This window comes from Acipenser ruthenus, chromosome 25, assembly GCF_902713425.1.
Source record: "Acipenser ruthenus chromosome 25, fAciRut3.2 maternal haplotype, whole genome shotgun sequence".
In the NCBI taxonomy this organism is placed as follows: Eukaryota; Metazoa; Chordata; class Actinopteri; order Acipenseriformes; family Acipenseridae; genus Acipenser; species Acipenser ruthenus.
The window spans coordinates 3123105-3195193 of record NC_081213.1 but is presented as its reverse complement, the minus strand read 5'-3'; the positions used below and the strand labels follow the sequence as shown (position 1 = coordinate 3195193).

Genomic DNA, 72089 nt, shown 5'->3' with positions numbered 1-72089 from the left:
GTCACCATCTCTAAATCATAGGTGTCTAAGACAACGTTGTGACAGGGAAAAAATAATAATATGGGATTGTTTTGGATCACTGACTTAGATTCTTTTTTTTTTCTGGAATCGTTTTATTTGTTTTGAGGTTTTAGCTCACTGGGATAAATCCTGTTGATGGATTGGCACCTGTTACAAAAAATATAACAAACAGACTGGATGTAGTATCGTATAAGAGGCAACAGGACATTTTTGATTTTTTTGTTGTCAGTTATCTTTAGGAAGTATGACAGCTGATGTTAAGGATGATAAAAAAAAAAGGTTTGGTGGCTTCAAATTCTATACAATAAATCAATTCAATTCATTATGTTTCCCCATATTTAAATTCCTTAACACATTACTAAAGATGTTGCACCTGCTGTTTGATGCAACACTTATATTCTGCTTTCTAAACCCATTAGCAAGTAGGCAGACATGTGAATGTGTGTATATTTGAGATCGTTATTTAATGCTCAATTGATAAACCATTACTACGGTCATTAAATAAGCTTAAGAAACTCTCTTTTGATTCTGGATTTAAGTCACATTTCATTTTGAAACAGATAGCAGAAGTCTGATGATGTTACTGCTAAGATGTTGGTGATGTAGGAGTCTGTATTTTACTAAGACTTATACTAAGAAGTTCTGGCATGAACTTGTATAAATTACATTCAAAAAGTATATATAAAATTTGAAAAATACTGCACTACTATTATGACTTCCGGTAGACTTATAGTTTCTTTGATTACCTGATGTTCAATAAAAGATCTAAATTATGTTCATATTATTATTATTATTATTATTTTTTAATTATGTCTCAATCCTAAAATTCTATACCTAGACCATACCTGTATATACACTTATTACAGAACATATACATGACATAACATCTAGGATATTAGGAATTTAAAAACATAAAACAGAAATATAAAACAGGAAATAACTGTAAATATCTAGGAAACACGTTAAACAAACAAACATAAAAAACACAACCATAACAAAAATTTAACTTATTCAGATAAATGTCACACAATAAATATAAATATATATATATATATTGTTCTTAGTAAATACAGAAATTGCTTTGTTACTTACTCCAATTCCTTGGTCATGATTCTCCTGAGTGGCTAGATCCCTTTAAATAATCACTTTGCCTTGCTGCAGAGTGTGTGCGTGTGTGCTTTCAGGAGCGTGAGCAAGACATGTGCTGTGGAGTGTTTGATTTATGCTCAGCTAGGTGTTCAGGTATTTCTGCTGACAGGTAGATTCCCTGCTGCTGTCTCCTGATTGGTTCAGAGTCCTGGACAGGTGCCTGCAGAGAGGTCCATGACCAGACAGGTGCAGCACACCTAATTCCTTCACAGCAGGACTGCCCATCCACAGGGAACAATTGTGGGCTGTGGCCACGAGAATCTGATGATATGATCAGCAAGGAAGATACATTTGAAAGAGTTACATGGAATCAGAAAAGAAAAAAAAAGGTACTGTTACCTTAAGATGCTATCTAGATTTTAGAGTGTATGAGTTTAGGTTAGGGTTAGATCAGAGGGCAAGGTAAGGGTTTAGAGTTATTCAAGATTATGCTTTAGGTCATGGTTTAGAGAAAGGGACTGGTTTCACAATCAGAGCAGCAGCCCCCTTCTAAAAGTTTACCCTGGTATTTTTGCACTTTTCCATGGTTCTACTATGTATAATTTCCCATAGTTTACCATGGTTTGCCATTTTTTAATATACTTTACCATACCTATACTTTGCTATGCTTTTACTATGGGAAACTTTTATAAGGGTGTCCACTGCAGAGAAATGTATTTTAGTGTTAAACCAATAGGAATTCAAGCAGAGAAACATTTCAGCTTGGTGCCTTTATCCGATCTTTGGGGGTCCTAGATTATAAATACACTGTTCCATTAACAGAGTGTATCCTCTTTATCTTCACCATCAGTTTTTTTTTTTAAACACCTCCAGTATGGAGCAATGCTACAAGACTGAAGGAATGGGCTCCAGGGTTCGTGACATATCAGGTTTCTCCTGGAAGCTGTGCTGGAATTACCCTGCCCCCTCTTCCCACACCTGGTTTAGCTGGATTCCCAGAGAACCATGAAAAGTGAAGTGCAGCTTCCAAACAAGGGGGGGCTCCTCCTTCATATTCTTGACTGAGTAAAACTTGCTGGGAGGCAGGAGCTGTCACCCACCACTTAGTTCCCAGACCAGTCCAACGAGGGGGCTTTGGAATAACTGAAGAGTTCCTGAGATTCCCTGAGATGGATCACATAGCACCAGGATCCGGATTTTATCAGAAAAGCAAAGGAGAATTATTTTTTAGATGAGATTTAGTTTCGGCCAGTCAAATGCAAATACGCAGTTACGAAATTGAAACAGAATCTTTACGCACATTTTTAAAAATATATATTGCAGATAAACAGCTTGACAAAACTATGCAAATACATGGTTACAAAACTGAAACAATCACTGTTTGCACTTCAGATTGTAATATTATGTTACAGATCATAAAACATCCCATGCAGAGAATATAGGTGATGAATAAGTGGCTAAAAATATCGGAACTATTGCAATAATTTAACTTGAGAGCTAGTTTAATTAACCTATGTCAGAACTGTATTTATCTGTTTCAAAAATAAAATCTATACAGTATACCGGTATTATAAGAATGATTAGAATAATAGAAAAACTAAACTATTCAACTAGAACTGAGGAAGGAAACCTTTGCCCTTCCATTCCAGGTGTTTGTTCCAACCATGTCCCTAAGTCATTTGAATCAATTAAACCTCTGATCAGGTCCCAAAGCACTTAATCATTTAGTCATACCTATTAAACCCAGAATGGAACAGCAATACGAACCAGAGATGTCTCCCACTGTTTAAGCATGTTATATAATTTATTTAGGAAAAACGATTACAAAATGACTGCAGATGCACTGTGCACAACTTTGCACCATGGAACACTCAAAGTCTTCAAGCAATGCAGAACTTGGCACCCCAGCATTCTACAGAACCAAACATGCCAATTATCAGAGAGAGAATAGCTGCACCTTTAACCACTTCACTTCCAATTATTTTTAACATAGTTGTTGGTCTAGAACCCAGCTGCATAAGCAATACTATTAAAAAATGGTTCATATTAACATTTATAAGAATTGTGCATGGCTCCCAAATAGGATTGCTAACCATTGTGCTAAAATGATGCTGTGCAGTAGTTTACAATGATGCTGTGCAGTAGATACAATAGTTTTAAAAGGAACAGCTGATTAGTGACAGTGGACTTTTTGGAAATAAATGATTTAAAGGAGATGCTTTTAAAAAGAATGTACTGTAACTCTAAACCTGTTTTATTCAGTTCTCAGAATTACATTCCATATTTTTTTTGTGCTTTATGCATTTAGAAAACATGTATGGAAAACTTGCAGGTAAATCCAATAAATCACTATACTCTTTTAATTTCAACCATTTGCTTTCCAGACAGAATTGTATGTTGCATTAAAACGTTTTGAGAAAAAAAAAAACAGCGAAACAAACAAACAAAAAAAACCCTCAGTGTTCAATAAAATGTTTTGAGAATTAGAATTGTAGGTAATCCAATGATAAGTCTTCATAAAAAATTAACTCATTCCAGGGGAAACGTTTAAGTGAGGTTGTGAAATTCACTCTGAATGTTTGAGAAAAAAACAAACAAAAAAACAATTGCAGTATTCACCTAAATGTTTGAAATTGTGAGTAGTCCTGTGATACAAACTTGCTAATGCCATGCATACAATTTTAATGTTTGCATAGCAACCTGGTAAAAACACAGGGAGATGTGTGCATGTTTTCAACCAGTAATGGGAGTTGCCATCGGAAACGACCCACAGGAGCAAGGGCTAAAAGTTCAGCACTGCCACTATTTCACAACACATAATTTGTCACCCTTATATGACTTGAACTGCGAGCCAACTTCATTTCAATAAAAACAGTGCACAACCCATCTAACACTCGTGAGTTATGCCATTCGAAACCCTCTGTCGAATACAGTACATGACATGACAGCTATTATAGTGCATTAATTATTAACTTGAGCAACCACAGGGGAGTGGTCTGAGGCTAGAATCAACACATGACAAAGGACCCATAGACAATTCAACAAGTTGCCTCTGGGTTAATCTGGCTCGGAATCAAGGAATGCTAAAAAAAATCAAGAAATGCAAAAAAAAATCAAGAAATGCTAAAAAAAAAAAAACAGTCTTTGTCTGTGGGACTTTATTTAACTGTTTGTGTTCGCCGCTGTAATAAGACGAGGGAAATGTAATATCACCTGGACCCCAATCCCATGACCAAGCCAGCTTCCTCTTCTACACCCAGGAACTCGAAAGCTGATGTCAGCCAGCTACCGACCTCTAGAGGACAAAGGCCAGCCCTGAAGATGTCCGTCCAAGCTCATTGGCCGCCTGGCCGGCAGGGTCTTCTGTAGAGCAATGAGGAGAAACATTCCCTTCCAGTTTTGCCTCCCTAACCCGCAAGAGCGCCAAGGCCAATGCAACACTCCCTTTAGAATACCCAGCGAAGACAAAGCCAGGACGTGAACCTGCACTCCCCTGGCTGTATGATCCACCCCATAAAATCTAAGGGTCACATTTATATAATTCGTAACCTTGGTTTAAGACATTTCACACCTGAAATGACTTGAAAAACAACCAATATTAACAGTTATGCCGATGATGCATGATTTATGGAACACCCCGTTTACTGGGTTCAGTTCCCTGGTTTCTGTTAACTTCCTGACCTGTGGAGTAGTAGGGCAGCAGTGTGGAGTAGTGGTTAGGGCTCTGGACTCTTGACCGGAGGGTCGTGGGTTCAATCCCTGGTGGGGACACTGCTGTTGTATCCTTGAGCAAGGTACTTTACCTAGATTGCTCCAGTAAAAATCCAACTGTATAAATGGGTAATTGTATGTACAAATAATGTGGTATCTTGTAACAATTGTAAGTCGCCCTGGATAAGGGCGTCAGCTAAGAAATAAATATTAATAATAATAATAATAACATGGTCTGTTCACAGCTCAAGTACTGCGTCGCAATTAAATAAAAAAAAAAACATGTTATATTTTCATGACATCACCCAGTCCTTTCTGAGACTGTTTTAACACGCTAATCCTCTTGATGGCACGATAGCACTTTCTGTGTACTGCCCTAAAGATCTAGCTTTTGTGCTGTTACTCATTTATTAAACTATGGGCCATGAACACCCACTGATTCCTTATACAGAATGAAACAATAACTATACTGACTCAGTATTTTCATCACTTTCTCAAACCTTTGCGATTATTGTGGTGCAAACCTTTCTACTCATTAAGGTGTGTCAGCTTCCACAAAGACAACTGCAAGAAGTCTTCATAACCCCCTCACTGTTATTTTTAACCCATTTACTGTAACTTAACCCCCTAATCTCCAACTATTCTGTTCACATCTAACTAATACATTGTTCAAGTTGATTTCCTGAACTTCTTACCATAGCAAGTGATGAAGGTACTTCTGCAATGTATAATATATCTGTGTTATACACATTACCTGTATTAAAGCTTCTGTCAGATATTGTGTGTCCCTGTAACAATGGTGCTTCCTTATATTTTTAATAATATGTCTTAATTGTGGATGTAACCTTTTAAGGTTATCCATAACTTCAAAATGCTCAACCAGAATTCTAAAGTATGATTGTAAGAAACCAAAGGAAGCTACGGTCTGACTCCTATCTTCATCACCTTACTTTTAAAAGTACTACGATTTCAATGGTCCATCGCTTGATGTCTCATCTTGCCTAGTGTCAATGTTCAGCAGTGAATGTTTACCAGGGGGTCCCAGGCAGCCCAGGAAGGGAGTGTCTGCAAATTTCAAACAGGAAGAAACTAGCACGAGTAAGGGATTATCGAAAAATGACCAATAATTGAAGTTTTGCAATGTTATTATTACTATTAAAATCTTTTTTTTTCATTGCAAAACAAATCCAGGCCTCCGTTTGAGTGTGAAATGGAGTGAAAATGCTTTTCAGTCACCAGACTTGCCTTTATGATTCAGTGCCATTGAAAGAGTTATGAGGGTCATGAGGAAAATGACCCCACTTTCTAAAAGTCTGTCTAACTACTTTTTGTGTTCCATGTTTTCTTTCTGCTCCATCTGCTATTCCGTCACCAAATCCAGTTGAACCCTTTAAGCCCCTAACCATGTTTGACTCATGATCAACCAAGCTATTGCATGATAACAACATTATATTATTATTAGTAGTAGTAGTAGTAGCAGTAGTAGTAGTAGTAGTAGTAGTAGTAGTTGTAGTAGTAGTGGTAGTAGTAGTAGTATTCAATCAATCAATCAAAACCTTTATTTATCCAGATGAGCCAATTGAGAACAAATTCTAATTTACAATGATGACCTAGCAACAGGCCACAGCAAACAACATAAAACACAAGAAATAAGAAGTAAAAAAAAAAAACACAACATAAATCATAAAACACAGACCATAAAACATTAAACTCAGGTATTGAATGTTTCTTGAGCAGGTGCTCCCTTCAGATTGCTTCAGCTTAATGGAAAGTGGAGCCCACAATTACATCTACTGACGAGCTGACGGTTATTTTGAGTGAATACAAAAAATAATACCGCCTGCTTTTCTTTCTAGCAGAGCCACACCATAAATAAATATCAAAAGCATTAGAAAGCAAAACAAACCAAAACAAAAAAAAAGAAGTGATGACAAATGTCAAAGACTGCTTTGCGAGAGAAAATATGCAGGGCTGTGGTCTGACAGAGGAATACAAAAGTCATTGGGGAGGGATGTTAAAAAGTGATACCAGTATCTGTCCTCTACAGTGATTTTCACATTCCATTCAAAACATTTTTTTTTTACTTTAAGTGGTGCTTTGTGTGTGTTTATTTTGGGACTAAGCATTCAAAAGAGAAATTCCAAGTAATAAAAACTAAAGAACACAGAAATGCGGGATGGCTAGCTATCAAACTATATATATATCCTTAGCTCATATGTATGCATCTATATTTCTACTATACAGTAGCAATAACAGCTACTCACATACATTAAAATATGTGTCTTCACTCGTTATCTAATTAACCAGTAACACAGTTGCACTGCCAAATCACTGATTAACCACAAGCTTATTTTGCTACATAAGAGTGTTCTGTTTGTGGGTTTCACTTTGTCTGTGTGTCTGTATATGTCTGTGTGTCTGTATGCATTTAATTATATATGGCAAAATACACCTTTGGGGGTTACTGTGAAACATACCTCAGACAGGGTTTTTTTTTTTCTTTGCAGTTAATTGTCTCCAGGACCCCCAAGGCTATTGGGCTTGTTTAGTAAGCTAAATAATTCCTGAGAGCAGGTAAGACCCCCCTGCCCCACCCATACTTCCACAGGAGCAGTTGAACTGAGTAGGTGTGCTCAGATTTTACATCAAACGAGGTCATTGCTGGCAAAGGCCCCTTTTCCTTTACAGAGACAGTAGATATGAATCTAGCATCTCCAATAGCTTTCTTTAGCTTTAAACAGCCTCAAATCCCGGGCATTGAAAACAATGCTAGTTTAGTGTTTAGGGCCAAGACCAAGAGGTGTGGTGTGTCATTGGGGCCTTTTCTAGGCTTTGACTGTAATTTACAAATGTAGTTCAAATTGTCTTTAACAGTCTGGACACTTTGTTTCTTTCTCATTGTGTAACATGCATTGATTCTTTCTTTTCTGAAAAAAGTTGACCGTTTTGTTTTTTGTGATATTGGAGGCCGTTTAAACCAATAATTGATCTGGCATGTTTACAGTATATCTGCTTAAAGGTTACAACATTCACCTGCATCCTCTTTACATGAACCCTTATCTAAGCACACCCACACTGTTGTTGTTTTCCCGCAGTTTATTAGCATTATTAACATAACTTAATAGCAATGATAGAATAATTGAAAGAGATGTGAGAACTGATTAACAAGGTCAAAGCCGGCGGAATTAAGATCTCTAAAATAGCCCAAATAGTCACTAGAAAAGAGCTAACAAAACAATCCCAGTAAAGCTTTCCTAATTGGTCCCACCATCACTTCATAGAACCTGCATTGTAATTATGAAAGAGGCACACATGCATTTGATTTTTCAATAGTATTTATAGAGTCCTTAAAAATACAAATAAAAGCATTCAGGCTTCTATCTGATTCCCGGTCATTTTTTATTTATTAAGGCCAAGGGGCTGTGAAAATCTGACTTCTAACACTGAGTCTCTTTAGAGCACTTGTTTGTAAACATATGTAAAGCACTTCTGTTTTAATGATTCAAGTCATTTAGATCAATTGAATAGACCGATCAGCCTGCAATGATACTTAGAAACAAAGCTTAAGTAAACAAGCCATTCATAGTCCAGACAGTATTGTTTAAAACCACTGTTTGCAATTGCTGTGTTTTTTTTTTTAATTCACCCATTACTTAAGGGTGTAAACATTTTAAAACAACATCGTTACATACATTCTCACTGCTAATTGCTCTCAGTCTCTTAAAGAATTGACCAATGCTATTTTCTCATGGTATCCCTGTGCCAGTTGTTCATACCATTTATGCAATGTTTAACGCACAAACATCACAATAATCGGAAAAGTATAAAATATTATGAACAAAAAAAGCATGCATTAATGAATACATTCCAGAATGTTCATCAAATATATTATTACTTCTTTATCATATATTGACATTTAATTATCAGTTTAATTGTTTCTTTATTAAAATATTTACTCCCCCTAAATAGTCTTTAGTGGCATTACATTACAGTTTGCAATGAAGTCCTAAGGGCGAAAAGATAAGAGACACATATCAAATGTCACTTCATGTCACTTCATAGCCTGGCTTTACAAAATATTTTCTAACAAAAACTAATAAAAAAAACAACTCAGGGGCATGCTATTTTTTAACATTTGTATACAAATGAATAATTGGAAAGCAGTCAAACAAAAATAAAAATGAGCTTTTTTAGGGTTTTTTTTTTAATAAGCAAGTCTAACCTAAAGATTGCACTCCAGGTAGCAAACTCTCACAAGGATGCACATTTTGATTTCACAGCAGATCTGAGAAAGAAATGCTTGAAACCTTGAGCATAGTGGTACATTAAAACAAGCAGATCGGTATTATGAATTGCTTCAGTGACAACCAATGCATTACACATGGTCTCCATTGCACTGGAGCAGCTGAGGTAACTGAAGACACTACATACTGTTGATCGCCTTCATACTCTTGCTGCAATGTTTTCAGAACAAGAAACAACAGACTCCCCTTGATTCTTGTGTAATCATCAGCCACTATTCTATAAGCGTTTCTCTCTTCAGACAATGAAGCTGCACATCACCTGTAAAGCTGAGAGAACAACAAAGCCACTTTTTTGGGAACAGTGGCTTGAAACCTGGTTCCAGGAGACCGGGAGACCTAGTTTGAGGCAAGTTTGCCATATCAAACCCCAAGTCTCCCTGGTGTGCCAGGCAGTGGCCTGAAACCTAGTCTCCTGGAACCAAGTTCCAAGCCACAAAGTGGCTTTGTATTCCCTGAGCTTAAGATTTAATTCCATGACCTCAGGTCTCAAAATCAGGACACTCATTGACATTGTATAATACTTCCTATAGTATGGTGTTGTTTAATCAATCATACAGATAAAAGAAGACATTGTACAATGAGAACAAACATGCAGAACACTTCCATGAACATTTAATGAGCCTGTTTCCAGAATGTTTTTTATGGGAAACTTTTTTATTATACCTGAAGACAGCTTTTAAAATGATGGTTGATTGTAAAGTAACATATTTCAGTAAATATGAATGCAGATAATGTGCATGTAGTTGTTATTTACAGTACCATAATGTATAATACCACACTGATTATTATTATTGAGAAAGACTTCTGTTTGAAATGTGTATCAATCAATACAAGTTTCTCGTAGTATTACAACATTACTATAATAACCTGCAGTGATCCCTCATTTTGTAAAATTATATAAAATTAACTGTTAATATTCTTTGGAATAAACAACCAATAGTATAAAGATTTGTTTAACACTAACCAATTATCAGCTGAACTGTAATTAAATCAAATCATTATCAGCTTTTGGGACTGAAACAATATCATTAACTTTGAACAGCACTGTTGGAGATAGGCTGTGTGGTCCAGTGGTTAAAGAAACGGGCTTGTAAGCATGAGGTCCCCGGTTCAAAACCCACCTCAGCCACTGACTCATTGTGTGACCCTGAGCAAGTCACTCAACCTCCTTGTGCTCCGTCTTTCGGGTGAGATGTAATTGTAAGTGACTCTGCAGCTGATGCGTAGTTCCCACACCCTAGTCTCTGTAAGTCACCTTGGATAAAGGTGTCTGCTAAATAAACAAATAATAATAGTACTGACAGTAACTGGTTAATGGGACTGTGCTGATGATATTTTCAGTGTAATTACCTTCAAGGAGTGCGTGCCGGCAGGTATTAAATAGATAAAAACACACCTATTTATTCAAATTTTGATTTCAAAACAAGAAAAGCTGCCCTTCCTTCACTTTTACAATGGCATGACAATCAATGGCAATTCAGTTCTATGTGTTTTAAAAGCTGGCTTGAAGCCCTGGCATTCTTACTGCCATACTGCCATAATGAGGCTGTAAACTGACAATGAAAATATTTTGCAAAACAAGTAAATGCAGCTGATTCGTCTGTAAGCATGACCTTTCATTAAATCCAACTCGAACTACCACTGTGGAAAACTGGGGTTATGTATTTATTTGTCGAGTTTAATCAGAAATAAGACCTTGCCCAGGGCTAGAATCTCACAATTCCACTGCAGCGATGACGCATTTCTCAGGAAACAACTAAGTGGGGAAAAAAAAGATTTCCTATCAAAAGGATAAAAGAAAGGTAAGACAAATAATCACTTATAACATATAAACAAGCATTAGGTAGTTTGATCACGACAGGTTCTGTATTAAATAACACTGACTGATTGGTATTTGATTGCTACTCAGTAATTACGTGAGCCACATTATGCTGTGTTGAGTGATTCACAACAACTTCAAACTTCTTAATGAGTTTCGGCACACACCCCTATCAGTGGTTAGTGTTGACAATGAAGTGCTATATGATAAATAGCTGGAACTGTTTCATAAATATTGCACAGCCACCCTGATAATACAGGGGGGGCTCACTGGATTGCCAGTGTGTATTGGTTCATCCACTGTAATTCCATTGGTAACTGGTGCCATTCAACCAATGGCTTATACCCCTGTGCAGACCCAATGAATTATCTTTGTAATGTGCCACCATTGCCACTGAAGATTGTTTGCACCCAAAAAGATTTGTCATGCTAATCCTCAGTATCAGTTTCAGTATCAGGGCTCCACTCCAGTGAATAGTAAAATCCCATCACACTAATCCAGTATTATTAGAATAATCCAGACAACATCCACAGATTTCTATATTTCTAGTGATTTTGCTTTACCATGCTTTCAGTATGCTTTCACCAATGATTGCTTTTCCTATTAGCAATGATCCCCTGTATTAGGTTCTTTTAGACATTCAGGACAATAAACTTCAAAACTGAAGTTAGGAAACTATGTTTTACTTACAGAATCGTAAATGCGTGAAATAATAATTAAACTCTTGCCTGGGGCTAAAGGTGTGCTGGTAAGGGACCCTCAATTAATGCAAACCTGTTTTATTTCCCCTCATGTCTTTCCTTGTACTATTTTCTGATGCCAGTGGTTCAGCAGTCTGTAACAACAATTTGACAAGTCACATAAATTGTGCAACTCTCAAATACTGTCCAGCAAGGTACCTTAAACCCCTTCAGGTACACAAGGAATTCAACGGTTGCTCAAACGGTTTCTTCTTAAAATACATTTGAGATTGACTCAAGTATCGTGAGGAGGAAACTGACAATTTGTGTTTTTTAGAGCTTTTAACCTCATCTCATCTCACCGACAGGGAACAGGACAGAGCCTGTAACGCCCGTGTTTTAACACAACACTGCCCCTTACATATGCCACAGTAAAAGTTAGTAAATTAAACTTTTGAAAAGACCCCAGGTGAGAGTGTTTGTTTTTGCAACAGAACGTATCACAAGCTGTAACCCTAATCCTCCATAGGAGGCAGGCCACACTCAGCATTGTTACAGGTAGATAGTTGCACATAGACGTTTTGTCCAAGTCGAGGGAGGCTGTGATGCATGGCTTTGCAGATGATGCCGACCGTTCCCTAACAATGCCATAATTACTGTTATTATCTTGCCTTTACCCCCAGCAGTGTGCCTCTAATTTCACAGACAGGTGCACAATGCACTGACAAAGAGTCCCTGGTCAAAATGTTAAGGTTTAAGGATTTCTATAGAGAAAAATGTTTTCGAATGGCACGGTTTCCTGTCCAGTTTTGGTGGAATTACAAATACACATTTTACCTCTTCAAAACAGCATGCCTATCCCAAAGCAGGAGTAGAATTATAGGTTTATCACCTGTGCACTATTTCGATGTTGCAGGTCACCCTAGGTATATGTTGAATTAATGATAATTATTGAATATGACTAGAAGGTTGCTTCACATGAATCCAATATGATGTGCTAGTTCATACAAACAGTAAAATATCGAGGAGTCAAATATCCTTCCGAATGTTTATAACACTGGACCCAATTCATCAAACTTTAAGTACTCTTTTAAGGAATGTTTTTATAAGGACTGTTTTAAGAGAGTATTTTCTCTACGGTTAAACAAGCTTTGAAAAATGAACTTCTAATCCTCCTAAAGCAGTTGGAAAGGATTTCAAACTGCAAAACTGATTCACTGTCATTCATCACAATGTTTATGTTAACAAAGGATGATTTTAATATCCAAAATGTAAAAGATGTACTGATTTTACATGGCAGTGCTCAGCTAGTTGAATGGCCATAGTTCCTAGCTAATGGCTAAGGTTGGGTTCATTATTTTAGCCTCTAAGACCCTCAAATAGAAACGACTGTATTATCTCTGTAACGCACGTTGAAACTCCAGATACAGGAATGTGTAATGTGTTAACATATTTCCATCATGTGTTTTTCAAAATGATCGGGAACATTTGTAAAGAAAGACCAATGTTTTAAAAAAGCTGGTTTTTACTAGAAAACGTGGTTATTGTCCAGAAAAGGCCGTCTGTGAGATTGTAATTTGGTGGTGCTAACCTGCATAATACTGGTACAATCCTCCCCATTCAAACCAAACTTTCAGAGATTTTCGAAAATATATATTTTTTCTGCTGCAAAGAAAGCCTAGTTTTAATGTTTTTATCTACCATGAATACATAATGCACAGACAATCAATCAGGAGGAAGATGGCCCCTAAATGTTTTTACAAATACAACTATGCTGACACACAGAATGAGTTTACAATTTTAATTAAAGAGATATTTTACATTGCCTATAGATCCATTATACTGTACTGTATCTCAAATAAGGCCACTTTAATATATTTTACATTAATCATTCTAAACATAAAGTAAGATCTATAATGTCAATTCTTCAATGGGATACTTCACCTCTGATTTTTAAATCTCCACCACTCACCATCATACCCTGGCTATAAGATATAAATTATTGATATGATACTTTCCGTGGGTTCATGTTTCACCACATTTTCTGTGTAACTGTGGTGTGTTGGAAACCCACAACCTCACTTGTACTCAGGTTATTTATTTTATTTTTTTAAGCCAGTTGATTTCCGTTCCCCCAGGATGGCACCTGTTCACCTGATGTATTCCAAGGAGCATCCGCCCCTGTGCGTGAGTGACTAAGAAAGAAACTTGCAGGTCGAAACACCTCGGGGGCCCCAGGATTGTGTTCAGTTGAGTCACACTGATTGCAGCCTTGCCCTGTTATGTGCTTTAAAGGCAGGTTATAATAGAATGTAATGGATACCTACAGTACTCCCCCTAGTGCCTGCTGCCACAAACTTCACTGAACTGTGAGAAAACTCCTTCAGCAGCCACAAAGGCCCAAATGTTACTTTCTAAATTGTGTACACACAATGTTCACTCAGCTCCACACATATTAAAACAGTAATACAAAGACTTTTAAAAAAGAATTGTATTTATTATTATATACTTATTAGTATATCATTAGCAAATTATCACTAGAGATTAATGGGGATATCAGTGAACTCCTGTAATGTAGGTCTGACTGGTCAATAATAGTATTGTTCAGTACATTTGTTGTGTGCCACTATTTTCTTATTACACCTGTATACTTTTGTAAACCAGGTTCTGGCCTTAGGTGACAGGCACTCAATGCCATTTAGATTTCATTGTATCCAATTTGATTTCATTTTTATTTTCAGCTACCTGTTTCAGGGAAAATAATAATAATAATAACCAAAGCTTAAACAAACATACCAGGCCTCTAAAATTTCTTTATCGTTTTGCTGTTCACTTTTCTATGTTTCTAGTTCCCCTTGGACTCCAGTGAAGTCCACTGCCACCACACTATACAGCAGGTAGTAGGACCCCCCCACTCACATTGGACTGTTCCCCCAGTGATAAAACCACGCCTTATTTAGTGACTCTCCCAGTTAGAACTCCACTTGAAATTGCCAGCTTGCTTATCTGTAAAAGGGGAGAGTTAATTACATCAGTGTAATGGGTTTAATCAATTTTTAAAAACGACGCTACTTTTTAATAGTTTATAAATAGGTTACTATACATGAACTATCCATTTACAAAAGAGCGCCCTTTAAAATAATACGTGACTTAGAAGGCTTAATGGAATAAGTAATGTTTTTAATTGAATGACCTTGTATTTTCTGAGCTTTGTTTTAAAGGAGTATATAAAAAAGAAAGAAATCTAGAACATTTGGCAAATGTCTTTATCTGTGAATTCAACTTGGTGGTGTGATTCTCTGTTTAATGAAAGATATACTGTTGAAAATACAGTACAGTACTTTTGAGGCTAGTATTATTATGTATGTACCTGCTGACAATATTCACCGTTCATCAAATGTTGCTGTCTATGACATGCAGGGATATTCATTGTCACAGGTGCATTTTAAAATGACAGCACATTAAAGCAATCTCTGACTTTTAGCACCACCTGTTGAATTGTCGCAGCATTACAGGTAATCCAACTGGATTTCTTTTGGCAAAAATAAGAACAATATTTTGGTATGCTTAATGCCAATTTAATGAACATACATCATATACATAACATGAATTAGAGGACAAACTCATTTTAACTACTTTTTATTCATTTAAAACTATTTTCTTATTTAATCACTGCACCCCATTGATAGGGCCTAAGTTAGACAGAATAGACATTTTAATGCTCCATAAAAGGCGATCATGAAATCAATATTATTATTATTATTATTATTATTATTTATTTCTTAGCTGACGCCCTTATCCAGGGCGACTTACAATTGTTACAAGATATCACATTATTTTTACATACAATTACCCATTTATACAGTTGGGTTTTTTATTTTTACTGGAGCAATCTAGGTAAAGTACCTTGCTCAAGGGTACAGCAGCAGTGTCCCCACCGGGATTTGAACCCACGACCCTCCGGTCAAGAGTCCAGAGCCCTAACCACTACTCCACACTGCTAATATGTTTTTAACAACTGCCCAAGCCATCTCTGTTTGGCATCAAATGTCTGTTTTATTGTTGTAAAAGGATATAAAGTATCAAATATCCAATCGCAAAACTAGCTTATTCTAAATATACCATAGGGGTTAAGAGGCTCTGTGCTAATGCATAATTGATTTTTGGTGGGAATGAAAGACAATGCTTTTATCATTTCTTTTTGTAACTTGCATGTACAATTCTCATTACTTAATTTGTTCATTCAAACATACAGGACAATGCAGTCAAAAAGAACCAATGGAGTTTGTAGAATGAAATGGTAGTACAGTCTATCTGTGCCCACTGAACAAAAAATTACTGTAAAAAGTAATGCAGTACTGTAACCAAGTACACAGGTCTCAAGACGGTATGGCAAATAATTGGTGGGAGTCCAATAGGAAAAATGACTAAATAAAATGTATATTCTACATTACACCTGCTGCATATTTGGAATTAGGTACGCTATTAAGATCATCATTGCATCTTATAATGCAGGAGGCTTTTGTAGTCACATTCGCTGCAGAGCACCTTTTGGTACGTTATGCAATACACAGTACTACAGTATGCTGACACTAGGTACCCTTAAAACTGCCCGGAGTGGAGGACCTGAGTGGATACATTCAGGTCTATGCCTGCCATTTAAGCTGCTAACATGCAACACTAGACATACTTGCACATATATCTTCGTCATTATCGAAGATAATGATCGTTCATAATAGATCCCACACTTACAACATGAACAGCCTTATTCCACCTTAGTTATTTGGACTGCTAGTTTCTTTTAATGCAGAAGCTTTGATCCTCATAAAAGAATGCAGTCTCTTCGCGTACACATCTCTAATGTTCACAGTAGATGTTTTCTTCAGTTCCTGGCTGCACAGAGTAGCGTCAATAGCCTGTTCCCTGCGATAACATTTGGAGAAGCGGTTGAATATTATTGTGACGGGCAAGGTGACCATCAGAAGCCCGAAGATAATGCAAAGTCCACCGACCAGCTTGCCGACAATGGTCACTGGGTAGGTGTCTCCAAAGCCGACGGTTGTCATACTGATAGTGGCCCACCACCAGCCCATTGGAATGCTTGACAGACCAGCCTCCTGCTCTTCCTTTTCAGTTGAGTAGATCAGAGCTCCGAAGATGGCGATTCCGACGGCCATGAAGACCACCAGGTCCCCGATTTCCTGATAACTATGCCTGAAGGTAGTGCCCAAGGCTTTCAGGCCATGAGAATGGCGGGCCAGTTTGAGAATTCTGAAAATGCGCAGCAGCCTGAGAACCTGGACCACCTTTCCTATGTTCTTCAAGCTTGTGTTGTTCTCCTCAATGCTTTCCACCACCAGGGTCATGTAGAAGGGAGTGAACGAAATCAGGTCGATGATGTTGAGCGGGTTCAGAAAGAATCTCTTCTGACTCGGGGTCACCATCATTCTGGCCAAGAATTCCAAAGTAAAAAAGATAATGCAGGTGGTCTCAACGCTTCTGAGACCTGCGTCTTCCTCGTTGCGGAACTCGGGCAAGCTGTTGACCCCCATGATGATGATGGAGACCAGAATGGCTGTCAAAGAGAAGGCTGTAATCACTTTGGAAGCCAAGGAGTAGGCTGGGTTCTCCAGTAGCAGCCAGAGTTGTCTCCGATAACTCCCATACAGTAGGTTGGTAAACTCCTCTTGGTTGTGTATGGGGGATACTTCCTCTTGTCCCACCATGCTGAGATCGTCACTATCTCCATCTCTGTCTTCAGCGTTGTGGAAGTTGTAGCTGCAGCAGCTGTGGATAGCAGCGTCGCTGATGCCCCAGTATTCTGTCTCCAAGGCAAAGCTCCTGGCACAAACATCATCTATTGCATGCAGCTTGCCGGTGGAGTAGAAATTCAGAATGTATCTGAACATAACTGGGCTTCTGTCAAAATAAAATTCATCGTTTTCAAAGTCGTAATCGTCACACAGCTCTATCCTGGCTTCCAGGGTCTTACAGCAGAGGAGCTTTCCAAGTCTGCTGTGAGGGTACTCCAGGAGGATGCTCTGAGACACTTTTTTCTTAAGACCCCCAATATTGACCCTGAGAAAGGCATTATCTTGCTCAAATGCCTGGTAAAACTGTCCATGCACCATCACTGCAACTGCTTGCCTTTTATTGTAACTTCATTTGGGTTCCCTTAGACAGCAGGACCTGGTTTATTCTGCATAAGAAATATCAGTGAATATAAATGTACTGTAGCGCAAGAGAACTGAAATATTATACAGCTTTCAATACACAGTTCTCTGTTTGTTTTGCAGTTCTACTACTGCCATTCCTTTACACTTCATTTAAATAAATGTATTAAAAAAATTCCAATTAAACTATATTCCAAACTGTTTAAAATTCCTGTACGTTTAATTGTAAAATATCACTAGCCAGTGAATGTAAAATAGAGTAAATCGAATGGAATGTTGTAGCACATATCGACAAATATATTCTATTCAACAACATATGTTAACATAGTTTAAAACTGACACACTAGAATGAAAACTACTGTTACTGTTATTGTCTGTAATTAAAAAATTAAGATTAAGCAAGCAATATTTTAAAGAAAAGCGGACCATTTCTATAAAATGTGTGACCAAGGAGAATCCATGTAGTATTAAACACTTGGAAGCCTGTAGTTTAACTAATGGACTATTTTTACACATTAACTATTTATAATATCATTTTAAACATGATCACAGTTGACTTGCCTTTCTTGTGTGACTCTTGAATCTTGGTTATTGATCCATGTCTGTCTTTCTTGCTCTCCGAACAGAATGCAGCACATCATATTCCTGAATGAGCTTTTAAATACTGATGTTCTCCTTGGAGACTTTCTTTTCCATGATGTCAGACCACAGTGCTGTGATTGGCTAGTTTCTTGATTATTAAGATGAGTGCAAGGTCACTTTTCAAAGATCTACAGGGGTAGGGCTGCCACTTCGGTGTATAGCGCCACCATGGGGCCACCATGAAGGTACTGCTTCAACAAGTCTGCAAGGTCTTTACATTGTTCTTGAGAGACACTTCACCATAACTTGAGTACTAAAGGATTGTAACTAACTTGCAACAGGGAGCAAGTTCTTTATCAGGGATGTCATTTGCATTACAAATCATGTGAGGGATTGTGAGCCCTCTGCAATGCAAATAGGGGGTTGATTTGATCAGACTATATCCTGCTATGATAAGCTGCTGCTGGTGTTTTTATAGAGCCTTTTACAGCACTGGGGGATCACCCTGGGATTCATAAGCCACCTACCCAGGGTTAGACAGGCTAAGAGTCTAGACTACAGTAAATGCTTGATGCAATCTAATGATGCTCTGGTACAATAAAATGCTCTAAAACAATCTATCTCAGCAGGTTATATTATTATTATTATTATTTATTTCTTAGCAGACGCCCTTATCCAGGGCGACTTACAATCGTAGGTTATAGGTTGATCAATTAAACCTGTAGGGTTAAAAAGGGGCTTTCTTTTAATTGCGACTTTTCATTTAAATACTCAAGGACATCCATTTTCAGAAAGAAAAAAAAAAGATATATTTTACTTCTTCCAAAATTTTACAACAATAATTGAACAGAGCCTCATCTCTACTAAGTCGTTTCTTGCTAATTCATATTTGCGTTTGAACAAGCTTCCAAATATATGTCCTATCAAGACAAATATATATAATTGGTACATTTGTATAATTGAAAGTTTTGCAGCACGGCCATATTAATAAACATAACACATAACGAAATTTGAATATACAGCCATCTTCTCTAGCCACATACGCCGCGGCTGCGTTTCTTCTGCCGTTGGTTGAGTATTGCTCGCTTCTGATTGGTTTCTGGAAAGAATAGCTGCCTTCCTTCCTGGTTGACGTCAGTATTATGGGTTTTTTTTCAGTGCGTTTGGTTGGCTGAAGGGACTATTTTTCCTAAATGCTGAAGCGCGCCTACTTTTCTTGACCTCAACGACAGTCGAGTTTTGCTTATTATAGTTTCTTTCGGTTCATTCTTTGTTTACCTGTGATAAATACATTTAAAAAACAATCAATGATGATGTGGGTATTGCGGCACAGTATTGCGGTACCATAGGACATCTTCTTTGAACCATTTCCTGGTCCGAAGGGACCAGAGCACTGTTTACCTTGACGCACTGGTTTGTCTAACACAAGCATTTTTAGTTAAAAATGGAAACACAATTCGCAACAACAGTCGCTGCGCTGGACGACAAGTCAAATTCTTACAAGGTGAGTGACGTCTGTTTAAAACAAATAAACAAAGCTATACCACAGCATTATTTCACGAAAATGAGTTTTTAACTTACACTACCAAGACCATTTTTTTAAGGGACTGGTGGTATAAATTAAATTTAGACGTCATGTTGGGAATAAAAAAGGTTAGTATGTGGGTTGCTGTCAGTGTCATTTTGAAACCGACAATAGTGTAAAGTTTTGTTTAATGTATGTTTTTGTTGTGTATAAACTTTGCTGACTGTACAGAAAAAGACGCATTCACCATCATACACAATGAGACACAAATACCGGTATGTGACTGACGTGTGTTTTAAAGTCAGCGTTCTGCTTAACCATCCCATTTGTCGGTGTAAAGCAATTTAAAGGTACAGTACAGTTTTAAGACAAGTCCATACAGCACGATTTAATTTACATGTGATATCTAGTCCTACTGTAGTCGTTTACAGTAGGCAATATATCACAAATAAACCACTCTACAGGTTTCCCAAAAGTAAACTCGGTGGTGTAATGCAAACATACATTCATTGTGTTTTTATGTAAACAACTATGAGGACACCAATACAAACCCCTACACTGCAACTGCAACTGCAACACAGTCGGAACGTAAAACTGATGTAAAAGACTACTGCTCTGTGTATCAGTTTTATAACTGGTGTGTCTTCCATTCTCAAACAATTGCAAAGCACTCAGATAACTTAAAAAATGATTAAAGCCTGATTGCCTTTCATTTGTTCTGTTGCATTTTTAGATCTGAATACCGCAGCATTCAGATCATGCTGTAGTCCACATTTTAACTGTGCTGACATTCTGTACACGTTTTTCTTCTGACAATGTTTTTTTTCTTCCCTGTACTGTTTGGGTTTGGAAGTCAGCTTGTGGTGTTTTGTGTAAAACAATTAACAGCGTATTTAATGTTGTATGCATTTCAGGAAAACCTTATTGGGACGTTGCTGGCTATATTTGGGAATCTTTTCATCAGCATTTCACTCAGTGTGCAGGTAAGAGAACGCCTGCATATCCATACCCATGCATATGACGTTTACTTGAAAAGTGCCCCTTCCTACATGCCGCACACCCGACACTTGCAATGTGTTTCTTCCCTCCCCAGAAATACAGCCACGTGCGTCTGGCTGGCTTGAAGGACACACGGACCTATTACTGGACGAAAACCTGGTGGTTCGGGCTGCTGCTGACGATAGTGGGGGAGCTGGGAGTCTTCACCTCGTACGCCTTTGCTCCCCTCTCACTGGTAACACCCCTGAGTGCAGTCTCTGTGATAGGTATTGTGTGCTCAAGGTCTTTCTCTTTCTAAATCTGCATGTGTTACCATTTTTCCCCTGTGCTTCTTGCATTCAACACATGTATGCTAAGATGTACTTTTTTTTTTTTTTCCTTCCTAGCAAGTTCAATATTAGGATTCATCTTTCTAAGGGATAAATGGAAACCAAAAGATTTTTTAAGTAAGTGTTTTGCAACGAATTTGAAATACCAGTGCATGGATTCACGTCCCCCATCTGTTACATAGCATATTGAGAATGATGGTGTGTCGAAGGCATTTCTGCCTCATATTGTAACGTTCCCTGAGATGAGGTGAAAGAGGGTTATGGTTGCCTTTGCCACTTTTACATCCATACACACACAATAAACACACCCCCAGGCACACAATCTGTGTAAGACAATGCTGTCATACACACGTTTTTACTTGGCTATGAAATGCTGTAGCTTTAGCAGAACAAGTGTGTCTTAAACAATAGAGAGTTTTCAGTTGTTCTGCTTTTTAAGTCATCATGAGAATGTATCACAAGTTAGCATGCTTTAATGAACCCCTACCTGCTCATATTAAATCATTACCCATTAATGTAGTATTCATCTGATTTATGACTGACCACACTTTCTTTTATCCTGTGTGTCTCTGTTTTCCTGTGCTGTCCCACAGGGCGATATGTTTTATCCTTTATAGGCTGTGCCTTGACCGTTGTTGGGACCTACATGTTTGTTACTTTTGGGCCCAATACTCACGAACGACTGACTGCAGACAATATAGTTAAACATCTCATAGGTTGGCCTTTCCTCTTGTATTTGGTAAGAAGCTTGAAAATCATTGTAAAATTATATATATATATAACACATTGTGGGATGTTGATGATAGTTGTATTATCTAATTAAACTTGAATACCTTTTGATAACCAACAAACTACTAACTACAAGAATTGTTACGTTGTAAAGTGAATTATGCATAACTAAAGATTACAATTTTTTATTTTATTTATGTCTTTATTATTAGCTCCTGGAGATCATTGCTTTCTGTTTGCTGCTGTATTTTTACAAGAAAAAGAATGCAAAGTACCTTGTAGTTATCCTCATTTTGGTAGCACTGTTGGGTAAGTTTATAACAGTACTGTATATATTTACTGTATGCATTTTTGTTATTACTGCTGTTTTTTGTCTATGCTGATCAAACAAAAAGACTAAACATTAAAAGGATCTTCTTTTATAGCAGTGCTGTAAACCGGTAGCTAACCAACATCACAAGCCCATCGTATCGTTCAAAAAATTGGCACAGTCTTTTGTTTTTGGTGGATGTGGCTATTTTTATGATCGAATAGTAGAGGATCTAATTACTTCTGCATTTTAACTCTTTATAAATCCAGCTAGTGTATTAACATCACTACTGTACATAAAATAAAATGACATGAGGTTTTGTAATTACTATCCTTTTGGTAATGCGTCCTTGCCGTGTGTCCTCCAGGTTCTATGACTGTTATTACAGTGAAAGCTGTATCTGGTATGCTGGTCCTCTCCATAACAGGAAGCCTGCAGCTTAACTACCCCATCTTCTACATCATGTTTGTGTGCATGGTATCAACTGCTGTCTTCCAGGCATCGTAAGTTGATGTACAGAAATTGTCGTTTACACTTCCGGAGACCATACGGCATGTCGCATGCATTCCTAGGAGAGAGGCAAGCCCTGCGCAAAATTAAAAGGGACTCATCCCCTGCAGATTTAGCGTTTCACGTTTCTTTTTAAGCGAAATATGAATTCTATAGCACAGAGCAGTGCAGTTGTTTGCGAAGTGGCTTTTAATATCTCCTCTTTATTTGTACATCTTTTTTCTCAAAATAATATTTAGGTTTTGTCAGCTCACATTGGCATCTGGGAGTATCCAGTTCATTTAAGATGTTTAAGTAAATATAAAAAAGTAACAGAATTATGACAGGAGGGTTGGTTCATGGCAGTGGTTTCCAGTCCAGAACCCTCAGTCAGTTCAGTTAACTAATTAAGTACCTGGTTGGAATAAAGATGTGGCCTGGAGTGGTCTTGAGGGTTGGAGTTTGGAACCACTGGTTCAGGGTACAGTATATACACGCACACCTTCCCCTTCTACATCTGAACCGTCTCTTTCAGATTGTTGACTGATGCCTCGCAACTCTATGATTCTTCCCAGATTGCCAGCATTAATTATATTATTTCTACGTTGTTTGCTATCACAGCAGGTAGGTGCTATTCAAATCTATTCTATTTATTAATTCAATAAAATATGGCACCGCTTTTTGATTAGGATGTATTCACAATTTTTCCCCATTGAGTCACCAAAAAAAAAAAGTCTGTTTGTTACAGTATTTTATGTGATATTTGTAACCATATTTTAAATAATAATAAAGATTGTTGGACTGTATCCTTATATCGCACCCAGTGGGTGAAGCATATCCCTGACAGCAAGAATACTTTTGTCACACATATATTTGAGCTATATCTTGAGAGTTTGAGATGTGTAAGCTTTGGAATCTGACTGGCTTGTCAAATAAATGTCTTCAGTACTGTAAAAATAATTTTCATGATAACCTAAGTCTATAGTGTGCAGTTATTTATATCTTTGACCGGGTATATATGTTGTTTCAATACATTGGTTACCATATGTCTCACTGTAAAGAAAAGAACAAGCATCATTTTTGTCTTGGGTGTGTTTTGAATAACTGCGTGGCCCATTTTTTTTCTCAGCAACTTGTTCTAAAAATAGACCGTGAATTATGCAAGATGGATACTGTATAGAAGTTATACTTTGTTCTGTTAATACTTTCTCTCTTTGGTAATGGGGGAAACAATTTACTTAAAATATGTATTTATTTATTTGTGTCCATTTTAGGAGCAGTATTTTATTTGGAATTTAACCATGCTGATGTTCTACACCTATGCATGTTTTTTTTGGGGTGAGTTAAATTGTTCATTTATTATTATTATTATTATTATTATTATTATTATTATTATTATTATTATTATTAATTAGGCATTTAGCAGACGCTTTTATCCAAAGCAACTTACAGAGACTAGGGGGTGAACTATGCATCACAACTGGACTTCGGTTTTACGTCTCATCTGTGATATCCTTTTGATTGCATAATATTTTATCTACATATCTGTGTATATATATATATATATATATATATATATATATATATATCTCCTAAAGTGATATTAAAACCCTTTTAAACCCTTGATTCTTAATTAGAAAGCTACTGTTTTTTAAAAGTTGTGATTTTAGAGATAAGTGTTCCAAATGTAAAAAGTCTTGGAAAGCCTAGTCAAATTATTGTTTGAAAATAAAAATAACAAATGAGTATTATTCCTGATTTTACAGTGAGTTATTTGTATTTATTTTTCAGATGCTTGATTGCCTTTTTAGGAGTCTTCTTGATTACCAGAAATCGTAAAAAATCGAAAGCTTTTGAACCGTATGTAACGATGGATGCTGTGGCAGGTAAATGCAGAAAAGATGTGTGATTTTGGGTGAACCTACTTATTGCACATTGAAAATGACAAATGAAATCTGCAATGAGTTGGTCAAAGGTTAATGCACTAGCCTTTCTTCTGCAGATGCTTGGGTTCGAATGAGTGGTGGTCTTGTTTAAAAACCACAGTGAAACTTTGCACAGTGCAGGAAAGACTTGGCACTGAATAGTGGAAGTTTTATGGAGACTCTCATCTGTCATGAACTCTACATTCCCTAATATTAAACACGTTTGTAATACCAAAAGTCAAACCAAGGGCTGCAAAAGCACTGTGAATGATTTTGCTGTAGATTGCATGAACTGATTATAGTAACACAAGTCCTAATACAGAGTGTGATCCAATTAGAGGATGATCTTCATAATTGAAATGGATTGACAAGATATTGCCTTGATGGTAAGTCTTTTAAACAAAGCTGGTCAAGGTATGAATTTATTCAACATTGTTTTTTTTTTGTTTTTTTTTTTAAAAGGTGCGTTGCACCCATAGCAAATCAATTATAACGGCATGCATGTTTTACCTGAATATATGCAAACTGTAGTTCTGCGTGTGATTTTAATGTTGATAAATTACTTATTTTTTTCCCCAGAGACTGCCACAATCTCTGTCAGGTATGCCTGTTGATTACTGGAACTACCGTAGTTTGGGTAACACTGTATTTCTCAATCCTGTTCTCCCTGGTAGAAATAAGTAACTTTGTATACACTTAACAATAATTGGCTGTTCTCATTGAAATGGGTTGGTACAGGGCAGTTGATTGAAGGTTGTTTCAATTGAATTTAGGATATATTCTTGTATATCACATTCTCGAGCCAGACTGGAACAGAACTTATATCCCCTCCATACCTTTCTGGATCTGGTTTTAGAGTCCTATAAATTGAAACAGCCTGACTATTGTGGTGTGATGTAAATGCATCTTTCTGACTGCGGGGTTTATTCAATTTGAAACACCTGCCAACTGTGACGAGCACAAACATTTATGTAAATGGTCTGTCCCTGAGAGGACTGCTTCATTTGATATTCAAATAGCAGAACCGATAGATAGGCCCCCGAGCTGACAAGTTCTTCCGTATCCAGCGCTAAACAAACTACGGATGTGATGTAATGACTCCATGGGCCATTTCACTGTGCTGTGTGCTTCCACACCATCTTCCCTGAAGGAACTGGAGGCGGTAATCTTTACAGAACGGTTGCATGTCCCGTCAGAACAATTGGACACTTGTCCTCCCCTACACCATATTGAGAGTGTTGTGGCCGGTGTTTCCAATTCTTCTTCTTTATTTGTCCTATCCCTGTAAATATTGTTGCCTTGTTCAAGGGTTGGGAAATGTACTAACCCAGTTATTGGAAAGTGATTTTTACTGCAAACCATTAATTCAATTCCGGTTTGTTTTTGTAGCTCTTCCAAACATGCATGACAAAGGAAGGGCGATTCAGCCGGATTACAATGGGTCTTTTTCTTATGGGGCACTGGTTAGCAGCGATTCCACGCCAGAGAATTATACTCCTGCCACGCTGGCTATAGTACAGGAGCAACACAACTCCAAAGCTGCATCTACAATGCCTTACTGGGCATCCGATCTTAAAAAGGACTAGAGATCCGAGGAGAAGAGCATTCATCCCCTCTTTGTCTTTCGACGACAAGGAAGCGTGTTCTATTACCGAATGGTTTTATTTGAATGACGTTGTTGTTTAAATTATTTATTTGTACATTTAAGCTTTGGTGTACTAAAGACTGAAGTACCTTTTTAAAAGCAGACCAGGACAATTTGCCTTACCGAAAGAATTTGTCAACTCCAGTTTTTGGCCAACCATTTGCCTGTAGCTGTGTTACAATGCCAATACTACAGATTTTTCATCCTCGGCTCACCTCGATAGTCACTGATATGTTCATACCCCCGATGGTGTTGATAGTACTTGCCAGTTTTAATTGTCAAATTACTGACTGCAACTAAATGAAGTTTACAGTACAAGGAAAATGCCTTCTACTCATTGCTGTAGCCCATGTGTGAAAAGCAGAAATACCTCCGCCCTGCTTCAAAAAGAAACAACAGGAAGTTTCGTTCAGTATTTTGTATAGTGAGCCTCACTACTATACTGCATCTGGAGATCTTAACCGTGATGGAGAACATTTGGGGTTAGGGCCTGAAGGCAAAGGATCTTGGTCAGAAATGCGGTTTGAGAAGGCATTCTACTGTAAATGCAAGGGAATTCTATGTTTTAAAGTCATTTTATTTAAAATTTTTAAATGTACTCGAGGTAATTTATTTAAGGTGTTGTTATCATACTATCTTCTGCTTTCCTGTTGATGGAATGCACCTTATAAAACAAGGTGTCTGGTGAGGTGGGGTGCGTTCTCCTGCGTTAATATTTTCATTCTATTAAATTACAAATTCAATCTATTCTACTATCTGGTGTACTGGCAAACCCTAGCATTGTGGGCAGGGTATTAATGTGTGTGCTACTTATTTTAAAATGCCTTCAAATCGATAGTTCTTTTAAGCCAGCACAAAATGTTTAAATATTTACTCTTATTTAACCTTGTTATAGAGCCTTATTGGAAATGTAATTTTGTACCAGGAGTTTTATTGATCGGACTTTTGCTTTCCTTGGCTAAAGCTTTGAGTCTCTCTTCCTTTGGTACAAATCCGGGCTGAACAGCACAGTAGTTTGATTTCAGTATTATGTGTGGATTCATTGGCTGGAGTTCAGTTCACTGATTTATTTATTAACAACACTTTAGAAAGCATTACCTGTTATGTTTGTCTACATACGTCATTGTTACTCCTGCTGGGCAATAAAAAGAAAAAAGCTGTATTTGTCTTCCAAACACTGTCTCCTTTTAGAGTAAATATATCCGACAGTTGTTGATGAGGAATTGAGATCACAAAAACCTGATAGTCTGGGCAAACCAACCTCGGACACTTAACCTGTAATTATTATCCATTCAAATTCAGTCAGAACTAGCAAAATCTGCACCTGTGGCACAATAATGATCGTCAGCTCAGGTATTAATTATAATGCATTGGACTTAATACCCATTTTAATAAGTGTGTACATTTAGAACAGTGTTAGAAGCATATTTCCATTATTGTACTGTGAAGCAGCCATGACATTTTCCAGTCAGTATAGCAATTGACAGGTAACTAAGCTCCATTGATTCAAATAATGTTAACTGTCACATTTTGTTCATTGTACTCTTTGGTGTTCATGTTAACCATTCTACCAATGATCTGAACCGAAATCAAAGTGATAGCACTGTTATTGTGGTTGGAATGTAGTTTTTTAAATGATTACTTTGTGTGCTGGAATAATTGCGGACTTCTGCTGCAATAAGCAGTTTCTATTACCACTCAGATGAAAAGTTATTTATTGCTGGTTTCTGTATATAAAGGAATGTGATACAAACTGCTTTAATGTGTGTGCCAGCACTTGCTATTATGCTGAGATTTAAATACACATGTATAGAGCGCAAATTCCTCATTAACCTTTCTTTCACTTTCATTAAAATAAGTTTGTATGGTTGTCTCCATACTGTCAATTGTACAGTATGTGGCTGAGTGCAATGGAAGGGAATACAGCAATAGATCTGGGTAAATAAAAAAACAAGACAGGTACGCAGCTTAGAACAAAGCTAAAGTAAGGGTGGCCATGTATCTCAATATGGACTGTGAATATATTGTATTATATGGCTGTAAGCAAAAGTCTGCCATGCAGCTAACACTTTAGACTAGGATCTGATATTTGTGCTACTGCTCACTACTGTAATGAATGACTAATGAACTGCTAACTGCCTTATCGAAACTCGTCTGTGTGTTTTGTCTGAACAATCTCTCATGTTTTAACGTTGTTTTTTGTGCAAATGTGCATTTTTAACTTTTTTTTTTAAATAAATATGGAAGCAGGCAAATAAAATTAGCATTTTGTTATCTGATTCTTTTATCTTTATCCGAGTTGACTTTCTGTTTCGTTCTTTTAATCCGCGGTTGTGTGTTTGTCTTGCTTCGCTGGAGTTGTTCCTCCCATATCATGCTTTGGTCGAATTGCAGTTAGGCAGTTCAAAGGCGGCAAGCCAGTCTGAGACCATTCTAAGGATAGATGTGGCCATTGTCACCATGGTTGGACCCAGTCATCTTGTTTACTGTACATGCCCAGGCATGAATAAGCTGTAAAAGCTGCAAGGGTTAGCTCAACTTAGTACTGATGTTTTTGACAACGCTGTGTAACACTGTACCTACAAATACCACAATGGTTCTATGTGGTATTTCTTACTGTTGTCTTACTTATCCACATGGGGCAGTGTTGCAGGGGGGACAGGTTAATGGTTACACTCTGGTGTACCAGCAGTACTTCAAGAGAATGTATGTGGCGAGCCTGTTTGAGGTCACACTGGTGCTTTTCATTTATTTTTAAGTTTTAAAAAATCACCAGGATGTGATAACATAAACATGCTATACAGAAAATGTATGACTTGATTCTTAACATGAAGAATACATTCTGATATTTCAAACCCATAGCTCTTTAATTATTCTCAGAAAGGAAAAAAAAAGTGTTATTTTATTGTTTTGTTTGGATTTTGTCGGTTTGTCTTTGAAAAGCAGGTTAACAGCATATTTTAAATATATTTTCTATTTTGATTTAATGTGTTCTTGTATTTCAAAGGGTATATTAAATATAAATAGACATTTTATAACAGTTATTCTGCTATGTTTGCATTTCATATTTTATTAACGCTTTATTCCCAAGGGAGCTTTGCAGTCCATTTGTTCAGGAAGTACTCTGGGAATCATCTTTGAGTTCTGTATGATGGGATGGAAACAGCCTATCAATCACAATAGGTTTAAAAGCAGGCACAGCAGAGGTATCCAGTTGCATCTTGCACATAAACTGAAGTCATCTTTACATTCTTATTCTGCTACTCTTCCTTTGTTTCTAAAAAAAAAAAAAAAATTGAACAAAAACATCTTCAGGCATATACAGTGTTAACATATTGAATTACATACCACTTTGTAGTGTCATGGCTTCCGGGAGACTTTTGTGATAGCATTTTGTAGTATTTTTTGATTACATGATGTTAAATAAAAGATCTAAATTATTTTCGTGTATTTATTTTTTAATTTTTTTAATTCTGTCTCATTGCTAAAATTCTAGGTGATGCAAAACGTTTGGCCATAGCTGTTCATCATTATATTATGATTGACAAAAAAATCCTTGCAACCATCGCCATCACAAAACAAGACGGACTAAGGAGGCTAATCCCTCCATCAGCCTTCAATCAATAGCAGCCAGCAAGAGTATTCAAGCCAGATACATTCTAACCTGCCTCTCTTTACAGTGCCATGTTTTCAGTTTACCTCCTCCTCCCCAAAGCGCTGGCTGAGAGATGTCAATCACATTTTTAAGACAGCTCCAAGGTCCCGCCATGGCTGAGTGGCAAAGCCCAGCAAGTCAAAATGCTGTAATGCATGCTTATGTCAACTACTTTTATTCTCTTGAGCTTGCTCGACCATGCTGCATTTTAATGTTTGTTTTATCTGGGTAAACTAGTACATTTAAAATACAATCCATTGAAATGGAGCATATCAAATAAAGCTAATGTCTCTTACCTGCTGCATTCTCTATGTTCTCTGCTTGCAAGTCAGGTTGTGGTTTGTTTGATTTAGTGTCAAGCTGTTCCAAATCTACAATAAAAAGCATATACAAAAGGTGATAAAATAACAATGCATTTTTAAACTGTCGGAGCCCAATATTTAAGTAAGTGCAAAGACAAAAGACAATTGTCCTGTGAGTGTAGTTCATTCATATAGATGAGAAACGGTGAATGGCAGAAGGGTGCTGTTAATTCTGAGCAGGTTTGTGATCTTTTTTAAACTGTTAAAATTATTTAACGGTTGTACATGGCAGAGGAAATACATCCGCACAAAAAAAAACGTTTCTCCCACATAAATTTGATTATCGCTCAATGAGTTTTTTCATTGAATTTGAATACATGTTTCTTCTTCCTCGTAAATCTAAATATTTTGAAATAATTTTTCTGATTGGCTTCAGCTGTTTCAGAGATAAAGAGATCAGAAATTGTTTAAACACCATACTGTGTATATCATAATCCCAGATCAATAAGCACCATTGTGTACGGAAAAGCACTCTGCATGTAACTAAAGGTTCATTTGATTAGGTTTTTTTTTTGTTTTTGTTTTGATTACAGAATCCATTTCAGTGATACAATAGCTTTTTATAGAGGAGGTTACATTCTGTGTGGACAAGCATGCAAGCCCAAATGTGTGGTCTGTATTGTTAGCAGGCTTTATAGAACCGCAAGACTTTCATTGTTAAGAATTGTATGTAATACTGCCCTTTTAAATTAAAGTGAATCGTTTTCAAACCTGTTGTGGTAATGCACTGTAAAGCCAAGGCAATAATTTCCTAATGCAAGGTCAAACTTCCAATTGGCATATGAGTGCCACCTGGCCTTTCTCGAAATAATTGCCAGGGATAAGTAGTACAGGGCTCTAATATTAAATCAAACCCATGCACTCTCAGTACAGTCTGACACTGAAAAGGTCATTGCAACGGGACTGTACAATATTGCGATCTCAACGTGTTCTGTGTGTCACAGTGATTGCCTGTAATAAGGATAAATGGGTACTTCAGAAAACTGGTTTGTGAAGCAATGTGATTTCATCTGGGTTTGCTGCCAGCTATAAAAGGATTAGGCTGTATTTCTGCCCTGGCTGTGCAGACCTTGCAGTCCCTCTGCATCCAGCGTCTGCTACTGGATTTGAGTTTTTCATCAGACTGCTCTTTTTTTGTTTTGTTTTAGAAAATGATCTATGTTGGGCTGTAAAACATGACCATTCTGTTTTTTGTACGTGACCAATCTAGCCTCCCCAAGGACAGTAATCTGGGAGCTAAAGGGTTAACAATGACACTCCTACCATTACGCTTTGCGCATATAATTTGGATAAGACTTCATATATATTTTTTGTATCTATTTAAAACATCTCTATGGGTATACTGTGGGTTTTTTTTCTGTTAACATAATTTAAATAGACATGAGACTGCTGAATGGCTTCTTCAAGCAAAAATTCATAGGCAATTTCCAATTCGGACAGAACAAATCTAAAAAACAGTGCAGTAATGTATATTAGGTTGTGGTTTTCGTCATTTGTTTTGGGAGAGGTGGGGAACCCTGGCGATAAAGCTTCATGCTAGCTTTTTCTCACAGCTCTGCAACCAGAACACCCCCTGACTGGGGCCTTTCCCAAACAGACTGCACATTCACTTGGACCGTGGAATAAAAGGCATGCATCATTTTTATTAAGCAGTCCTACCGTCCACAACGGTTTGCTCCTGCCCCTCATCAGCAGAAGCTGCAAATAAAAGAACAAACACGTCTATTAATCATTCTAGTCAATTCATTCCTGCTTGTGAATTACAGTTGCTCCATTAGTCAGCTAGCCTATACATCCACCAGATTCAGCTGAGCTTTTATTATTGAAATGTTACTTGCTCCCCAGTCTATGCATATGCTGTACACGTGGCATGCTTTTTATTATTATCTAGACCTTTAGCAGATGCTTTTATCCAAAGCGACTTACAGAGACTAGGGGGTGAACTATGCATCAACAACTGCTGCTGCAGACACCACTTACAATAGGACCTTTGGTTTTATGTCTCATCCGAAGGATGGAGCACAAGGAGGTTAAGTGTCTTGCTCAGGGTCACACACAGTGAGTCAGTGGCTAAGCTGGGATTTAACCTTGAACCTCCTGGTAACAAGACCTGTTCTATAACCACAGGACCACCAAGCCTTCTTTTATGTTATCGGAAATGTCATCTTACAAAAACAAGGGAAAATAATCAGATTCTATGTGATAAACTGCTACCATCAATATTCCCACGCATCTGTTACAGGCATAGCTTTATCTATGGGTTAATTATTTGAAAGACTGCAAATGGTAATAGTGTTGACTCTTGTGTCTGCATATTTTTTTTTTACTGAATACCGGTACCAGTCCTGTATAGGTTTACTTTTCCTGTATCTGTACGGTGGGCTCTGAATGATAGTAATGTTATTGAAAGCAAAGAATGTGCACAAGTATTGCACAACATTTTTAAAAGTTAAATATTATTTAATGTGGTCACTTTTTAAAACAAGGTTTCCACAGACGATTCTTCAGTCTCAATTAATTTACTTCCTCCCCAAAAAATAAACGCTTGTAACTTGAATGCATATTATAATTACGATTAATGTATTTCTTAATATAGCGGTACCTCCCTATTACAGTATTTGAATACACACCTCACTATTACTGTTTGCATCCATGTCTTTAACAATGAATGTAAAACAAACTAGAGAGATCAAAAGAGAGATATACAATGATAGACATATAAAGGCTATTCATATATACACACATACTGGAGCATAGTTATAAAATCAAAGCATTTAACGGAGACATATTATATAATAAATAATAATTTACAATATATTATTATTATTATTATTATTATTATTATTATTATTATTATTATTATTATTATTATTATTATTACAGCTCTACCCAAATTTAGTATCTGCTTATACTGTAATATTTATACATACCCTATTAATTCAAGGGAAAGGTGACAGGTGAAATTGTGCAGTTTAATTTTTATTAAGACCAGTAATAACTTCTTTACATCCTTTAAAATATATATATTTCTAGCTTCTTCAATGTGTGCACTGCTGACAGATTCACTGGTTTGTGCGCAGCATCCTTTGCCCGCAGTGTATTCAGTGGGTGTAGTATTGAAGGTAATATCCCTCAAATCCATTTTAAGATGAAGATTACACTCCTACCTGCAGGGTCTGTCGGAGGGTCCTGCGACTTCACGTCAAAGCTCGTTGTGCATCCCATGTTTGAAAAATGGTCAGAATTCAGACACTAGTCTTCTTAGTCCACCGGCTTTCTGAACAGACTAAACCCTCCCCCCTCCCCTGCTACCAGTTATAAACCATCTTATCACAGCTTCCTATCAACTGACTGGCATAGAAATGCTTTGTTTGGATTGCTTCCTTGTGGCCTAGGTGTGGGGTCATTTACCACCACACAAGTTAATATTCAATCTTCCACAAAGTTAATGGCTGAACTAGCTCAGCCTGCGGCAGTGCTGGTGATGCTAAAGGAAAGCTCAATCTCCAAGTGATTCTTTAAGAATGACCATGTCCATGAAGGGGTTTCTATATCTGTAGTTATTGCTCCCCTCTTTTCCTGCTGGCTTGGATATGTTCTCCACCCACGCAAGCAGGGTTCAAAATACAGGAAGCTTGGGGGCTAAGGGTCCCCCAAAGCATACAGGAGCCCCCCTGGTATATTAGGGGTCCCCCAAACTTTCCCATGACATCCTGACCCAGGACCCCCACTTAGTGAATATACCCCTGGGATACATACAATTATATTTTAAATATAGAGAAAATGACTCATGTATAATGATGAAAAGCATTTAAAATAATGAGTGGAATTGAATTGCACTACAGGTACAGACTGTGAAATTATTTTGCTAGTTATAATCACTTAAAGGACATGATGGGAGCAAAGTCCTAAACTGGAATGGAGAATAAGTTATGTTTACTACTGAGTGTGCAATATAATGTTTCCACATGAAGAGTATGCTGTAGTAAAGCCCTCAGATTACATTTGCATACAATGTTGGCAAAAATTTGTATGCATGTATTTTTGTAGTTTTTTTTTTTTTTTTTTTTTTTACCAGCAGCCTAAACTCTCACCTCTTTGCTATCAATTCTGTGTTATATAGCCTATGTAACGTTTAGTTCAGTTTAGGTTTTGTACAGCAATATTTATCTATTAGGTCCACTGTAGTTTATGTTATCATTTATTTATATATTTGTATAGCTTGCACTTGATTTTTACAGCATTCCAGCCTCATCACGACAGCAACAAACCCTAATATAAGCAGTACTAGTGTAGTTAGTTTGCATTGGACTCTAATGCTACCATGGCAACAGGTCGTCAAGGCATGTCTCCACATGTTAAATGTCTTTGGGTTTGTATCTGTGTGATGTGATGTGAGTGATGGGCCACCACTGAGTTAACTGTATCTGTGAATATGTAACAGTAAGCAGGGGGTGACAGGATATGTACAATGTAATCAATAGAATTCACAGCAGTATGTGTGGCTTGTTGAAGTAGAATGGACTAGTAAGGACTATTTTTATGGACTAACGCTCGCGGTTGTCAACCAAACGACAGTTTGTATTGACTCATGCAATTAATGAATTGATCTACCCGTCAGAGGTGATGCCATAGTCACTTAATGAGAAGATTCAAACTAGCAAAATGTTTATTAGTAATCTTCCTTAGCTCCAATTGGGTCCACAAATCTCAGAGCTCCGTCCGTAATCCTCCAGACTGTATAAGCGTGTTTAAATAATGTAGCGATTAACACATGGAAAAGGTTACATTTGTTCATTAAGTAATTAAGAGGAAAGGTGAAAAAGACCAGATGTGCTTCTCGAATCTAACGGACTGGAATTGTTCACCCCTGTCATACTGTAACAAAGAAAACAGATTTAATTTGGTTTTACCTGCCATGTTAGTTTTACTTTATTATTATTATTATTATTATTATTATTATTATTATTATTATTATTATTATTCCATATCCATATTTCACCATTTTACCATTGGGTTCCAAAATACGAATGCACCTCACAACTCCTTACTAAAAACTCCCTTGCACAGAGTATGCTATATTCATGAAACAGTATTTTTTATCAGCAAATTATTTCCTTATTACGTTGGTTACCAGTAGCCTGTCCTCAAATCAGGACAATGACACTTAATGGGTTAATACATACAGCACAGCTACTGGCTGGGTCGCTTGTCATTCTCTTTTCTGGTCAGCAGGTGGCGCTTAAATTTATAACACGAGATTAACGACAGGCAGGGACAATCTCCCAGGTGAACTGTGTGTTTACTGAGCGATCGCGACCAAGCTTGCAGCAAAGAACCAGCCTACCACCGCGCTCATTGGGCAATACGCGAAAAAACTCGTTCGGGGATTGGTCAGAACCCCGGTCTATTCTGTACAAATGTAGGGTGTAGATGCAACCCAAATTGTCACATGAAAACCGATGTTCCAAGGGGAAATAGTAATGCAATTTAAGTTTTAGCTGATGACGTATTTTAATCTTACATTGCGTGACAGTAGGAGCAAATCTATCCCTAACTTGCATGTTCTGCATTATAATAAAAACTAATTAAGACATTTGTCTCATTGATATAATTATTGTGGTGAGTACTGTAGACAATGCAATATTTACGTGTTGCATATTGCTTTCTATTGCTACTTTGCTGTTAAATAGAGATGAGAAAATATATCGTTTACGAGTATTTTTTATTTTTTATTGTATGTATACGTTTAAGATCAGAAACGCGTCCTTGCCGTTTTGACATTGGCAGTGTAAGTGATGAGACAGCCAGGAAATCATTTGTTGCTGTTTTTATTTTCTTTGTTGTCATATCTCTATTTCTAGTAATATTGACCGTGTCTTTATGACTAATATGTTTATTGTAATGTTGCAGATACCTGTATTAATGTATTTGTTCTATTAATATCCATGTGCATTTTTAACATTACGCCTATGACTATGATATTATTAACAGGTTATTGTTAAATATCTACATACAAACGTAAAATAACGGTGCTTATTATTAGTATTATTATTCCTACAACAAAGCAAAATTGCAAATATGCAAAGGTCGTATTGTCTCATTAGTACCAGAATTAAGGACCAAAAACCGTACATTGTTGCATTGTAATATGTTTGGTTTTAGGTTGTTTTAGTATGTTCTTCTTTGAAAGAAGAACATACTAAAACATTTTATTTTTATTTGATTCCTTTTTTTTTTTTTTTGATAATCTAATTCCACTCGCACCGTCTTTTGCCTACCGCTAGAAGCCGCTGTTTTGCGCGCTTGGAAAAATTCTGAAATCTACAGCTGTTTAAAACGGTACGTACAGTACCCTCAAAACATAATGCTCGTTTATAACATCAACAAATGAAAACATTTCAAAATGAGTCGCCCGTTCCCAAGTGTTCTATTCTTTCTGTTCTTCAGCTGAGCCTTTACACTGTTGTAGTGTACTCCCCAGCACTCCCCCCTCCCGCCCCACGATGCTGAGGGACAGTGTGAAGTCCTGGAGCAACGGCCAGTCCGACTCCTACAACAGTGACCAGGAGGAGGAGGAGGAGGAGGAGGAGGAGATGGTCTTCGGAGAGAATGACGGAGACCTGGAAGAGATGATGGACCTCAGTGACCTGCCAACCTCCCTGTTCGCCTGCAGTGTTCACGAAGCAGCATTCGAAGACGAACAGCATCGGGTGAGTGGCTCATCTGTGTGGCGTGGGGTGAATCAAACGATCCTGAGTTTTTTAGGCTGAGTTGCTTGGCTTGGCTTGGCTTGGCTTGGCTTGGCTTGGCTTGGGCTTTGTGCTCCCGCGGGTTGGGGAGGGAAAATATGATTCTTAATTCTAAACTAAATTCTAGTGGCCAGATGAAGCATGTTCTCTGGGCATGTGCTGTCAGCAACTTAAATGACTAGCCTACCTGCAAATTGGCAGAGCATACTATGACAATGTTTTTGTGTGTGGTGCTTTGTGCTGTTGTTACCTCAGAGGGGGACGCTTCTAAGGTGTGTGTGATCTGACACTGGAGTGCAGTCCATGCGCGAGTTTAGATGATCAATATCATCAGTGTTTTGTTTTGTTTTTGTTTGTGGTTTTGAACCTCCGCTGGTATAAAAGCTTCTGCCCCCCCTCTGCAAAGACATCGAATGCAACCTGACCATGTAAAATACTTTATATTTCCACCAGCCCTTACTGGAATTAAGCTGTGTTCCACTGCAGTGTAATTCTAACTTAAAGAGCAAGTATCTTTAAATGGCATTGCTTTTTAAATTTACATTCCCCTTACAATGTTATGGTGTTTGCAAATATTTGAAATGGTTCAGAGTTCTGATGCTCTAATACTAAGTTATTATCATCTTTCTCTAAATTTGCCTTTACTGTCCTTCGGATGAGACGTAAAACTGAGATCCACTGCAGCAGCATTTGTGATGCATAATTCACCCCCTAGTCTCTGTAAGTCGTTTTGGATAAAAGCGTCTGCTAAATGACAAATTAATAATTATTAATAATACTAATGCCCGGCTTTTAGATTCACTGAGTCCTTAGATTTACTCTTTTAAGCAAAATACAAAAAATAAAGGTTAAATAACCTTTTTTTTTTTTTTTTTTTTTTTTGCCCCTGCAGAACAGTTTACACTACCAGAAATAAACGTATTCAATAAATTCATGCACATTCTATATTTTCATTAAATACCAATATTAGGCTCTCTCCTCATTTGGGCATTACAGGCCATTGCTAACTTACCGTAGCTGCTCATAATGCTTTCAGTGTGTATCCAGGCCCATTTGTTTTTAAAGTATTCTTCAGCATAAGAAACTGACAGCTAGCTTCACAGACCATGATTAGCACTGATCTTACACTACTTTAAGCTTGAATGTCGTTCTGTTCTTGCACAACACAATTGTTCTGTGAAACAGATTCAGTACCTGGGGCTTTTAAACTGCAGTAGCCTGCAAGTTTTCATGGGTTAACGTGCTTGCCTGGTGTCCAGCTTTATAAATAGAATGGCCTAGATTATGACAACTGCAGCAGCTATGTGAAGCTGTCCGACGCATTGCTGCAGCTCTCTTGCTGTGGGTGAACTGTTCTTTAAGTAAACACTGCTCTTATATTATACAGGATTTTATTAAATTAGCTTATTAGGGTTACAACAACATGATGATGATATTATTAAGTACAAAGATCTGATCATAATTGTGATTTTATATTTCATATACCCTGTGCAAAATTGTACATTAGCCCTGTCTCTGTACCAAGTGGTCAAGTACCTACTAAGATGACTTTTGTTTTTATTGATTTCTTAATAGAACAATCCTGCACTAGAAATAATCAGTTATTTTGTGACTCTTGTTTTGATTCCTTGACCATAATGAAGTCTGTCCAGTCCAGGGAAGGCTAGAATTGAGCGCTGTTCTGCTCTTGGCTGATGCCAGTAACTGCAGGCAGTGATTGTAGCATGACTTGGTCTGTCTGATTCAGTCTAGCCGAGTGTACATGAAGAAACTACAGACTGCAACTTGTTAGCTGATGTTCACTTTGAAATAAATAAAACGTTTTGTTTTTTTTTGGGGGGGGGGGGGGTTGTGTGTTCACCTCTTCCACCCCCCCGCTCTTTTATGATCCCATGGTGTAAAGACCCACTGACTCCTGATTGACTTCTATCATCAAAATCCAATGAATCGTCAGTAAATGCAGTCACGGTGACCTGCCGTTCAGTGGAACTGACTGAGCTGTTCAAGGCTACATCTTGAGAACCAATTTGCATGGATATCTCTTACAAGATGTTACTCCGCATGCTGTATCATGGTGATGCAGGCCCAATTTTTTTCACAGTAACTTACAGCTGATTGTCTGAGCTGTTTCAGAGAGCCTAATGAAAGCATGCATGGGCTTGTATTGTAGTAGTGTCTGCTGTTCTAGATGCTGTTGTTGTAGGTCATGCTGACCTACTTTTTCATGATCGTGAGACCTGTGTGCGTTATTTTTATTCTTCATGACAGATACACGTGTTGCCGACATTGTTTGTAAGGCAGAAAGATACCTTCTACTTTACATTATACATTATTATAACTATGTGCAGAAGGGAGAAACAACATAAATATCTATTCATAACATTTTAGATTTAGTATGTCATAAGTGTGCATCTAACTAGTAGTGTGCATCTATCTTGAGGGTAAAGTATTATTATCTCAATAGAATGCATGCACTAAAAAGTATGTACATTGTCTGATCAACATTCAGTCCCATCCTGTATGTTGGAAGTACAGCAACATTGGGGACTGTTTATTAGTTCCTAACTTTGGGTACAGTACATTGTAATGGCCTAATTGGTTAACCCAGTTAAAGCAGTATCTAGTGCATTTATGTAACAGAGCCACAATGGCACAAGAGATGCATTTTTCCTTATGGGAAACGTGTTTGTTGCTAGTCTTGCGGAAACAGGTTTTGTATTCTCCCATCAGACGAGCCTCGTTCTAAATGGAGCAAATGGTTAGGGGAGCAAATGAAAGAACGGGCATACTGGATCTGAAAAAAAGACTGAAACTATGTACTTATCTGATGACCTACAGTAAATCTTTTCACATTTACAGGCTTGTCATGATGGGCTTACACCATATTGACAGTGTTAAGACGGGTGTTCATATTATTTTGTTGCTGTTTAATCTCAGTGTGTATTTACTTGCTGTGGCTGCAGCATAAAAATAAAACACATTATATATATATATATATATATATTAAAAAAAAAAAAAAAAACACATCCTTAATTAGAAACATACTGCATATGGATTTCTTGTTCAACACTTAGCATTGATTTTAGGATCCTGACGCTTTATACAATAGCACGTTTACCGCCCTATATGTACCAGTTCAAACCTTTTGTCAAACAGTTGGTTTTGTTGGTTCTCTTATAAAAGTTTACCACAGTACTGTTGTCGTTTTACCACTCTTTTCCCATAGTTATACAAATACTACAGTATGCATTTACCATAGTTTACCCTGGTTTGCCATGTTTATGAATATGCTTTACCATACCGTTGCTATCCTTTACCATGCTTACCTATGCTTTACCATGCTTTTATTATGGTAGATGTTTACAAGGGTTGTTCTGTAATACTGTACTGTATATATCATGGAGCTGTCTTGAGAGCTTTTGTTTATCCATAAACGGTTTTATCCTATAATGTTGGCCCTGTAAAACAACTTGCTTGACAATCTATAAATAATTACAGAAGTCAGATCTTTGCACGACATGCAAATGACTTGACGGTTCTGATTTAAAAGAGCTGTTTTGTTTATTTAAAACAAGTTTGCAGTTTACGACGCGCTTTCTGAACTGTTTGAAATGAATCGTCTCTTTTCCAAGCACTGTTTAATAAGACCCCTGGTATTCACAATGCTTTGTTATCTTGCATCAGGAAATTCAGGAAACTTCTGCACTGTAGTTGGATCATGTGCCTGTAATCCAGCTTCATGGATATCAGGTTTGATTGTATTCATGAAAGCAAATCTTTTTAAAAAACTACAGAGTTAAAACAAAAAAGATATGTTTTGTGTTGTTCATGATTCTTGATGCTTCATTACACATGCCTGCCTTGTGATCTGGTCGTTATTTTTTGTGGTACATATTAATCATTACACAGCTCAATAGGCTCTTGGGAGATGAATAAATTAATCCTTACTTGCAAAAACATGTCAAGTGCTGCAGATGGAACAGAAGATGAAACACATTGCATTTTGACAGACCCCATGCTGGGCTGTGAGATTGCTGGGAAATTTCAGTGTGATAAGTTTAGAGTAGATAACAACTTTTTAAAAATGTTTTATTGAATTCTACAAATATATTGTTGGCATGAATATATGTTTCATCTTTATATTTCAAGTTTTTGCCTGGAACTATTCAATGTAGAATTTGCGTTTGCTTGCGATTGTAAGTCGCCCTGGATAAGGGCGTCTGCTAAGAAATAAATAATAATAATAATAATTTTGACTATAAATACCATAATAATTCATCAGCCTTTTAGAGGAAAGTATTTCTTGTATGTTGACTTGATTTCTTAATTAAAACACCATGAAACCTGTTGACGTGATAACTTTCAATGTACTCATTGTATCTGATCTTTTTTAAAAGCTATATTAAATTGCAGAGGGAAAGCAAGTTATCATATATGACACTGCACAACTTTCCAACAGGGACCCTGGGGGGGGGGGGATAGTGTTTAATAGCGAATCAGAAATACTTACTTGACTAGATCAATAGCAACACATTTTTCTAAATGGAGCGTGATTTATTATGGTATTTGGGCACTTGTCAAAAATACACACTGAATAGTCCTAATTTTCTGTATAACCCAATATCCCCTCATTAACAATCATTTTATCTTAAGTCAGTGAGGACCATCACATGACTCGTGATAAGTATTGAATTGTAGCCTGCACATTGTGATGTGTAAAGATCGAATCGTGCCTATAGTTTATTGTTAAACCCCTAGTGATTTCCAGAACAGCAGTTAAAGAACAGTCAAGGGAACCACCGAGAGTGCCGTGGATAGCCGTGCAGTAACTCTGCTGTTTGCCAATGCGTGGATTAAAACAGACGGATGGAGTTTATCATGGGAATCCATCAAGGAGTTCAGTATGTACAGTAGAAAACTCTTTGATTCCCTTCTCCCGCTGGGTGTTTACTGTGATTGAGTTGTTTTTGTGATTGTTGATGCCAGCTATTACTACACAGATCTGCACAAAGGGAACATATTGATATTGTTGCACAGTTAGAGAGGCTCATCTGGATTCTGTACGCTCTGTACTATTAAAAGGAACTGTCCCTCATCTCTGGGCATTTCTGTAATATGTAAAAGCTGCATATTCCTGTTCCTAGCAAGTGTCTCACACAGTGGTCTCACACAGTGGTCCAGACAGCAGATCTGATAGGTAACAGACGGCTAAAGTGCTTCGGATCGTTAGTGTTACAGACACTCAAAAGAGGTGAGTGTTGGGGCCATTTTGAAGAACAGACTTTGCTACAGATTTCTACCCTGAAATAAGTTACAGGAGGATGTGATCATCAAGGAAGGGTCCCACATTTTTCCTGAAGAACATTATGCAGACTGAAACAATACTGTCCTGGCCACCCATGGTAGCCCTTCACCCAATTAGCAACGCTACGGTCAACCCCTGTATATATTGTACATTTATATAGTCTATGTTTTAGCATTAGGACCCTGAGAGAATTACTGTCTGACAATCAAATACGAAGGTGAAGAAAAATAATCAGAGTTGTATTGCAATTAGAAACTGATCAACAGTGTTAATTCCATTTCGTCTTTTTTTTTTGTTGATAGATGAAATAGTAGCCATATCAGTCCAGAGATGATGGACAAAGAGAAGGAGAGGCGATACCTTTTATTGGACTAACTAAACAATAATTAATCACAAGCTTTCAAGACCTAAGTTCACCTGAAGAAGAGACCTTTGGGGCCTTGAAAGTTTTTTTTTTTTTTTTTTTTTTTTTTTGTAGATCAGCAATATACTGTAATATTTGTCTATTATATATTTAAAATAACCCACCCAGTGTTCATTCTAATTATAATCCTGGGCTCTTTTGTTTGTGCTGCAAGATATGATGAGTGTGGATACAGAACATAAATTAGAGTTTATTTACCGTTCAAGGTAAAATATGCCGCAGTCTGTAAATGGAAGTAATCTGTTGGCTCCTCGGCTCGGCTGGGTTACTAAGCAACTCTGTAGTCTCTGTGATTCAGGCAAATCTAATTAACATTTTTTAATTATACAGTACTATAAACAATTTTTTTTTTTCAGTGCATATCTTCATTAAAACTTTTGAAAAAAGGAGCTGTGTGATACGAGATAAAGAACGTTTACATTTCTTGTTACAGTAATCGCCCAGCCCTCTGCTTTATCTTAACGGCCCGTTTCTGAGGTTTTGTGTCAACCAAGAAAGCCTGTAAGATGGCTGATTTGTTGTTTCATTGATTTGCATTATTAAAGATAATTGGATGTTGGCAAATCTTTTGGCATGGATTGATAAAGATGTTCTGTAGCTTCATTTTTGTGCATTCACTAAAAGGCTGTTCATCTGTTCATTACCTGGGTGAAGCTGTTCCTTTCCAAACCATTGATAAAAGCTACAGCGTAACATTATCAGACAGGCTGATAAAACAGCCTGGATTTCAGCTTGAGACAGAAAACCACCCCCCAATGTTAGCAATATGCGGACAAAGCTGTTTTACAAATCTCCGGCAGTTGCAAATACAGTAAATAAATGTAAAGTTAATAACAATGCATTACTAAAATCCACATTCTGTGGTTAAGGGCTGCATCAGTACGCATTTTGAAACGACATTTCCCCTCAAATGCAGAATACTGCCCAGAGGTATTTCCATGCATTTAAGTGCACAGAATGGCCCGGTAGTCTCTTATCAGGAATCAATATACTGGGTTAGTTTAGCAACTTCAGATTCTAAAACAATTCTGTTGGTCTGGTAGAGGAAATAAGTCAGTATCAAAAATGCATACTGTTTTACCTGCAAAGAAATGTCGGTTTGCTTTGTGTATTCATATCAAAATCTCCATTCCTTTACATTTATTGTTGGAGATTTGTAATATCTGTCTAATTCAGACCGTTAAGATTAACACTCTTTGACTGTGTGTTCTGTGAATGAACCTACTGTGTATATCTTACAAAGTCTTTTAATCTTTAAAATACAGACAGAGCACTTCATTTTTCAGTGTCTGCAATAGACCATATTCCAATGCAAGCTCCAAAGCTACAGGCAGCAGCAGCAGCCTACAGCAGTGCAGCGCATTAGCAGGCTCATTGACGTCAGCGCTAGGTTTGAATGATCCCTGGCTGGTGCGTCTGTGTGCTGCTTTTGCATGTGCTTCACAGAACACTGAATCACAGGGTGAGTGCACTGCACTGTCGATGCAGAAAACAGAGGCAGGACTGAGCAGAATCACAGCAGCGTATCAGATACCTTTGTGTTGGTTAGCAGCCTGAAAAGCACCAGCGGAAAAAAAAAGGGGGAAAAACACCTGTCAGTAAAGCATTTGCTGTCGACTTTCAGATCGACTTTTTATTTCTGGCTGTGAAAAGGAATGCCAGCTCTTAATATGAAACTGGAGCTGCTGACACTGATCGTCTGTGAGGTTGATATGGAGGTGTTTACATCAGATAACATGCAGGTACAGTTTAGCGCTGGGTGTTTTTTTTTCATCGTTTATTATGCAGTTTATTCTGTTTTCCAGTGTAACTGAGGTCTGCCTTTTAGCTGTGTAGTAACACAATGTTGTAGTCTGGTATTCAGACTAATGGAATATGCAAATACACAGCATAGGGAGGCTAAGGTATAGACAGGTCTTGCTGAAAATGCATAATGGATTTATTTTAATACCTTACGTAGAACATGGAAATATATAATTTTACAAACCTTTTAATCTATCTTTTATTAAATGCACAGTTACATTTAAGCCTATGCAGTATAAGAAAATGAAGCAAGATAGACTATCCTGTCACCTGTGTTATAGAAGCTCATCCAGGTTTATTTTCTTAAAACAGAAGCAGTAAGCTGTGGGAAATGAAAGTGCCCGTAGTTATTTTGATGCACTGCAGATGCCTGTCCCTGCAGCTTGCTGCTGAAGCCCTCACCATTGTTACCTAGCTCTTGCTAAATTTTCTGAGATACTCTTCCCACAAATTCACAGTCACACTGTACTGTACTGCATGGTATTGTGTTAGCATTACCAAGGAAAGAATTCTCCACAGAAGACAAACCGCTCATTCCAATCTGCCACTGCAGACGATGCATGGCATTATAAGAGCTGCTGCAGTAAGGTAAACTGTGCAAATTAAGCTGTGTGCTTTTGCAGTAATTTGATACAGTACAATAAATGTAATAATGTGTTAATATAGTCAGTTCACAGAGGATATTGAATGCATATCCATGCAGAAAATATGCATGGGTTACATGAGTTAAAATGCAGTTTGTATCTGACATTTTGAGTTACTGCATTCAAATGGTTTGGTGAGCTGAATTAATTTTAATTAGATGAAAAACAACATTTGATTAGTGTGTGTTTATTCAGGAGCTTTAAAATGTTTTAGCAAAAAATGCGTCTGCCTTTTGTTCTCTGTAAATGCTGTTTTCATTAAAACTGAAGTAATTGCTATTTACATGATCTCTTTAGTGTGCAAACAGTAAACTCTTGGTTAAAATTGCAACCATTTCAGGGGTTGGTGATGTCATTGTTTGACAGTGTCTAGTTATGTACTCAGAGATGTCACAATAGCCAGGTTTGTATGTAGGGCGTCCTGGTTTGAAGGAGTGGCTGTTTGTTTTGTGCCAGAGAGGGGAGAATTAGTCTTTTGGCATCGGTGGTGATTGGAAGATCATTACATTATGCACGTTCAGTGATTAAACTGTCTTTTTACAGCTGAGGTTACACACGGTTTTGTATGTGCAAGGTGCATGTTGTTTTGTACATAGAGCATATTGAGTGGTCAATAATAGCAGGTATTTTTAACCAGCCAATAAACAACGAACCAGTAAACATGAATGCACTTTTCTCGAATGGCACATTAAACACAGGTGTATGACAAAACCTTTAGACGTCAGAGTCTTTTCATTCAGAATTGTGAAACGCAACTCTTGAGTTAGATAGGGATTTCTGAATGGCTGTGTTCAGGCTCAAACCTATTTAATAAAGATTGTCTTAAGGTAAGCAGAAGACATTTTAGGAAAAGGAAAATCTGCAGCATGTCAGAGAAAGTGAATAAGAAGCCATACGTTGTCGGATTCTATTACGTTCAATACAAATCAGCAGTCATTGACATACTGTCAGCCAACTTGCGAACAAGCTCCCACTCTGAGGAGACAGCTACATTCTTTGTGTTCTGGTGTGTTAGTATTCGTACAGTACACCCGATTCCTGCTTTTAATGGACAATTGCAACCATTAGCCTTACACTGAAGAAGGCCACTCGGCCAAATCCTTGAGGCGGTGGGTCAGAGAATTATGGATCTCAGAAACAGTGCTACAGTACTTCAGATTCTGGCCTTGTGACAAATTACGCTTAGCTGGTAGCTGGTACTGTAACTGGTAGCTGGTAACTGGTAGCCAAGGTCACTTGCCTCATGCTTTTTCTGAAAGGCTTCTTTGACCCTAATCTCTATTGATGTGAGTGAATTGGTTTAGCTGCTACTGTAACAAGCTTGTTCGTGGACCACTTACATATAAACATGCTACTCAGAAGTTGGACCATTTATTTTGTGTATACCAGGCCCTAGCAGAGCTGCTGTCATTACTAAATGCTATGGGGGCACCCACACTTTGAATAGCATCTGTTTTATAGAGAACAGTATTTTGGTCATGACTGATGAATATCAGTTTTGGAATCTGATTATGCCTTTGAGGTTAGGATGAAGCTAAACCTTTGGGGTGAAATAGTGGATTAAGGAAACTGTAGATCTAGGTTTATGTGTAGAAGTGTGGATGTTGTCTCTGGACAGATCAGCAGAGCCATGAGCAGAGATATGGAACAAAGACTGTACAGCAGCATTGGAATGGTACTGTAGCAACTACTGCACTTGTGAGTATGGATTCACACCCTACCGCATGTCAAAATATACCACGGAGATGCTATTTCTGTACATTAGAACCAATGCAGTGCTATTAAAGAGCACTTGGTAATGGTGCCATAAGAAGGATGCTGTAATAAAAACCCAACAGTAGGGAAATGGCAGGAGGGGAAAAGTGCGTTTGATTTTCTGTCTCTTATTGATTATCATATAAATAGCACTGCGGTTTATTTTCATACATATTCCGTGCTGTATTATTATCCTCTGTTCTGTAGCAGCTTTAAAAAAAAAAACTGTTCCGGATTGTATTTTTCAAGGTTCCTCAGGATCTCATAGCCTACCCTACTGTGTGTTTTCCATGTAAATAGGCAGAAAAGTGATTTGATTTAGCACATGCTTTAACATAAGACACCAGGGTTTTAAAATAACCTCTTAGTAAATGATTCTGTATTGCGCTTTCAGCTTGATCAGCCCTGTAGCTCGACTCAGGGTTGTGGAAACAATACCTACTCGTGCTGATACCGAGTCTTGGTCAACGAGACCATGTGTTCCTCTGAAGTAAGAGGGTAGGCGTAATCAATTGGAAAATAACTGCAGATGTGAACTTCAGCTGCCTATAATTTGGGTTAAATGTTATTTTCAAGTCTGCTTTGTTCAGATGATGTTGGCAGTTACTGGGTGTTAGGTACAGTATCTACAGTACACATGTGTTATCTACAGTACACAGGCACACAGGCAATTTTACAGACGCTGTACAGTAATTATCATTAGTGTTGGCACATTAGCTGTAAATTTATGCTGACGTGATGTGATTTAAAGCCATATTTTAGCAACCTTTTTCAACGATCCAAATTTAGGTCCTGCTATTAATACAAACTAAATTGGGCATTTTATTATTGCATAACCATATTTGTTCTGAGCTCTATTTATATTACCACAGAGAGCAGTAATGCTGACCTAAGCCCATTGTATAATAAGATCACGCGTTGGTGTCATGGAAATTACTGTATAAATAGAACCTCTTGTTTAAACAATAATAAAAGGTTGCTATTTGTTCAGCATGTAGCCTAATTGTGTGGTCCAGTTTGGTAATAGTAGTTAGCACCCAAGTAGTTTACCGTAATAATCTTATGCAACATTTTAGCTTTACCTTCTATGCACTGCCTACTGGATATTGTTGACTTACCGGTATGTTTACATCAGGACTTCTCAAACTCGGTCCAGCTCTTGAACAGTTGCATATTTTCAAGTTATCTGTAACATTTGATAAGTAACTTGAACTGCAATTGTTTAAGAGCTGAAAACAAGTAAAAAGGTCTAATTAAGCAAATTATCAGTTCAGTTAAGGGTCTAGTTAAGTAATTGAGAGCAGCAGCCACAGGGGGTCCCCAGGACCGAGTTTGAGAAGCCCTGGTTTACATGACCTAATGTAAACTGCAGGCACACAGACTGCCTCCCTCCTTGACGTTTCGTGGCCACTCTGTGAACTAAACATCTTCCTGAACTTCCTGCAGCAGGGGGTATGAACAATGTGCAAGGTGGTGTGACGCACTGCTCCTTTAAGATTCAATCGAGACTGTTTAATTATTTCATCTGGACTCCTAGGTGCTAATTCTACAGGTTCCCCAGGGACAGTGAAATGTAATTTTTATTTGGTCTTACAGATAACGATCCTCATCAGGGGCAAGCACTGCTGATTCCTAATTAAAACACTTTTCAGTTCTGCCGTGGTGGAAAATGAATTTGAGGATGAGCGGGGTACTGTAAGGGAGGAGTATTACAAGGTCATTATTACGGGCGCATGTTTGAAAACGGTAACGACTGGCACATACAGTATGTGTGCAGATTCTCTTAAACGCTAAATAACAATAATAATCATACACATGACCCCAGACAAATTTTAAATCACCCGGGCCAAGGCCTTTGTTGTGATTTTATAAACTGTCATATATTAAGTAAATTAATTATATTTATTTATTTATTTATTTATTTATTTATTTATTTATTTCAAACTATTTTACCCATGTTTGTTTGTTTGCATGATCTCACTCTTGAGAGAATTAAAGAACTTTGAAGTAACCAGTTAGATTGCTTATTTTAGTACCCAGCATTCTATGAGGATTCTAATTCATGATAATTTGTGATCTAATGATCTAAACAGTGGCAGTGGCAGATCAAAATGCCACCACTCTTAAACTGCATTATTTTTTATTTGCTGTAGTAATTAAAAAGGTGATCAATAATTCAAGAAAACAATGTTTTCAGTTCCCCCAACAGCAGTTCTCTGCATATAAAGACAGTAAACTAAAGAAAAGAAAAAATACCCAGAATAAAAAAACTTTCCAAAACAGGACCTTGATCTAGCAACATAAAGTAAATATTATAGATGTAATCATTTTAATTGAGCCATACTGTAGTGCAGGTACTGTTCAGTACTTTCACCTGAAGTGAAACACAGGTTTGGCCTTTATGTCAATTCCTTCATAAATACTGCATTGAAAAATGGTATTATATGACTTTGTTTTAACTTATAAATAAGTAAGCAATAATTCATTAGAAGGAGAATCGGTGTATCAGGTGCTTTGGGAGGTAGAGGCACAGCCAAGTGTGTTCTTGCACCTGCAAAACAGCTCATTGTTGTTCTGATTTATAGGGATTTCCCTGATTGGAATGAAATAAGGTCCAAATCACTCTTATACAGTAACCATATTGTATGGGATTGGACAGGACATTTCAAAGCACTTTTATAGGCAGGTTTGCTGACAGCTAGCTGGTAACCTCTGTGATAGTGACAAGGCATGGAGTACAGTGTGCATATTATAAGCACAGGGACATAGGGCAGCTTGCAACCATATCAATAGGGATTACATAAACTAAAACCCTTCTGCACTGAATTCAGTGCATCTCCCATGGCGTGTATGTATTTTTATAACGGAGGCAGGTCCACTCTGGGGCTTTGCTTGCCTGGCATATGGCGCAGTCCCTGTTTTATTGCTGACCACCTTCCTGCTGTATTTGTTGTGTTGGAAATGTTTCAAGGGCTCTGTTAAACTTATTCCCCCATTTTGTGTTCCTTCCTTTCATTCAGAGTTATTTCTAATCTGGTTCATTTTTTTTTCTTTTTTCTCTGCAATAACTGCGGCAGCGGATTTCATTTTCTGTAATAAATCAAATCGCCTGATTCAATGAATTTAATCTGTCTTTTACATAATGCGGGAGTTACTGATAGTACAGGACCAAAATAGAAAGCATTATAGTGGCATTGTCTAACTGACAGAGCAAATCATCTCACGACTGGTCTGAGTCACATTCCCGTCTAGTAAGAAGCGTTTGGCTTCCAGTATTAATAATTCGTCATTCAGCAGACGCTTTTATACAAAGCGACTTGCAGAGACAAGGGGGTGAACTGTGCATCACAACTGCTGCTGCAGAGCCACGTACAATAGGACCTCGGTTTTACGTATCATCCGAAGGACGGAGCACAAGGAGGTTAAGTGACTTGCTCAGGGTCCCACACAGTGAGTCAGTGGCTGAGCTGGGATTGAACCGGGAACCTCCTGGTAACAAGCCCCTTCCTTGCAGATAAATTAGGCCTAATACAATATATTTTGGCTAAATAGTACCCTTTTCATTTTTATGTATCCAATTTTTATTTATTTTTTTACATGTCGTAAAAGTCAGCATTATGGATTTAGTTTTCATTGGGAACTCTCAAGTCCCAGTAGTCATGGGACACACAAACACAACCAGTTTCCACTCATTAGCTGTTTGTTTACCATACACTGGGTTATTCCTAGTACTGTGTATTCCAAAGGGATGCACGGGGAAGGAATATCTGTGCTAACTGTTTATAAAATGAACTTAACACTTCTCAATGTGCTCTCCCCGTTATGATCCCGGCAAGAACATGCACTGAAGCTTTCCAAAAGTATGGTGACTGCTGTGCACGATACCCAATCGTACATGGATATGTGCCCCTCGGCTCAAACGCCTACCTTCTTATCCTGTTTATCCTGTGTCATCGATTTTAATGTTTTACCCATCACAACAATAAAAACTAAACCAGTGAAGTAGTTCTAAAAAGGGAAACGATGAGAATAATTGGGTGCAAAGCAATCCTCTTTCTTTTCCCTTGTTGCACGAGAGGGGCTTACTGTAGTCTCTCTCCCTGCTGTTTCTGGACAGCTTACAGTTAAGTTAAGCAGCAGAGAGGGTGACATGCTGCTCCAACTTAGTGTATTCCTCTTAGTTGCATATCTTTTTACTGCATACAATTTTGAAACCTATTTCTTATGAAAATGCACATCATTGTTCTTGATAATTGCATAACTGTGTTAGACAATGGGCTGTACCATCATCAGTAACCTACAGTGCTGTGCTAGTTTGCCATAGATGTCATAAAGCATGTCCAACACTATAGGGTCTGCTCCATTCTCCATATAATTCATTCTGCATCCTGAATTGTCAACTTTGTCCAGTCTGATCCCAGGAGTTTACAGTCATTATGCGGGGTTCTGAGTTATTTTTCTCCAATACCGAATCCACCTTGCATTATCTAATCCTATAGAATCCTAGTTGCCGGTTCCTTTTTGAGTTGCGGAATCTGGAACCAAGTACTCAGAAGGAGCTGCCAACTAGGATTCTGCAGGCTCTTGTAATGCCAGGTGGGTTCGGATCCAGAGAAAACTTGATTAATTACTGGAGCAACAGAATGTATTCTCCTTGTTTAGTATTTGTAGCTTTTTCTGTTTGTCATCACATCCTGTTGACTTATAAGTTTACAGCACTTTATAGCCTCCATCAGTATACCTCTCAGAATCATGTAACCATTAGATACCACATACAATAACTGATCTTTTGTCTGCTAAGCATACATTGTCCCTTAGCATGAGGATAGATTTCTGGGGATTAAATACACATTTCCATTCCATGTCCGTCCTACATGAAACCACGGCTCAGTGAATAAGCATTCTCATGACTTTTTTTTCCTTTCCTATAATGGGACATTGTCTCTCTTTTGAAATCCTTCATTAATCCCATCAGTGCCTGAGAGAAGCGAATCAGTGGAAAACCTCCCCCTGCTGATTCACCCACATGGGTTTCTCATGGGGATTATGATACTGTAAATAATCAAAACCATAGCCCAGTAAACCAAATATGTACTCCTGCCCAACCTAGCAGTTCAAGCTATTCCAGGCTTTCCAATCAGCTTAAACAGACACCTGAATTTGTAATCTCTACACTTGGTCTAACTAGCTTTGGTGTAGGGGTAAAACCTTTTTAATCACTCCTAAGGCTGTGCAAAGTCTCCAGCTGGGCAAACCTAGCAAAGCAGGCTGTATGCTTTTGTGACGAATGAAAAACAGGAATTGTACGGTTTAGATGGTAGGGTCCTTGTGTGGAACTGAATGTGTCATTATTAGTCATTACAAAGCACCACAAAATAGATTCTCTGATATCTGTTTTTTTTATACAAAAGTTAAATATTTGTACAGCTGTCGTGTCCAATATTTGTTAAATACATTTAAGTATTCTAAAAGTAGCACTGTATTTCAGCCCTTATTACATATATTTCCACCCCACCACAGTGCACAGTAGCTTTACCGTCATTTACGTACAGTAATTATTCCATTGGAATTGCAGACTGAGAACCATTCTGTTAGTAACATAACTACAATTGCAGTGCTACTGTAGGATACAAAGATGGGGGGAGTCGTCAACGTGTCCAAGGAGATTTAGACCACATGCAGAACTGGGCTGAAAGAGAGTACATGAAATGTATTGGTATTAAATGTAAAGTGTTGCATGGCGGTCACAGCAATTAAAAGACTATAAGAGTCAAAAGTGTAGAAATCATAGGGATGGTGAGATTGTATAATGCATTGCTGGGAATGCTGCTGTGTTCAGTTATTGTCTCTGGAATTACAAAGAGGACATTGTGGCTTTGGAGAGGGTCCAGTGGATAGCAATCAGACTAATCCCCCGGGGGAAAAAGGTACGAATAATGAAGATTGAGCAAACTGAATCTGTTTAGCTGGGAACAAGAAAGGTTTAGAGGAGACTGGATGGATGTTTCCTAAAAGAAATGGATAAAGTCAACCGAGGTCAATACTTTAACTGCATAATAAAGAACAGCACCAGAGGAAGCTGAGTATCAGCAGATTTAAAACCGTGGATAGGAGACAATGTTTTACACAGTGGTGAGTGTATGAGATCAACCAGCTACTAGGAACCGGACAGGTAACGATGACCCGAATGACCTCTGCTCCTTTTAAGTTTTTTTTATGTTCTATTCAAATGAGAGATAAAAACGTTTATAAATTATTCAAAAAGGTCACTTCCTGACGTTTTGTATTTTACAAACAAAAGTATACTTGACACCTCGGTGTAGATTCACCATAGTGAAGAGAATTAAAATTGAGATCGCCGTCTTAAAACATGTCCCAGTGAGTAATACAGTGCCTGTACATAGATCAATACAGTGTAACTTCTTTATAAAGTCTAAAAAGGTAACAATTGAAGATGTTTCTTCGCTAGGTCAGAGCAGGGCTTATCTGTTTCGGTAACACGACCCTTCGTTCAGGAAGTCACAGTTAAGGAAGATGGCATAAATAAGTAAACATCTGCTATTGTGTTAAATTACCAAAAGTAAAAAAAAAAAAAAAAGAAAATGGAAAAATTGGAAGGCTTTAGTTGTGCCAGTAGCTGTATGGCTCCCTTCACTGGGTCACTTTATGGATTCACCCCCAAACTGCAAAGCAACAAAGCTTTAGTATTTAACTAACCTTTCAAATACAAATACATACAAGTCAAATAGAAATGCTCTTTTACAGTAAAGGTTTTCAACCTTGGGCTGCTCCTCTCTAAACCATATCAGCATGAGAATTAGTGGAATTAGTTAATAAACTGTGATGTCGTGAAACAAAATTTAATGAGAGCATTTTTTTTTCCACCTGCAGGCTAAACAGCGGCGTGTAACTAATTCAGCCTAAACCCCAGTGGGAATGACAGAAAGCACTCTGAAGTAATTGTGTCATTTCTCTTTCAGAAGTACTGTTTGTGCTTGGCTTGCTGACCCAGATAGCTCATATATTGTGCTGTGCATGACGGAGCATTTAAAAAAAAAAAAAATACATTGGCCTGTTTTCAAAGATTGTGTCCAGAATTATAATATTGCCAATTGTTTTAATGGGATTCAATCTATTTATATTTCTGTGCATGCTTCAGATGAGTGAGGTTAGAGACTTGATTAGGCAATGCGTCAGAAAACATACCACACACACACAAACACACACATTTTACAAAATGCCACTTCTGACAGCAATCCGTGACGAGTTTCTACTGTCACATTTGCTCACGTTGCTTACAGTACCTCACTGTCTGTATCGGTGTTTTCATCTGATTCTGACAAGTCTTCGTCTCTAGCAGCCCTGGGGTCAATGTAATCAGTGTATGATAGAATTGTGGGGAAGGTGCTGTGTGAATTGAAAGCTGTGGGACTCTGGGAGGTAAGATGATGCCACTGGATCTGTAATAATATATTCTTTTTAGCTCTCTGCAGGGATTTCACACTGCAGAGTGCTTTAAAGTTCTGCTGTACTGTACCAGCAGTGGTTAAACTCCAAACCATTGCTCTTTTCTCCCAGGCATGTGAAATTGCTAGGTCATAGATGGTGCGGAAACTTTAGCAAGTAACAAAAGAGCAAAAAAAGCTGAGTGTCACTGGAGGTCCCGAAAAGTAATTTGCAAAATATGTGCAATGAACCATAAAAGCAAGGGCATTGCAATAATAAGCCATTTAGGGCTAGCTAGTATTTGGGTTACAGACTGCTTTGTAATATAGATTTATTTTTCTAAATAAACCATTCTAGTCGTTCCTTTTGTCAATCCCAGTAAGTGAAAGACCTGCTGCTATGTATATCTGCAACACTTTGCATTTGCATTACAACATGCTTTTTTTTTCCCAAAAATATTTGCATTATCAGTAATGAGGAAACTAAAAGATATGTGGTGTACAATTGGGTTATTTGCATCTTTGTGGTTTTTATACCTTGTAGTAGTTTTGAAACACTAGCATTGTTTTTTCTTTTCGAAAGCATACTTGTCCTTTTGGGTCAATCGCACACAGCCTTATGACACCATTGTGGCAAATCTCGGTGGGGAGGGGGAGCGATTTGGTTGTCATGCCATGTGGTTTTAAAATGTCCGTAACTACAACTTAACTCTGCTAAATACACAGGTGATTGCACACTGCACAGCCTCCCACTCCACAACATGCTGTTGTATCTCAAGGTACACACTAGCAGCTGTACAGTACTGGTCAAACCACAAATACAGCATAAAACTATTCTGTTCGGCAGTCACTTGACCACACGATTACTTCTGATGTAAAAGCGACACCCAGTTCTGGACACTTCTATGTAAGTGTGATGGTCCTTAACCCCCAGTAACCCACATGAGACTTCCTCATGTTAAACCTACACACCACATTAAGAACAATTAAACTAATGCCCTAATTCCTAAGATGATGCTATATATACAAAACTGTTTCCCCAAAACAGCATCACTTTTTATTTTTGTTTTACTGCAGTAGGGTTGTCCTTTTCCAAAGATACTTGGTGCTGAAAGGAAATTCAAAACAAGATAGAAAGAGTTAATCGAAAATAAATCATTCAGAAGCCAGTTCTACTGTGAGATGCCCACCAGCAGCCGCGTAATGTTTTGCATTCGAATAATGCATTCCTGTTTTGAAAAGATGCATTCCTGTTTTGAAAAGATGCATTCCTGTTTTGACACTTGATCATTTGTTGATCAGTCTTGGGATCCCTCCTGGTGTCATGTTATTCTGAATGGGATCCATGGCCTTTTAATAATTTAGGTTTGCTGTTTTGTTTTTCAGCTGCATATATTTTGTTTCCAAAGTATGGGGCTTCATTTCCTTGATTGCAGACTCTCCCGGAATGAAATGGCTAATGAACTACAGTAATTAGTTATCTTGGATGCTTTAGATTTACTAGCTTTGTTTCTGGGGGCTTTTTTTGTTAATAAAAACTGATTTATTCTTTTTTTTTTATACAGTTTATGGAAAATACCATATACAGTAGCCTTTTGGGTTTTATTTTACTACATAGTTACTCCAAAATGTAAATTTAAAATGCAAAACAACACCTTTTTCAGTTGCGCTGGGAAAAGTACAGACGTCTGGCCATTTAACAACCTACTGTTCTATATGGTACACTTAGTACATTATACAAAAAAAAAAACATCTTTTTAAAGCTGAAGTTTTCCCTTCAATTAATTTGAAATTAAATTCCTGTTTCTTGCATTCTTCTATTGCCTTGCAGACTTTTTCTGGGCACTTTTACCTACTACATTAAAAACAGCATTCTGGTCTTTTATTGAAGAACATTTCCATTTCAGGATTTGTTATAAAAAAAAGTATTTAACACGTTATCCGCATTAAAGTCTAGGACCGTAAATGATGAACCTGCAAAAACGAGCCAGACTCTGCATTTTGTTCCATCTAAATTGAACTGCATTAGTCGCTTGTAAACTGGACTGCTCCTCTAACTCCCCGCTGGCTACAGCCTCTCTATGCTAGTCAGCGTACCACAGGTGCTTTAATTGTTGGCAGTAGAAACTCAGATGACATCATCCCACCGTTTGAAAATCTTCCTTGACCTGCCCATTAAACAGGGCAATGTCACACAGCTGACAAGCAAAACAAAGTGTGTGTGTGTTATCAATAGAACAACAACTGCACTGTGTGGGAAGAACATGTAACCTGGGCTCGCAAACCGAGCGAGTGAAGTTGCAAGCAGCTTGCGGAAACAACCTTTAGGGGATTAAAAGTGGACTGCATTCTGATACTGTTTGCAGAAGGCAATAGGAGAATCAAACAAACCCCATGGAGTTTTATTTAGGGTAATGTTAGTGGAGGATGTTTAAGGGAAACTGCAGCATTTTTTTAATATATATTTAGGTGTACCATGCAGTACTGTAGGATGCTGACCTTTGAGATTGCTGTTGATAATCAAGTTATTTGTTATGGCTTGACATAAATCAATAGTTTTGGAAACCATTTATGTATGTACATTTTAAGCCATCTATAACAATTGATACAAATTCCAAATCCATCTCCTGTCAGTGGACAGATTGGTCATTTCTGGTTTCGAAAAATGCGTACAGTGTTTTTTTTTTTTTGTTTGTTTGTTTGTTTTTTCTTCTATGAATATAATGGCTGGGTAAGGGCATCTGCTAAGAAATAAATAATACACAATAATAATGTGTACCCTGTGTACTGTATAATGCACATGACTGCTCAGCCTTTAGACCTTGTATAGCCCGCTATATACCATACAGAATAGTTTTACACCTTGCATAAAATGCACAACCTTCATGTAACACGCATACATTCTTCATATATTTGTAAAAGGATTATAATTACGATAGGTGATGCTCCCACTGTATTTGACTGAAATGTATTTTCTGTTTCAGTATTACAGCTGTTTAAAATATTACGAGTACCGATATAAATTAGGGATATTTGCCTCCTGCCAAATTCAGGCTTCAGATAATCCGATTTGAGTACTGCTGATTTTAGGTAATTTTTTTTCCAGGAAAGATTTGAGGCCCTGTTCAGGATTTACGATGAGCACGCCACGTTCCAGTTGTTTAAAAGCTTCAGAAGAGTGCGGATAAACTTCAGCAACCCAGAGGCAGCAGCAAGAGCAAGGATAGAACTTCACGAAACGGAGTTCAACGGGAACCAATTAAAACTCTACTTTGCACAGGTATGGTCACTGGTGTTCATGCAAAAAGAAATACAAACGGAAAATGGATTCAAATGTGGTATTGAGCTGTAGCTCACAGAATACTGTACATATAAAAACAAATGCGTTTGAAAAAAGCCTGATCTAGCTACCCTCGTGCTGTGTACAGTGTTAGGGTACAGGAAATGGAAGGTGTGGGTTAGTTTCTGCTTTATCCATTATATGACTGGTCATACAGTACTCAGCATTGTACAGCGCAGTAACACAGTGCACCTTGATTCCTTATTTAGGTACAGAATGTCAGTGAAGACACAGACAAATCGTACCTGGCCCCGCCTCAGCCCATGAAACAGTTTCTCATCTCTCCCCCTGGTTCCCCTCCTGTGGGCTGGAGCCAAAGCGAAGAATTAACACCAGTCATCAACTACGACTTGCTGTGTGCTGTCGCCAAACTGGGCCCAGGTCGGTACAGTCCCTGTGTTTGTAACCCTGAGCAACACCCAGACCTCCCAACTTTGCATTCAGAAATCATATCATATTTTCATTAAAGTATATCGGTGCTGAGGACATTGACTATGTGACTGCCCAACCAGGAGCTTAAAAAAAATGCTACTGCTCGGTTTAACCTTTTGGAAATACCAGACATCAAAGAGACTAATGAGACCCACTCTCTGTAGTTTGCAAAGTAAAACTCCATTGATCTTGCTGGATAAAATGAATAAATAAATGCACAGAGCAGTGCCTTAACGGTATTCAATTACAGTACATCACTGTTATTACATTATATCTATTGAAACATCTCAAAATTAAAACTGCTGTGCTATTTTAGAATATTGACTCGCATACTGAACTCGGTGTGTTGTTGTGTAAAAAAATAATTTGCATCTGTTTCAATAAAGTGGACTTAGCGCCTTCTGCTGTTTGCTGGTGATATTACATGCTTTGAAAGGCTCCAAAAACTCATTTATTTTAGAATGCCAGCAATGTGGGAAAGATGTTCACAAAGGTCTTTCTCCTCTCGTTTCCTTGGCAACCCTGATACAATCGCTTTTTCATTAAACACAGCTAACCACAGCGGCCAGCAGACATCGGTGAATATGATAAGTTCTGTCTTTCGCAAGGATTATTGCAGTATGAATTAATTTCTTCCGTTCAGAATGCATCCCTCACCTTTTAAAGACTGGCAGTGCAAGATAATCTTCATTCTAAAAACAATTTTTTGAACACGATAATGGGGGAATAAACGTAAAGTTGAATTGTTTTGTGAAAAAAATAAAACCTTCAGAAATTCCCTGAAATTGAATTACTATCAGACTACAGTGAAGGAGTAATTACATGATTAGCACCTCCTGTAGAAAAGTCTGTACCCTAGTCATCTATTATATATCCTCTAGGTCCATGAAGGCTTATATTGTCAGCGATGCCATGTGCATAACAAACTACCCAGTCCTGTAGCTTGTTTGCACTAAAGTGTGTGTGCCTGCTGTCAGGAGCTTCTAATTAATTTGATCTCTTTGCCTCTCAGGAGAGAAGTACGAGCTTCATGCAGGGACTGAATCCACCCCCAGTGTCGTGGTGCACGTGTGCGAGAGTGAAGCCGAGGAGGAGGAGGAGGAGGAAGAAGCTAAAGCACCCAAACAGAAGATTGTTCAGACAAGACGCCCGGAGGCACCCCCGCAGCTGTTCGATTAAATCTAGGACTCTGTTGAGGATTTCATTTAGGCTAAGTTACTTTGGTAAGATAGCAGGTACATATACCAGACCTGCGCAGGTGGAATTTATACAGGTGCAGAATTTGCATTGAAGGGGCATGTTCACAGAGACTGGTGCATTCCAGAATGCCAGGCTCACCTCATCTGCTCATTTAAAGCACCGTGGTTTCTAGTTTTTTTTTGTTTTGTTTTTTGTTTTTCTCTTTTTTTTGTTTGTTTTGTTTTAAGAACCAGTATCATTAGCTTGGTACCGTAACTCAAACCACAGGCCTAGAGATGTAACAGCAAAGGTCTGTTGCACTTCTGCATATTAGCTGTCCTGTAGTATTGCAAAATCTCAAGGACACAGTGCTTTATATAACACTGTATGTGTATCTTAAAGAAAGTTCAAAACCTTAAACTATGGGAATTGTTGTACATAATAGTTTTAAGGTTAGCATGCATGTCTTGAAATGAAGATGGTCACCAATAGTACATGTCTACAGCCGGCACCTGTAAATGTAAAATTCGCTGTTTTGCTGGGATGGGCTCCATACGATAAAACGTCTTGTTTTTATGAATGTCTGCAGGGACAGAGAGAAACAGAGTGGAGCTTTTGTCAATCTCACCTGGTTCTGATGTTCATCAGCCAGAGATGAAGAAAAAGAAATCGAAGAAAAATGAAAAAATAAGTTTTTAAAACATAAGTTTGCTGAATTAGGATGTCGGCTGAAGTCATGGCGATTTGTGTGTTTATTTCCTTTTTTTTTTTTTTTTTTTTTTTTTTTTTTTATTCAGGCTGGTTTATGGTGTTCACCCCTGAATGTAAACTGCACAGTCATCACATACTGTTGTATATATTCTGAAAAATGTGTTGGCGTGAAAGGGATACTGAAAAAGAGAGGCAGACGGGACAAATATTAAAGGTACAAAAAGAAATGAATGTCAGTTCATCTTAAAATCTGAATTATTATGTAATGCTTTTAAATACAATGTCCTTTACCCTTTTTTTATACGAGTGGTTCGTATTGCAATTATTCAATTCAGTTCAGGAGCTGCTCATCGGTTTTAGTTGCCTGCCATAGACACATGTTACACGGGCTAGATCAGCCAGAGCTTCTTTATATTAAAGCCTCTGCGCCATCTAGTGCTTTTAGTATTGCCAGAACTACGATAAGAGACTATTTACTTATGTATCCCTTCTCAATACATTAAAAAAATGTAATTACAAAATGAACCATTCAGAATGAGATTGATAACACCATGAAGTGTTTTGAAGCTAAATATTGGATGTCAGATACTTTCATAAATGACTTTATCGATTTCCTTTTCTGTTCCAAATCCCCTACGTTGCAGTCTGTATAGCATGTTTCTAATTCTGTTCCAGAACAAACCCTTGATTGTTTCTGACCAGCTACAACAGACAAACAGAAAACCACTGTACAGTCAAAATTAGAAGTCCTTTTTGCATCATTAATAAACATAACAAAAAAATGTATATCAGAAATTCACTGTAAAATAAGGGTAGCGCTGTCAAAAAAAACAAAAACATCTTTATATGCTTATCGATTTGTCACTGTAATTAATAAAGTAGGTTACAAAGATAAATAACATCTGTATGTTCCAATTGTTAAATTCAAAAGGGGAATTTGAAACCCTGTTCTTATATATTGATTTTGAGGTGATCAATACAAAAAGATGAAATCGGCATGAAACGCAAGTTGTTACTTAATCCTAAAGTTCTGCAACTATATCTCCAAGTGGTTATTTAACCTCATAAGCTCTGATATGTGAAAAAACATTTTATTTTAGAATTTCGATTTTTTATTTATTTTTATTATTATTATTTCTTGGACAAAACACCTTATAGCCTTTGCTTTCACCAGCCTAGATGTGTGAGAATTGTATTACAAATATCAATACCAACGTGTAAATGTGTTGGGATTGGTGTTTTGAATTTGTGGTATTGTTATGTAGGACATGTGTACTGTAGCTTTAGTTTGTGGGGCAGGGGGGTTACTATATGTGGGGTAATGTAACCACGCTCCAAAACAAAACGTGTGTCTGTGTTTGCACATACTACATTAGCTAACGTGAGCTTCGCTTTGAACTATGGGCCTCAAAGCACCTTGTTCACATGTAAATTGTCAAAGGATGTGTGCTGAGCAAGCATGTTGTCAGATCATGTCTATCTAGTATTTTAATGCTTGGCATTTGGGGTCTTTAGAAACTGGGTGCATTTTCTACCAGTCAATAAACTGAAATTTGAGTGTGGTGTTGCGTTTAGAACAACGTTATCAGGTACCGTAGCTGTTCCCCCTGTGCTGTGTCAACAATGATGTTTATTTTTGCAAAATAAACATCATTGTTCTGATATTTGTTATTCACACATCCATATCATTTTTTTTTTTTTAATTTGTTCATTTTAAATATTTGACCAAGATACGGGCAATTGAGATGTCAAAGTCAAGCATTACAGAAATGAGGTGATTTTTTTTTTTCAGTAAAGCTTAGAAAGATCTCTAACAGTAGAGGCAATCCTTTATTATCAGGCAAAATACAGTATGTTAATATTTTAATAGCTTTTCTGTGCAGGTATTTCACGTCACTGGTGCGCTTCATCTGTATCATCTATTACATATGTAATTTCAGCACATATAATCTATATCTATTGATACTGTAAAAAAATAAGACTGCAAACAGCTTAATAAACCTTTTATCTTTTCTAAAAAAAAAAAACAAAAGCATTTTGTGAACTGCTAGTAAATGTAATGTTTGGTAAAGATATACCACTTGTTCTTCATAATGTCAACCTGTGATTTCTTTAGCTACTGTATGACCTGTTCATATGTATACTTACCAACTGTAAATACAATTTTATAACACATAGTAGTGATTCAATGTTTAGTGCTTCGAGAAGGCACTAGGACGTTTTAATAAATGTCATATTTTTTTTAACCCATTGCATGGCTTGATATTGCAAACTTTTCCAAAACCTATTTCAGTGCTCGTATTTAAAATACTAATACCAACTATTGTTTCCAGAGTTGTATTGTCATAACTTGTAGAAGATGGTCATTGTCATGGCACTGCATAAAAACAAACAGAAATAAAGAAATGCATTAATAAAATACTATCTGCTATTGTAATAAAACGATAAGCGTGTGTGTTTTACACTATAAACTCTCATTCTAATGCACTACAAGTGCAAGCTAATGCTTTCCAGGCTTATTTGTTCACCTGCGTTCTAATGCTATTTCAATACGGTCCATTGTGTTGTATTAAGTATGTGAAATAGTGGCACAAAGGACCCCAGTGTAAATTGTCTGTAAACTGTATATTAATACCTACTGTAGCAAGTCGAACTGCCAGTGGGGTATGCTGTGAAGCTTTTGCCGGCTCATTTTGTGCTCTGCATTAAGAAGACCCTCAATACGTTTTAAAATAAGCAACTTTTAATATCAGAAATGGGTTTCCGTGGGTCAAGAACATCAATAGATTTGTATTTGATTGGGAGCCCCGCTTATAACCCCTTAGTCCTGGAAATGCACCCAGTTTGTTTTTTTTTGTTTTTTTTGTACATTTTTGCAGTGTACAAAAAGGTCAAAATTGTCACCCTTGTATTGTTTCATTGGGAAATGAATTCTGTGTCTTCTTGTACTGTAGTTGTTTTAACAATGTGGCAATCAAGCAATAATTTATGGTTCTCTCTGTATTTAATGTATTGTGTTTAATAATTTTCAGGGTTTGTTTTACCTGACCTGTTACTGGCTTGTTTTTAGTGTAGAAGTATGAATGTAATTCGTTTCACATAGAGTTATATAAAGAAATATTCTTAAATCTGCTGTTTTGTCATTGTTTGCTGCACTGAAGTTTATATTGCCCTATTGCAGATAAAATAAAGGACTTCTGCTTTGGCTTGTGTAATAAATACAAAATGTTGTTTTATGTAGTTTAAGATATGATCAATTTCAGGTGACCTTGGTTCCTTACTTTTTTTTTAAATTTTCATCACGCTACCATTCAAACTGAAACAAAGACATTAGATTTAACTGTGTGGAAACTCAAAAAGTGTGAGCGTGTGGGGAGCAAAGAGATTTCACACTTGTTTTTGTTCATTTGAAAAAAAAAGAAGAAAAAAAAAACACGTATCAAAATGTCAGTATTTATTTGTTATGCTTTTACAACTTTTAGCATCGCTGGAATGAAACTGACCCCACCCTTGCTAGTATTGAGCTATAAAACAATAAATCAATGGAAGCAGAACAGCATGTGGGTGGCTAGGTGACTCATTTTGATATGCATGTAAAAACCAACAGTGTTCCAGTTTGTTGAAACAGGAAGCAGCATTTTGGAATGTGTTTTGTTCTATTTGTATATATTTTTTCTGTGCAGTTCAACATTTAAGTGCCCTCAAGTCAAGTCCTGTTTATTAAAAAAAAAAAAGAGAGAACAATGAACCACAAAACCTGTTGCAGAGAAAAAAAATCATCCCACGGAGTGACTAATAATTTTTAATTTTGATTACAGCCATGACCAATGGATATAAAACCATGTACAGCTATGGCCAAAAGTTTAGCATCACCCTATAGAATTAACACATTTTTCTTCATAATTGAATGAAACCTGCTGAATAATGTTACGTTAACATATTTAATAAAATACCGCTTTGTAGTTTTCCCAAATACTTCAAGAAAAACTGACAAATTGAAAAATGTGACATTTCGAAATCTAACATGAAATACTGTACTACTATTATGGCTTCCGGTAGACTTTTGCAGTATAATTTTGTAGTTTCTTTTGATTACATGATGTTAAATAAAAGATCTAAATGATGTTTGTTTGTTTATTTATATATATAATCTAAAATTCTAGGTGATGCAAAACTTTTGGTCATAGCTGTACATTGTAATTTGACATAATTATTGCTGATGCAAATTAAACATTGTTTTTAGTGGTTGTTACGGCAACCAAAATATTAAAATGGTAACATGCGGCTCCTTGCTTTACCATCTTCGCAGATGAGGGGGCTGGCTTGTTTCTTGGGGCAGAAAAGCGTTTCAGATAACCACTTTGGTTTTGGAAAACTGTAAGCGCAAACCATTACCACTTGAAGAGATGGTTTACACCAGGTACATGACCTTAATCTTCCTTTTCTTATCACACAGTATATCTCTGCAAGATCAAGCCCATTCCATCTCTACCAGCCAGGACATAGGTGTGTGTGTGTGTGTGTGTGTGTGCGTGACCAAAAAGAGATGTCCTTTCAACAATGAATGATTGCTGAGAAGGGCTTTTGTGATGTCACTGCCAACTTCCTCTTTCTGCAACTTCCTGCTTGTGGGCCTTGCTAGTGAAAATTAGGCAGTGGAGGGATGGAAATAAGACTCTAATTGCATAGCGGTTTGAGCCATTCCAGGTTTAACTGTGAGCTGGATTAGACACGTGAGGTTTTTGCGATACAGAATGGCCTGATAAAGAAATATTCATGTGTGCAGAAACAGTACAAAATGGTTATTAAGGACACAGGAAGTTAATTGAGAGGTGTGGGAGGAATGTCAAGTGCAGTCTTGTCAGTTTTGGCATGACAGTACTTTTAAGGGCTCATCCAGTACATTAAAGTTTCTTGCGCAATTGTTTCAGTGTTAATCAGTATTGGAGGGGCCACCTGAAACCGCATTGTAGCTCTCAAACTGACGATGAAATGATTAGGACAAAATACGACATGAAAGGAATAAAATAAATGAGAATTCAAGCAGAATGGTTATGTGCAATACAATAGAGAAGCTATTTCAATGGGTTTAAGGATTAATAGAGTCAGCCACACACCCAAACAAGTCCTGTGTTTGCTCTGCACAGGAGACCATGTGATTGAGTATGTGTGAGAGTGCATGGACAAAGCCAGTGTAATCCTGCAAATCAGAGGTGTTTAACCTGACCAGAAAAAAAAAATAGATAAACATCCCAGCTTCATTGTAATAAGCAGAGGCAGGAGTTTAAGATATGAAACTCAATGGTAGTAAAGACTGCCTGTTTGTCTTTCCAGTTTAATTTTCAACAGGAGACATCCTCTTGGAAAAGTTGGCAAATATTGATACATTTGTACCATCTTGTAGTCTATTATCATTTTTCCTACTGAACATTGATCCCCTCATGTACTAGATGTTTACTTAATAACCGTTTTTAAACGTATTAGTCCATTTACAAGACAGCTTCCTGGCGTTGATTAATTTACAATCACTTTCAGAATACAAGAGGTCTATACGTCAACCGGATGCCAGTATTAATAATAACCCACGTGTTAAGACTGCGGTGAGATTACACCCCACGATTTTCAGATGGTTGTGATCCAGATTCATACATGATTACATCCTCCTCCCATAGTATTATTATTATTATTATTATTATTATTATTATTATTATTATTATTATTAATTTCTTAGCAGATGCCGTTACCCAGGGCGACTTACAATCGTAAGCAAATACATTTCAAGTATCACAGTACAAGTAATAATACAATTAAGAGCAAGATAAATACAATGACTTTGGTTCAAGCAAGTGCAAGTGTGACAAAACACAATTCAATAATACAGCAGATAACAGTGTCAGTGGTAGTTACATCAGGATATGATTAAATACAAAATACTACAGATTAAACACTTGGCAGATTACAGTACTCTGAAGTACAGGATTAAATGCAGGAAAGTGCCCTGAGGTTGAAAGTGGGGAAAGTGCCCTGAGGTTATGTGAAGATACAGCTGTTCTGACAAAAGGTAAGATGAGAAAGATCTTTCAAATTAAGATGTGTATGCAATCCCATGAAACATATCTTCTGATCTTAATGTGTTTGTTTAGTGCCCTGTAGAAACAGACACCGACGTCTTTTCTTGCATCTTGCCCCGGGGAGGAAAAACTAAGAAAAAGTTAAGTTGTTTAAAAGTTAATATCCCAATCAGTGTATGCTATGTAGACACCACCAGTACCACAGCTTGGCGCATAAAACTGACAAAGTCAATAGCTGAAATGTATTATAGATTTCGGGTTAAATGTTCTGTTGAACAAAAAAACAAAAGCATTACTAGACTGCCTGGATTTGAATGAGCATTTGTTATTGAAGCGCCATGTCATTCAGATGTGTAGCTGCTTGTACTGAAGAATAGGGTGTTGGCACAGACCCAAGAATACCAGTGTTAGAGAGTGGTGAGGGAGTATAAACAAAAAAGAGACATTCTTAGAAAATTCACCCATGCTGTCTAACTTGTAGTTAACCAGTTTAATCACACATATTGTCAACAGTGCTCACCGACCATCGTGCCATTATCACCTTTTAAGCATGTTCTCCAACCCTGGTCCTGGAGAGCTACTGTGGCTGCTGGTTTTCATTTCAACCAATCTCTCAGTTACTTAATTGAACCAATTATTGGCTTAATTAAAAGGTGTTCCAGATCTTTAGCCACTGACGATGTAAAGACACCTATAAAACCTGCTGGATAGTGGCTCTCCAGGACTAGGGCTGGAGACCCCTGTTCTATAGGGACAGCAGGAGAAGAGATGTACACTTACCAGCACTGCCAAAATGATTTAAAGTTGTCAATTGTATGGTGTCTTGAGGCGTTGTTCATAAAATGGGCTGTAGAAATAAAACTATTAAAATTGTTGTAGTTTATTAAATGCTGTGAAATTATGCATGTTCAGGCTGAAGAGTCCTCAGGTGCTACACACACCCAGGTGATGGAACGCCCTTCTTAAAATTGCAATTGTGACTCCTAGGGTTGACCTCAATGACAAACTGATGTGTCATGAAATGTACATTGTATTACACAGTATTGAAAATATGATTGACACTGTGGGACAGGGGATGGGTATTGCCGTATTTCAGTGTCTGGATCATGCTTGTTTCTTGGGGTTTGATGTGAGTGCTTATAGATTTGGTCTCACTGGTATCTAATATTCGCCCAGAGGGAGAAGGCGTAAGCTCTGGGCTGAGCGTTTATTCAAACTATTTGAAATATTGTTCAGAGTTTAAAAATGTGGTTGGTAATTTACAGCCTGTTGGTCTTATTAGAGAGGTAATTTACCAGGGGGTTTGATAGATGCAGGACTACAGACGGTAGCCTTAATTATGAATACATGGGTGTTCTTAATCTTGAAGGTGATTTTACATTGCTGTCAATGGAAACAAACTTGATATTTAATTGTGAGATTTTACTGATACAATTCAAGGATCCTTTGACGCTATTAAGTAGTTTGTTTTTTCAGGTTTTGAAACGTTTGGCCCTGTTTATAAAAAAAAAAAAAAAAAAAAAAAAAATGCTTTTAAGCAATGTACTTTTAAGGATTGTTTTAAACAGTGTTAAAATATTCTTTTAGATTAAACAGTGCTTTATAAAGTTGGAAAAAAAAACTTTGAGAACTTCTAACCCTCTCTGAAACAGTAGAGAAAGGGTTTTGTGAACTACAAACTTGATTAAAGTAATCAAATTGATCTTAAAAAAGAGTCTTCTAAATTTCAAGAATAGGGACCATTAACATAGATTTTGTAAGGCCCTATTCACAAAGTTATTTAAAGAATTAAGTCTTAAAGAATTAAGTGTCAGAGAGCATGTTTTTTCTTTGTTATAAACTTGAATGTTTTGCTTGTCAGTAAATCTCCAAATCCCTCTGTGTTTAGGGTGCAACAGAGAAACACAGTAATTACCTGGTTTCTGGAGTTGTTGTCTACTAATGGGACTGTACAGTGCCTAAGGCTAATTTCTTAAAGCAATTTACTCCAATTGTTTTTTTTTTCAGAAAGGAGAAACACACCCAATAAAGTTACCAACCCAGAAATAAAGACTTTTAATACAGGGGCTTGACTGAAGTACTCGGTTGTCTCTTATTAATTTTAGATGTTTAACTGGTGTTTTATTTTTTCATTCACAAAAAAAAAATGCTAATGGCGATTTGGGGTTAATGTCCACAATGGTTTCCGATGGTGACGCGTTACTCTAAGGTGATCCTTAAGAAACAGTTATTATCGTCACTAGAACCAACTATAACTTGGACTGGACACTGGAATAGAAACAGAGAAACCGGTTAATTCCACTTTTGTCCACCATATACAATACAAAACAAACCAATAGCATTGCCTCTTGTTTCTGAAAAAAATGGACGTATCTTAAAAAATTAGATGAGCGGCACGTTGTGTGAAAAAAATAAATAAAAAATGACATTAGTTTAGTTAGCCAAGAAAGCTTTTAAAGATCCCTTTTCTTTAGCCTCTTTAAACTGATATCATATATTGTATTTCTTGCTCTTATTATATTACTTGTATTGTAACACTTGAAATGTATTTGCTTACGATTGTAAGTCGCCCTGGATAAGGGCGTCTGCTAAGAAATAAATAATAATAATAATAATAATATCAGCTTCCAGAAAAAAAAAATGCTGTTCTCTAAATATGTCTTTCCTGACCCTCTGGGGTATTTCTTTTTTTTCTGGTAACAAAATATTTCTCTTGGTTGAAGGCTTTTTACTTATCAGGCTTGGCTGAAGCTCACGTATTAGGAAGGCAAAGAAAGGACAAACTGGAATCCAAATCTCCACCCCCGCCCCACTGAAACAAAAGCCTACTTGTATTGTAAATCCCCAGGATGGTGATTTCGTCCAGGTGGGGCCAGTTAGTTATATAGAGGTTGTATGCATGCTATCCTTCTGTGGGTCAAATGCAAACTAAAGCTAAGCAGCTGTTGCCCTGTTCAGGTGTTTTTATTTTTTATTTTTTATTGTGTGTGTATTTCTGCACAATAGGCCAAATTCAAGAAGCGGTTACTCCCGTTCAAAGTAACAGAGGCAAAGACAAACTACTGTAGCAAAAAAAAAAAAAAACACTAGTATGTTCTAACAATTTGTATTACTGGCTCAAGGGAGGCAGACAGGTTTGGGTTCCACTCTGGAGGAGATCAAACACGATTCTCTCTTTCGAGACCAAAGGGATGCTTCAAACATTTTTAAAAGTCACCAGGATGTAATGCCTGAAACAGGATACAAGGCAAATCAAAACATCGAGAAGAATATTGGGTGGTAATCAGTTATACCCGAGACCGATTTTCCAGTTTTAAGGATAATTGTTTCTCATGGGTGTAGGTATCTGTTAATTAGTCATAAAATCATTATACATTTGGTTGGGTTGTGGCAGTAGTCTATCTGCCATAAGACTAGCTCAATTGGTATGCCATCTTGGCCTGGTGTTTTTTTTTTATTTATTTTTTATTTTTTACGAATACTTCTATTTCTCAATGGAATATGGTTTATCCAGATCTATAGCTTGTTAAAATGTAAGTTATAGCTAGTAACAGTACTAAAAAGTAATTTTTCTAATGTATAGTGATACCCAGCTTCTGCATTTGGGGTGTAATGTCTTCTGGGATGCCATTTAATAAAAATGAGTTTCATATTGTCTTAAGCTGTTGTTCTTTGCTACTAAAAATGTTAATCCTTAAATACCGGAGAGAAATGTCAAATTTCCACAGAATGGAAGCATATGCTATATGATAAAAGTCAGTGAGGCAATGTTGGGGGGCCTCACATGGACAGAGTTTTTGCTATCCCAGCTGGATAAGGACTTAGGTGTCCAGTCCTGCCAAACCAACGCTCTTCATCGACGCCAAAATCAAAACACAATTCTTTCATTTTTGTCAAGATCTAATGTCATTTTCCCCCAATGCATGGCCACTACACATTGGAGACATGCAATTTCTGAGTGCTATTGTGGAAGAGATTTCAATCAGGGTCACACTGCGCTTCCTTTTCATTTTCAGTGAGTTGATTACATTGTTATCAAGTATCCTGGTCACCAAGTAGTTTTCTTTCTTTCCTAAGTTAATTAAAAGTCTTTTGTGTCACTTTTTATTTGTCCCCTAAGCCCCACGGGCAATACCAGTTAAAGTAAGCTCACTAATAGAACAGTGGCTTCTGTAATTAAGTGTTGGAGGCTGTGGACTGGGCAGGTGCCGAGACTGTAGTCGTCACAGCTTAGATAAGCTGAATAGCAGAGCTTTTGAGCACCTGCAATTCAGACAAGAGGCGGTTCAACCTGAAAAACAAGCCCACAGTGGAATTGCAACATCATGGCATTTCATGGAAAGTCAGCCACAACTAAAACTTCTCTGTCTTCAGAGTCAGGGCTTCTGAGTTTCCACGTTTGTTAATTTTCTTTTTTGTTCCTTCTAAAAAAAAACAGAGTGTATTATGTTTCTGCTGAATCTTAAGGTTTACAGCTGAACCTGGGAAGCTATTTTTCACACTGAAGCAGGAGGCAGAAGCGTTGCAGTAAGGGAAGAGAGACAGGTAAGGAAGAAACGGTTTCTCATTGCTCTCACAGTTTTGTAAAATAAAACAAATCTTAGCATGGAATTTGTAATTTTGAAATTAATAATTTATTTTTTATACTGTTTTTTGATGGACAATAGTTGCGAGTTTCAGCACAGATTTCTTTTGTGCAGCGGTATTGTTTAGTGGAGTCAGGTTTCACTTGAAACTAGAAGGGTAGTTTTTCTTTTACTCAAAAAGTTGGTCAAACGTGTATGTCTAGTGTTTTGTTTTAAACATCATAAACATTACAATAAATCTAATGGACAGATTAAGGCATGCTAAACAAAATATAAACAACAGTACTCAAAAATATGTACAAAAATCCTAAGTTTACTTTTTTATGGTACATAAAAGTATTGATAGTCATCAATTATTTCAGGAATTTTATCATTTAATATAAATGATAAAAGAAAAAAGTATTTTCTGCTAAAAACATACTATTATATGTATATACACTGCACATTGTTTTGGTACAAAATGCAATGGGTGGACAATAGCTTCAGCCTGAGGCTGTTTTGTTGTTGCTTGGTTGTGGAATATACCAAAAACTTGTTGGAGGTTAACAACGGGCAAAGTACAGTGACATTTGAAAAAGTGGCTTGGTTCTATGATGGCCTCATGATGTGGAGAAACACAGTGGTGTCTGTTATACTAAAAATAAATAATAATAAAAAATAAACTCTTTGATTTACTGTTTAACTATCATATAGTTTTGTTTGTATTTTTATTAGGTCTCAATTCTAAAATGATAGGTGATGCTAAACTTTTGTCCATAGCTGTAGATCTGTGTTAATTCCGTAGCGAACGCGGGTCTGGGGAAACACTGCGTGCTCCAGAGCTTTTTCATTAAAGAATAAGGCTTAATTTCGATGCTGGATAAGCTTTCCACACACGAGTTGTGGTGCACGCAGGCACCCGTTCTTACAGGGGCCATGTTCCTAAATTCTAAAATCTGTTTAAAATATACACGGGCTTGGACAACAATTTGAATCACATCCAATATGTAGCACACACTTTTGTGTTAATGGACTGCCCCTGATATGCTTGATTAGGTGTTCAATATAAAATCTGCATCTCCCTGCGCCAATGTGTCCAAAACACTACTTATTATAATGCTTTTTTTTTCACTGTCAAAAAGTTCAAATATAAGGCTGTCTCGTGAAAGAGTTAATGATCTACTGAATAGCCTAAATATGTATTTTATTGACACCATGGTGTTCCGACCTTCAGGATTGAGACTAACCTATACATATACAGCACCATAAAAAGGGAAACTGTCATCTAGTTAAACATTTACAAGAGAACCGGATGT

General features: G+C 37.3%; 4 protein-coding genes and 1 long non-coding RNA gene across 8 annotated transcripts in view; 2 read left to right on the top strand and 3 right to left on the bottom strand.

Annotated features, from left to right (window-relative positions):
• Nucleotides 1-1266, bottom strand: part of LOC117413869 (grainyhead-like protein 3 homolog) — a 19364-nt gene extending 18098 nt beyond the window's left edge. The window contains exon 1 of one of the 2 annotated variants that reach the window (XM_034906214.2): nt 1114-1266. In XM_034906214.2, coding sequence (XP_034762105.2) covers nt 1114-1130 — 17 coding nt within the window. In that variant the 5' untranslated portion in view covers nt 1131-1266. The remainder of the gene's footprint in view (nt 1-1113) is intronic. The other variant, XM_034906213.2, reaches the window with a different exon arrangement.
• Nucleotides 1267-15612: 14346 nt separating this feature from the next.
• On the bottom strand, nt 15613-17804 carry LOC117413654 (potassium voltage-gated channel subfamily S member 3-like). The gene has a single exon (XM_034022889.3). The coding sequence runs from the start codon at nt 17753-17755 to the stop codon at nt 16400-16402; it is 1356 nt and encodes a 451-aa protein (XP_033878780.3). The 5' UTR covers nt 17756-17804; the 3' UTR covers nt 15613-16399.
• Nucleotides 17805-19528: 1724 nt separating this feature from the next.
• LOC117413983 (NIPA-like protein 3) lies at nt 19529-28609 on the top strand. Of its 2 annotated transcripts, XM_034023491.3 has the most exons (12): nt 19529-19883; nt 20819-20887; nt 20998-21169; nt 21290-21349; nt 21826-21971; nt 22174-22270; nt 22639-22774; nt 23296-23384; nt 24035-24098; nt 24552-24646; nt 25265-25286; nt 26075-26226. In XM_034023491.3, the coding sequence occupies exons 1-12, from the start codon at nt 19824-19826 to the stop codon at nt 26091-26093; spliced, it is 1029 nt and encodes a 342-aa protein (XP_033879382.3). In that variant the 5' UTR covers nt 19529-19823; the 3' UTR covers nt 26094-26226. The 2 variants fall into 2 exon arrangements, with proteins under 2 accessions (XP_033879382.3, XP_033879381.3); XM_034023490.3 differs by lacking the exon at nt 25265-25286 and having other exon boundaries at nt 19530-19883; nt 26075-28609.
• Nucleotides 28610-29088: 479 nt separating this feature from the next.
• On the bottom strand, nt 29089-33808 carry LOC117413985 (uncharacterized). Its single transcript, XR_004546125.3, has 4 exons — nt 33515-33808; nt 32007-32045; nt 30282-30356; nt 29089-29607 (listed from the first exon to the last, which is right to left on the bottom strand). It is a non-coding gene; the product is annotated as an uncharacterized LOC117413985 (long non-coding RNA).
• A 1954-nt stretch (nt 33809-35762) lies between these two features.
• Nucleotides 35763-63265, top strand: LOC117413984 (calcipressin-3-like). Of its 2 annotated transcripts, XM_034906324.2 has the most exons (5): nt 35763-35969; nt 36798-37060; nt 57582-57755; nt 58025-58196; nt 59260-63265. In XM_034906324.2, the coding sequence occupies exons 2-5, from the start codon at nt 36854-36856 to the stop codon at nt 59424-59426; spliced, it is 720 nt and encodes a 239-aa protein (XP_034762215.2). In that variant the 5' UTR covers nt 35763-35969; nt 36798-36853; the 3' UTR covers nt 59427-63265. The 2 variants fall into 2 exon arrangements, with proteins under 2 accessions (XP_034762215.2, XP_058855397.1); XM_058999414.1 differs by lacking the exons at nt 35763-35969; nt 36798-37060 and adding an exon at nt 44285-44570.
• Nucleotides 63266-72089: the final 8824 nt, after the last annotated feature.

Bases quoted from the DNA above. Each gene is read 5' to 3' on its own strand.
- LOC117413654 (XM_034022889.3), bottom strand. From the start codon at position 17,755: ATGGTGCATGGACAGTTTTACCAGGCATTTGAGCAAGATAATGCCTTT.
- LOC117413983 (XM_034023490.3), top strand. From the start codon at position 19,824: ATGGAAACACAATTCGCAACAACAGTCGCTGCGCTGGACGACAAGTCA. The intron at 19,884-20,818 runs GTGAGTGACGTC...TATGCATTTCAG, and splicing joins ACAAGTCAAATTCTTACAAG to GAAAACCTTATTGGGACGTT. The intron at 23,385-24,034 runs GTAGGTGCTATT...TGTCCATTTTAG, and splicing joins GTTGTTTGCTATCACAGCAG to GAGCAGTATTTTATTTGGAA.
- LOC117413984 (XM_034906324.2), top strand. From the start codon at position 36,854: ATGCTGAGGGACAGTGTGAAGTCCTGGAGCAACGGCCAGTCCGACTCC. The intron at 37,061-57,581 runs GTGAGTGGCTCA...TTTTTTTTCCAG, and splicing joins TCGAAGACGAACAGCATCGG to GAAAGATTTGAGGCCCTGTT. The intron at 57,756-58,024 runs GTATGGTCACTG...TTCCTTATTTAG, and splicing joins TAAAACTCTACTTTGCACAG to GTACAGAATGTCAGTGAAGA.